The sequence below is a fragment of the Haliotis rubra genome, unplaced genomic scaffold (genome assembly GCF_003918875.1).
Source record: "Haliotis rubra isolate DU_JTF1 unplaced genomic scaffold, ASM391887v1 Scf661, whole genome shotgun sequence".
Taxonomy (NCBI): domain Eukaryota; kingdom Metazoa; phylum Mollusca; class Gastropoda; order Lepetellida; family Haliotidae; genus Haliotis; species Haliotis rubra.
Window position 1 is genome coordinate 432,902 of NW_025767370.1, and position 72,089 is coordinate 504,990.

The 72,089-nt window shown below is 38.8% G+C and overlaps 3 protein-coding genes and 1 long non-coding RNA gene across 4 annotated transcripts; 2 read left to right on the top strand and 2 right to left on the bottom strand.

Moving 5' to 3' along the window:
• Window positions 1–10,140: 10,140 nt before the first annotated feature.
• On the bottom strand, window positions 10,141–13,986 carry LOC124257474. Its single transcript, XM_046691542.1, has 2 exons — window positions 13,692–13,986; window positions 10,141–13,661 (listed from the first exon to the last, which is right to left on the bottom strand). Exons 1-2 carry the CDS (start codon window positions 13,854–13,856, stop codon window positions 10,197–10,199), a joined length of 3,630 nt encoding a protein of 1,209 aa, XP_046547498.1. The 5' UTR covers window positions 13,857–13,986; the 3' UTR covers window positions 10,141–10,196.
• Window positions 13,987–17,411: 3,425 nt separating this feature from the next.
• Window positions 17,412–18,589, bottom strand: LOC124257476. The gene is made up of 2 exons (XM_046691544.1): window positions 18,222–18,589; window positions 17,412–17,517 (listed from the first exon to the last, which is right to left on the bottom strand). Exons 1-2 carry the CDS (start codon window positions 18,587–18,589, stop codon window positions 17,412–17,414), a joined length of 474 nt encoding a protein of 157 aa, XP_046547500.1.
• Window positions 18,590–21,335: 2,746 nt separating this feature from the next.
• On the top strand, window positions 21,336–23,339 carry LOC124257475 (cholecystokinin receptor type A-like). The gene has a single exon (XM_046691543.1). It carries the CDS (start codon window positions 21,392–21,394, stop codon window positions 22,613–22,615), a length of 1,224 nt encoding a protein of 407 aa, XP_046547499.1. The 5' UTR covers window positions 21,336–21,391; the 3' UTR covers window positions 22,616–23,339.
• A 7,757-nt stretch (window positions 23,340–31,096) lies between these two features.
• LOC124257482 lies at window positions 31,097–52,832 on the top strand. The gene is made up of 4 exons (XR_006893287.1): window positions 31,097–31,107; window positions 36,207–36,215; window positions 51,231–51,235; window positions 52,617–52,832. It is a non-coding gene; the product is annotated as an uncharacterized LOC124257482 (long non-coding RNA).
• The last annotated feature ends 19,257 nt before the right edge of the window (window positions 52,833–72,089 follow it).

The following is a 72,089-nucleotide window of genomic DNA, read 5'->3' on the forward strand; positions in this document are numbered from 1 at the left end:
ATGCGACGCTTAACCGTATGGAATTGGGGCGTACTAGCTCATCCAATGGATAATGGTGAAGAGAGACCAATCGGATATGCTTCCAGAACTTTGAATGCAGCAGAGAAGAATTATTCTCAGCTTGAGAAGGAAAGATTAGCCATAGTGTTTGCAGCAAAGAAATTTCATCAATGCTTGTTTCGTGATTGTTTTACCATAGTTACTGATCATAAACCATTGTTAGGACTATTTGGAGAGACCAAGGCAGCTCCAACACCAGCACCATCACGCATACAGAGGTATGCGTTGACGCTATCAGCGTATGGATATACACTGGTATTCAAGGCTGGAATCAACAACAATAATGCTGATTGTCTCAGTAGACTTCCATTGAGTGAGTGCCCAGTGATTGCGAAAACACCTATACCCTCGGATACCTTCATGCTCATGGATTTAGTGAATTCGACTGTCGTTACAGTTAAACATATCAGAGCGTGGACCCGTACTGACATGTGTTGTCAAAAGTGCTTGGATATATTAATGTGGATGGACAAATCACAACGCAGAAGAACACCTGAAGCCGTTCTTCATCAGGAAAAAGGAACTTACTTCGCACGATGGATGTATACTATGGGGAAATAGAGTTGTGATACCACGTTAAGGAAGAACAATTATGATCAATGAGTTGCATCACATCCATCTTGGTATTGTGCTACTGATTCTCTTGGGGTAATTAAAGATGTGTGAAGCAAGAAGATGTTGTGTGGTGATATGGTCAGCCAAATTACCATCTCTCGGAGACTTCGCCTTTTGAGATTCACGTGTTATGTTCCGAGTCAAAAATCGCTACTGAATAAGATTCAGAGAAGGAAGACATTATTGTGGGCTCGAAGACACCGAATTTTGAAGAGCCAGATTGGAAAAAAGTTCTTTTCTCGGATTAATAAATCTTTCGATGCTTCTCAAATCGTCGACGAATGAAAGTGAGGTGTTTAACTCATGAAAGGTACCGGCATTATTGTCTGCAAACAACTGTACAACACCCATCCAATGTTCATGTTTGGGGAATGATGTCTCCAAATGGCCCAGGAATTCTAAAACGTGTGACCGTTACACTAAACAGTCAGAACTAATAGCAAAATTTCATCAATGACATCATAGAACATGGTTCCTGCCTTGTATTTCCTGGACGAGAATTCACATTTCAACAAGACAATGCCCCTGCGCGTAATTCAAGATCAACTCCTGCATTTCTTGCTGCCAAGAGAGTTAATCTGCTTGACTGACCCGGAAACATGAATCAAATAAAGACCCTCTGGGATATCATTGGCAAGAAAAAGGCTCAGGACATGCCAACAACTACGGCAATCAGTGGAGAAACACTGGTATGGACTCAAAAAAAGCATGCTTCAACCCTTGTACGACAGTATATATGCTGAAACGAATCCGAGCTGTGATACGCAATAAGGGCAGAGCTACCCCTTACTAATATCTCAACATTTACCTCAACGTATTTTCATCATGTCCATCATTTTATATATCTTCCTAAGAAGACCCTATTCAAACTGTTCAGAACTCATATCTACGATTATATGACGGAGCCTGTAAAAGCAAACTTAAACAACTTGATTCTATTAACTGCAAAGGTCTAATACTTTGTGTTGGACCTTTCCTAACTTATCCTGTTACCAGCGAAGAACAACACCGTATTGAACTCTCTTATTTTGCAGTATGTTACTAAACGTTATTCCAGTGAATCCAACCCTGCGTACAACTATGTCTTCAATCCCCTTTATGAGGATCTCCACGCATCAGTATTTATTGAACTGCGAGGATCATCTCTTTTGTATCCTTTGTGATGAAGGAATCCCGGTCAATCATGTCCTGCTTGATTGTATTGAATTTTCCATCGGGATAAACATTTCAACGCTTCTCCCATGTAGGATCTTTTTGATAATGTTAAGTTCCATTTGACGATTTTTTGAAAGAAATAGAATTTACTGTAACAAAATTATATGTTTTGTACATAGATGAATGGCATTATACACATTGCTAGATTAAATTAGCATTTGAGATTGTTAGTGGCAGTGTCCTCAAAAGGGGGTCAAAGCAATAGGAAATTATTGAGTGAGTGAGTGAGTTCAGGTTTACGCCGTACTCAGCAATATTCCAGCAGTCTGTTAAAAATCGAGTCTGGACCAGACAATCCAGTGATCAACAGCATGGGCTTTGATCTACGCAACTGGGAACCGATGACATGTGTCAATCAAGTCAGCGAGCCTGACCACCCGATCCCGTTAGTTGCCTCTTACGACAGGCATGGGTTGCTGAAGATCAAATCTAACCCGGATCTCCATGGGTCAGAATATTATTTCCTAAGGGTACCGTAAGTCATAAGAAATTCAAATTTACTTCCAACCATGTTCTTTAATCGAAGAAAGCATATTATTTTCATCTGCGTTACAGGGATGTTTCTGTTTTAGAATTCCGTGTTTGGTTTAAATTTAACCATATACAATTCTAGTTACTAAACTGTATTATACAGTATTTTATCGTTTAAAATTATTTTACTGATATTTAGTCAAGTGACTATATGTCTGAAACACTGCCAATGTGACTTTACATTTTACTCACCCACCTTTTCGAAATGTTTGTTAAAAGTCTTATCAGTACCTATTTGAGTGCCAATTATTGACTGTACCGAGAACTTCCATGATATCTAATTTACGCAGTGTTACCAATATGTCTATAAATTATGAGTTACTATTACATGGCAATACAGATCTGACTTTCAGCATACACCAAAACATATTTGCAATTGTTCAAACATAAATCTGTCAATCAAACAGATTCTTTTAATTGTTGCAATTGTTCCACGTGTTTCCATTCTTTCTGGTCTTTTCTGTTTATCTTGTATATAAAAGGTAAATAATATTTATGTAAATACTGTTACGTGGTATGCAGCCAAGAAAGGTTATGCAAGTTATGCCCCTTTTGACTGATGTGAACTACGTCACAATATAGGTCGTCCGCCATGTTTGCCAGAGTAAAGAAGCTCAAACGATAGAAAATGTTTTGTTCTATTTTACTGAGGTAAGCAGGTTGTGTCAAGTACCATACATGTACAAACGCGTAACACGTACTACGGAGAGGGTGTTCTAAGATGTATAACTTGTACCCAATCCTTTCCTCATGAATGAATAATTATGTTTAAAAGAAAAACCGTGTTAGAAATAAATACCAAACAAATGTGAAATGTACAGTGATGAAGTAGCGATATAATGCCAGGGGAGAGATGTCCTAGAGGAAATATGTGTTAATGTTTCATGAGAAAGATATACTGGAGGAAATATATGTTAAAGTTTCAAAACCCAAGACAAATCCACGAAGTGTTCCGTGACATGTCTGTCATGTTTTGAGGAAGCGTAGAGCAAGGTAGATAACTCTGGGGTATCGTGGCACGCATTTCAATTACTTTCAACTGTCTCCCTGTTTCATCACTGTCTGGTTAAGGGGCTGAAGCTAGAGCGCCGTGTTGCGTCAGGTAAAGTTAACAAACTTCTATAGGCAAACCAATCATTGGTATCCATGAGTCGTTAGCTTATGTTTACAGAAGTTGGATATTTTTTACGGCGGTTTTCCTCGACTGACAGTAGTGCCGTAGCACCACATGCGAGAATGGTAACCCTCTTTGGGCAGGCGGGAAGGAAATTGTGAATCATTAGGGTGTTACGCTGGATGCCAAAAATCGGACTGGTGCGAAGATGCAACATTCTAAAAACAATGGTGTACGTGTCACCTCCCCATATATTCTGTACTTTTCCAAAGATAGCTAAGCCTCCAATCGCACTCTTGTATAAATTCAACGCGTCCCATATGTTTTCCTTTTTCAAGCATACAGAGGACGTGCCTCTCTCGAAGGTTTCCATATTGACATATGAACTGGAAATTACTTCATACAAGTACACTTGCATCAACACTGTGTCAGACACTTGACCCGTCAAATTATGTTCACCCCAAACATACAACCCCATAAAACATTCATCACTACGGGCACGTTTTGGCAAAATATGAGCAATATTGGTTTCAGTTCATTTCCTGATGCACATATGTTTTTGATTGCTATGTTATTGCCTCCCTTACACACTGAATGTAATCAACAATGTCTTTCAACAGTTAAAGAAACCTCACGCACTAACATACTGTACACTAAAGGACGTTGTATACATATTGACATTAAATATTTACAGAACGTGTTGAGTGAGTGGGGGAGTTTAGTTTTACGCCGCTTTTAGCAATATTCCAGCAATATCTCGGCGAGGGACACCAGAAATGGGTTTGACACATTGTACATATGTGGGGAATCGAACCAGGGTTTTCGGCTACCCCATCGCCCCCAGAACGTGTTGATGGAGAATGAACTTGACCACCGATCACTCAACGACATTTTTTAGGTCGGCATCACTAACACTAATGTTGTAGAAAAGTAGATTATGACAATAAACTAGAGGGATAAGTTGCGGCCAATTCCAAACGCAATCTCCAAGTAGTTTTCCACAGAACGTTATTCAGGTTTTCGATTTGCCAAAACTCGCATAATTTACTCGTAACAAAGAAACAGTCTGCTCAGTTAATTCCAGTTTTATGGCCGTGACATTATTCACTTTCCACGCATCTCACTGATTCGCAATTCCGTATACAGAACAAAACAGAACAGTACGAGTTTATTATGTATGTTTTGGCCATGAGACCAATAGTACAGTGGTCATAAAATTTAATTCCGTACACATGACACATGGAATTTCTCTATCAACCAATGATTGATTTCATGTTCACCTGCAGTTTAACGGCTTGCAATGATCGGTTCCTTGTTTTGTTTTTAGGCTGCCAAGTAAATAACCTCCTCTCCAGTCTCAAGAAGAACTTGCTTGACCAGTTTTGGTATTCTGCCTTTGTAGAATGAATTCTGATATGTGTTATTTGAGATTTGTGTTTAGTGGTCCAGGTAGTCTGATGAAAGTCACCCCTCACCCCCTCAACAAATCAGCAGTTATTTGTCGAAACACGAGAGCATGCACGGCGACTGGAAGATAAGAAATCGTAGCACAGTTATAATTCGAACCTACTCTATCGATAATTTCTGGCTTGGCCGTTCAGTGTTCATGTGTTTGTCCTGAAGCGTCTGCATCTTAACGTTACCAGTAGCACATCAATATTATTTGTTCAAACTGCCTTTCCATATACAAGACTTGAATATTTTCTGTCCCATCCCCTTCAGAACCACAATCTGCCCTGACATTTTGCCACTGGCACCGTGCTAAGTCGACACAACACACTGCATTAATTATGAGTGACCCTGTGTTAAAGTGGAGATGATGGGTGATGATTGCTGTCGTATTAATACTGACATATTCGCAGTTGAAAGGGTTCATTTTCCTGGGACAATATGCGATACCGTGGCACCAAGAGGGTTAAAATGGACTCAATCAATTTCCATATCATTTTCTGCCCAAAACCCCTTTCCTTATTATCTGATGCAGTCACATCGAAGTGGTTATGATGATCAGAATCGTGTTAATATAATACGTTCGTACACATTGTAGATTTCACTCAGAGTGTGGTTCTAACCCTGTTTGATTCTCATTTGGCTGCGCCCTTTTAACTGGACAATGAATATACGCTGGATAGTTTCATGCCCCTAACTTCACTAATCATTGTAGTGCACCTGCATATTCCGTTTAGCTGGTTGTACCACACACTAGTCGCTACGCAAAATGAACTATAATAACAAAGGGTATTTCTATTATATAAACGGCGTACTATGTTAAAGGTACAGACAAATATATCTTCATCAGCATGACTGTGGTGACGTTACATTTGCAAGAATTACAGTAGGATCTGAAACATTTCACGACAGTATAACATAAAACTAATTGCAAAAACAAGCTTAATTCAAAATAACCATAAATGAATTGTTTTCACATTCATATTATGCAATGTCTATCATGTTGGAATGAAGATGCTTGCTGTATGACTGTATGATGATAGTAAGATGAGGGTTCTGCCCCACATGAACGATGGAGCCGAGCTAATTATAGAAACACATCATGACAAGGTGTGGTGCAATACACGCGGCTATTTTTAGAAATGAAATTCCCCCAGTCTAAAGATAGCGAGAGCTGGCTTGTGACTAGGATTAGGGAGCCGACTTGTAATCCAGCATTCATCCATAATTTATTGTTTAATGACCATATTCAAGCACGGAGACAGGGCTTGTTTGTAAATTAGAATAACGATACAGTCTGGGTGGTAGTGAGATTGTCATAGACCGAATGTGATTGTATGTATCTAAACAGGAAAACTGACTCGCAAGTTGTTGGAGGCAGTACTTAACATCTTAAAAGAGATATCAACGTATGGACTGTTATATTCCAGTGTACAATTAATGGGAAAGTCTATACATTGAACAACTTCATACATCTTTTCATACCAAGTATGTATTAAGTGGAATGCAACGGTGAGAAGAACTAGCTCACACATACAGCGAGACGAGGTAGAGTCACCTGTGTAAACAAACCGTTACAGACCTTACACAACAGTACTGCTCGCGGCGTACGGTGAGATCGAAACAAGGTCACACAGTCGGCCAGTCATAGCCTGTGTAAACCGATCGCTTCTGAATGAAACATGGTTTCTTATTAAAACATATGCAATTTATTTTTATATCATTTCTCCTACAACCATGCCCGTGGAAGGATGGAAAGAGTATTTGTCCAGCATTTACTTTAATCCCAAACACCCAGCCTCCTTCTCGGGTTCAACTAAGTTATATCACGTGGTGAAAAAGGAAGGGAAATTTGACATCAGCTTACATCACATCAAGAAGTGGCTCGCTTCTATAGATGTTTATTCACTTCAGCGACCTCTTAGATACAAGTTCAAGCGGAACAGAGTGATCTCAACTGGTTTGAACGATCGGTGGGATATTGATTTGGCCGATGTTTCAAATATAGCTTCAGATAATGACGGTGTGAAATACTTATTGATAGCTATCAATGTATTTACACGATTTCTATGGGCGGAACCCCTTAAAAATAAAACACCAGATGCAGTCCTTAAGGCCATGAAGAAGATATTTGCTCGTGCTACTCTTCCACACATTATCAGATCCGACAAAGGTCGGGAATTTGATAACAAGAAAGTGAGATCATATTTAGCAAACAAGGGTATTACCTACTATGTCACTCAGAATGAAACCAAAGCATCTTATGCCGAGAGAGTCATACGAACCCTTAAGGCGACTATGTACAGATACTTTACTTACAAACAATTATACCATTATATTGATGTTTTGCAAGACTTGGTGAATGATTATAACCAGAGACCTCATAGGTCGCTGAATCAACGTTCACCCATTGATATCAACGCAAACAATGAATCTGTTGTTTGGAATGAACAGTACATTAACCCACTGATCAAACAAGGCAAACCCAAAGCAGAGAAGATGAATGAAACCACAAGAAAAGCCTTTAAATTCAAAGTAGGGGATCAGGTGCGACTGTCACATTTGAGACATGTCTTTCAACGTGACTATCAGGAGAAATGGACGGAGGAAATCTTTCTTGTTAGCAGACGATACTACAGGGATGGGATACCAGTCTATAAAGTCAAGGACATGGCTGAGGATCCAATCACAGGTACATTTTATGCGAGTGAACTTCAGAAAGTCTATAAGTCTGCAGACACCATATGGCGTGTAGAGAAAGTCTTGAAGAAGAGAAAGAGAGCTGGTAGAAAAGAGGTGTATGTTAAATGGATGGGTTATCCTAAGAAATTCAACAGTTGGATCCCAGAGCAGGACCTCCAGGGTATATAAATAACGATAGATCTGATGCACTTCTCACTTGGATACAGAACCACCATGGAAGCAACATGTCCAGATTGTCAGACACGGTTTTCAAGGAAGGATGTTATGCTGAGACACAGGAGACATAAGCACATTAATGATAATGAAAATCCGCTGCCGCGGACGCAATTACCCCCGCCGCCGCAGACACAATTACCGCCGCCGCCGCTGCCACAGACACAGACGCAATTACCACCGCCGCCGCCGCAGACACAATTACCATCGCCGCCGCAATTACCACCCCTGCCGCATAACTCAATGTATAAGCAACAGCGAAACCACAATCAATTCAATGATAAAGAACATTTCAAGTTTACAATCCCCTCTAATGCAGTTGTTGTGGGCCCTACTGGCAGTGGCAAATCGATGTTTGTCTACAACCTTCTCACGCATGGAAGTATACAGCCAGCACCTAATCACATTGTCTGGTGCTACACCCAATGGCAGCCCCTGTACCAGGTGATCAGTGAACAGTTGCCCCATGTGAAGTTTGTGAAAGGAATTCCCTACGATGTACTCGATGATACCTACTTGGATGCCAGAAATAACAACATGATGGTGTTGGATGACATGATGTCTGAAGCTAAGGATGACAAACGCATTTCTCAGCTATTTACTCGAACCTCTCATCATAAGAATGTCATTATCTTCCTACTAGTACAAAATCTGTTTCCACGAGGGAAACAGTCACGTGACATAGCTCTGAATTCTCACTATGTGACTCTATTCAACTCACCTGTAGATAGATTACAAGTTCAATTGTTTGCCAGACGTATCTACCCCAACAATGTAGATAGGTTTATGTCAGTCTATGAGACAGCTGTGCAAAAACTCTATGGCAGTCTGACTGTTGATCTACGACCTACCACTCTTGAATTAGAGAGATTACAACCTAATATACTAACTAATGCTGACGTACCCTCGGCCTCAAGGATAGTAAAAGACCTACCAAGTCCCCCACCAGAATCAAGACACATGGAGGCAGGGAGCACATCTATTAAAGAGGAGCAACCTGAACCACCTAATCATTTGACTCCAGACACTCAGATAGATAACATCTCCAAGCTGGTTGAGAACACTGTGGCCTCAGAAGACGAAAACATGCCCTCCTGTGACGAGTGTGGTATTGTATTTGAAAACAACCATGACCTTCAACGTCATGTGAGGACCTGGTGCCCGGAAAATGGTGGGGAGCCTCTTCAGAAGCGAGCTAAGGTGGATGCAGCTGATGATACAGTAAGAATGATAGTAGAGACAGGTACTGAAGTTGATCAAGAGAGAGAAGTGAAAGGCATTGAATACATGTTGGAACAAACTTTGAAAGCTTGTAAGGAGGACATCTGGAAGAAAAGGAGGACTTTCAGGATAAAAGAAAGAGTGAACGATGGGTTGAGAAGAAACTGCGGAAATGCTGGCAAACTACCTTTCTTGATAGACTTGCGATAGCCGTTAGTTAAGCCAGCTATTTTGGATATGGACCCCTCTTCAAGCCTATATTGGAGAAAATCACAGCCATGGACCCTGACATGGACCCCAAAGAAATGGATGCTAAAATCACTCAGTGGATGAAACCTATCGTAAAAGATATTCTCTCTCATGTGGACTTGAGCCAGGCTGAAGATTTAGAACTTGTTGACATGTCTGAGCATGATGATACAGATGATGATGAACTGTGAACTCTTTACACAAATTTGCATCTATGTATTATAGAAATATATGATGTCTCTGTTGTATTACTTGTATGCACACTGTAGTTATGTGTATGTATAACCTTATACCATGTATAGTCATGAACATATATAATAAAGGATGTAAATAACAGTATATGGTTGATTTATATGTTCCGTCACCAATGAGCTTCACTTGATACTAAGAAAATTTGTTCCTCAAAGATAAAACACAACTCGCAGAGTTAAGTCAACACATTTTATTTCATGAATAACACAACATGATAATCATGAGATGTTCAAAGCCAACCTTCTTATGCAAGCTATTTACATCATAAATCAAAATGGTCAATGGACATGGATTCATACAAGTATTTATTCACATGAAGATGGTTATAACATGAAAACAGATACAAATGCTTGTTTGCCTTTACACGGTCATTATGCCAATATTTTAAAACACAAAATATATTCTATATAATCAAACTGTACATGAGCAAATATGACAATCTTACACTTGTTGTTCAAACTTGCATCCCATATTTACATTCTCCAGTTAAAGTTAGCTTTGTTGACAAATCTATGTTCTGCTTGTAACACATAGACACAGACATTCCCATCTGAGAAAAAGGGTATGAAATGGTTTACTGAGATTTGATTCTACAGTGACCATGGGCAAGAGTGGAAATACCATCTGTTAGAACATATCGTTTGTCATCAAACGGTGAGAGGCTAATTTTGTTGATGGAGGCAGTGTACAGCTGATGGTTCTTACTCTGAATCTGACCCACCTCATGTCTGAATTGTTTCTGGTCAAACAGACACTGTTTGTACAGGGCATGACGAAGATGTTTGTCTCTCACAGTTTCAGTAATGCCTTTGGCTGTCTTTTTCTCAATATCATGCACTATTATAACTTTCTCCACTTTAACTGTTTTTGTTTCCGTTTCTTTATAAAACATGGAATACATTTTGGGCCTAAGACCAAGAAACTCAAGTAAATTCTTCCCTTGTAATTCATCTTTGAATTTTCCTAACACGTTTTCGTTCTTTTGTGAGAAGAGAGGGTGATCCTTTGCATAATTACTGGTGTCAAACAGATCTGAATGTCTTCCCATGTCAGCATACAAATCAGGGGTTTCAATTTCATAGCATGGCGAGTCTGTGTCTGTGAAGCACAGCTGAGCTTTTTGACCATAGTTTGGTTTAATGAAATTGTAGTGAAAATTGTACATGTGTACTTTGGATAAATCTAATATGGAAAACCCAGCGTAAACTGGTTGATTTAGAAACAAAGTGTCTTTCTTCAAGTGAACTGCAGCCAAATCAGGGTTGAAAATTTTGAATGCTTCAAAAGTGGGCTTGGCACAGAGCTTTCTCAGACGTTTGGCAGTATTGACAAGTTCTACACTCACATGCTTTCGAACATTCATCATGCTGCGGCCAAAACAGGAATTATTCATCAGTTTGAAAAAGGCTTTGTCAGTTTTATTTGTAGACTCTCTTCGTTTCTCAGTATTAAAAGTAATGAATGGTTCGAGCCATGATGTCTGCTTGAACTGAATAGCTCTATGAATTTTACTGAGCACCATACCGTGACTTAGATAAAACTGTAGATTTCTATAATGTAAGACATACTTCTGCTTGTTGAACAAATTGGGGACCAGCTTTCTGCTTGGTTTCCCCTTGATCTTTAAGTTCTTTTTCAATTCCCGAGAATGTTCAGAGAGCATGTCCTCAGTTACTATCATAGATTCAGGGGCTAGCGGATAGTCACTGTGTGCATCATGCAAATGGGAGGGATATTCTAAATCCACCTCCAAGATATACCCTATGTCAGCATTGGGCGCCACACCCATGATGTCTAAATCATCAACATCCTCTACCCACTCAAAATCTCGCTCAGGTAGCGCCTGAGACATTGCCCACCCATAGAGATTGTTAGCATCCCAGTATATCAAATGTTTGTTTGCTTCATCTGGTTTGTAATCCTCTTGTCCTGGTAGGTTTGAAAGGCTGTGTTTCTTAGATATCATGCTAATACCACCCCTCATTCCAGATTCCAGCATGAGAATTTGATCAATATCAGTCAAACGTTCAAGCTCTACCTTCCCCATTTTTAGCATGGCATCCCAACCCATGCCAGGGAGAGTGTAGTAATGAGCTGGATCTAAATGATAGTACTCAAGTGCCATAGTTCTAAAACTTTCAAAGACATCTGCTAAAAGTAACACATCTGTTTTCACATAGAGGTCGTGATATTCCCCCATGTTTTGTAATTCAAATGCGGACCATACATTTTTTGCGTGTGTATAATCCTCGTCAGAGAGAGAATTCCCAGTTAACCTACTAAAAAAGTCTGTTTGTTTGGGAAGTCGGGTCAGTTCAAATTTGGACTCATCATCCATATGGCCATAAGGATACACCCCTTTTTTCAGTAACAGGTCCACCTGAGAAGAGTTTGGAAATTCCTGTCTTAAATGAATGAACTGGGATGGGTCTTTCTTCACCAAATTTTTAACCAAAGTATCCAATGAATTCGAAAGAAACTGGAGAGAATCAATGAATCGCAACTTTCCAATGGAGAAGGAAATGTATTTCTCAATGTTGTTGGCTAAGCAGCAGAGTTTTTGTTTCACAGTGTTGTCCAGTTGCCTCATCAATAAATGAGAATCATAACCTCGGAGGTTGTGGAATATAATGGGTATGAAGCAATCCTTTCCCTCAGTCATTTTACCCTGGTCCATTTTCTTTCCCTTGCTCTTACTTTTTTTCAACTTCAGTTGAAGATTACAATTCTGATGTGCAGCACCACGATAGTTATTTCTTTCTACCAAATGATCATGGTCGCGCACTTTGATAGATGATGAATGAAAAGGTTCCTCACATATATGACAGATGTTCGCCATTTGAAATTTCAGTTCTGTTTCTTTTGTCATATCGATAGGAAAGGACTTTTGTAATTTTTCATTGATGGCTTTCTCTTCTTGTAATAAAGCCTCAATGAAATGGGAAATGACATCAGGGCCCCGGTAGACGACTGAGGGTTTGGTAAGTTCAGGATTTGAACTGATGACTTTATAACAATACCCGGAAGGCTCATGCTTTTGATGAAGGCTTGTATTTCTTGATTTGTCATTTACCTTTCTAGTCAAAGCTTCAAAATCAGCATATATGACAAACGGTACCTTCAACTGGTTTTGAATAGATTCAAATCGAATCCATTTGTTATATTCATTTGGCAATTTGACCTTCTGAGGGTTATGTTCAGAGCAGTAGAGGGAATGATCTTTTAACAAATCCTGTCTGCTAAACCCATGGAGACATCTTCTGCAATAAAATGCTGCTGCCTTATGTTTTGTTCTATCTCCCATGAGACGACTAAAGTTTCTGATTAGACAAAAATGTCTTTTCTCTCCCTCAGAAAGCAGCAGTAAATCCACTGTTTTGTCAAACTTTTGTTTGCTGATATGGAGAGGAAAGACTTGCTCTTCATACCCATAGACATTTACCGAGATCTGGTTTTGATTCTCAAATTTTGGGATATGTGACAGTGGTATGGGAAAATCAATGCCTTGAAGATTCAACTCTGATAGAAATGAAAGGTATTTACCAACTCTCTCAGGATGTTGCTTTCTATCTAAAGGGTGCAAGGCAGCCAATACCGACCACATGAAACATTTTTGGTCATTGTTATGGATATTCATTAAAGCTTTCTTATCTGCCAAATACTTGGAGAGAGGAATGTATGAACTTGCTGACAGAGGAACATACTCAGCTGTATTCACCTCAAGTTGTATGATGCCCTCTAATATCCACCCACTCCCCTCAGCCTGAAACTCTTGAGATGAAGCATACAAATGCTGAAAAGCCTCAGCTAACTGCTCATTGATTTCTGCAAGGTTAGTCATCCAAAAATGTTTGCTTCTCAAAACAGGTTCAGCCAAATGACTTTCATTGTTTTCATCATATTTGATAAACTTTAATTTTAGTGTTAAAAACCATTTCATACCTTTTTTCTCGTGAAGGAAATCATGCAAAATTGTTTCAACATTAAACTGTTCATCGGCAAGAAACTGCAGAATGTCAACATTATTTGACTCGTTGGGGAGTATTGTTGTTGTCCTCAGCGATCCTTCCAGTGCTGAGCTCTGACCTCCTCCAGTCTGGTTTACCTGCCTTGCTTCATAACGTTGGCGTCTCCTCACACAGCTGTCGCACTGGTCCACACGCTCACTGTAGAAGCGCTCAGGGAGTGGCCGGTGACAACTCATGCACTCACGAGCTGAACGCGAACAACTCATGCAGAATAGCTTATTTGGCAATAAACACTTATGATGGCCACACCAATTACAAATGGCATATCTGGCTGGAATGTTGCTGTCACTCTTCGGCTGCAGACAAGGGCGTTTTGCCGAGGTTTCTGTAGCTGTTTCACTTCCCTTCCTCTTCAGAGCACTTTCACATTTGTGACTTTGAAGTGCATCCAGGCGGGAATAACATTTTCCACATTGCTCACAGTTATATCTCTCATTGTTGTGAACATGGCGAAGATTTCTCTTTTGTGTGAATGTCTTCGCGCATGTATGACAAGTGTGCTGTGCTTGAGAGGGTGTTACATTTTCACCGTGCGTTATGTTATTTGCAAGCAGTTCAAAACGTTTTAAAATCACATCAGCATCATGTATCAATCCATTCTCTGCAGCCCATTTCTCTAAATCAGACAAAGAATCCACTCTGTCCAGAAACCTTTGTTTTTCTGACATTCTGTAATACAAGAGGTAGTGTGTTAAATACTGTTTACTATATACAACGGCGTGACTTATAGTTTAACTTTTACAATAACGTATTTTAGCCTACAATAGCGCAATCCTTACCCCGTGCTGACAGCAGTTTGAATAACCCGCCAACGCTATCGACCGGTTTATATTGAAACCATGCAACCAGCATAAGTGAACATTAGTTATCGCATAGAAAGTAAACAGGGAAGGGAGATAACTGCTTAGGTGAAAACATCACTCTTCACATAGTCTACTCATGTTTCAACCTGCACACCCAGTCTGCTAAAGATAGAATCCCATACAAACAGAACTGGATCACGCACACCGTTACAGAATGGTATATATATAGTTGCTTTGATTTAAATATTCTTATCCAGTATACACGATCTGTCATCAAGAAAGGTAGCGAGTGTTTGAAACAGCGACCCCATTTTACTTACAGTAGTTGAGAGTTAACGATCACCTGTATAACCCTTGGAGAAAGCTATTGAGAAAATCCGTATTATTCCCTTCCTACCCATGATCTCAATGTATAACCTTTCTTACAATCTTTAGACTAGGTTTTACATTTCTAACAATAACCACCTGGCTTTACAAGCATCTGTGTAAGGCTATGACTGATCCATTAGGGTTTGTTTACAATAGGCGTCTGAAGCGAGTCAGCGTCTCGCTATGTTTGACCCATTTTCTCTCTCAGTGGAGTTTACAATAACATTCATTTTCTTATAGTCGTGCGTGTCTTGTAAGAACATCAAATCAGTACCTATGAAGATTTATAAAGAGCTATCGCATTCATAGCTTGTCATTATATTTAGCCTAAGCTTTCTCACTTCCAACGTCAGACAAGATGAAACAATCACGGTCAAATTTCGGAGCTAGCGCCTCTCTCGCTATATTTAGCGTAGGGATTCCCTGTACTATACATAGCCCGTGTATTGCACCACACCTTGTCATGATGTGTTTCTATAATTAGCTCGGCTCCATCGTTCATGTGGGGCAGAACCCCCATCTTACTATCATCAACTGTATATGTAATTATTTACTGTTGAACAGGACAAGTTTTTCGATGTGTGAACAATGTGTGTGTGGTAACGGGAGAGACAGATGCAAGTAGCACCAGGGCTTGCTATCGATATATATCATAGAGATCGATCGATTATTGATAAATATCGTAGAAGTAACTTTGAGCAAATATGCCAAAAACGTCTATTGACAAAAATCAACGTATTTCACATCGCTGGTGAGTGGTGAATTATTTATGCAAGGATTACTAACATAACACATGTCCTGAACATAATGTGGAATAGAGACCTGTGTTTGCATATTGAGTGAGATAATTAAAACTTTATGATCGGGATTATCGATAACGCAATGTTCATATTGATAATCATTCATAATTTACCCCTTCAACAATAGTCGCACTACGTCTAAAGTCATGCCGATGCGATGTTAAATTTGACACTTTGACAATATGTCCGATTATCGATCTTTTAGCCAGTCCTAGTTGCAATTGCTGACTATTTGTACACATGTTCTCCGAAGTGTGATTACAAAGCTCCCAACATGGACAGTCTGTTCGCACAACACAGACAGACAGACAGATTGTTTATTAAAATCCCACCTCAATATAAAATAGATACAGTACAAAAAAGTAATAAACGTTGAGCCACTCCATAAGAAGTTATCAGGGACTAAGTTCAGTAAAATGTACACAAAGATAAAATAGTATCGTGTAAAACGATAAACGTTATAATAAATAAATATATGCAAGTACAGGCACAATTTCTCACATTTTCGACAATATTTTTGCGTATACTATAGGCATATGCACTCTCTTTAGTTTCCTATTGATGCAATAAAAGACTTATTATCCTTACGACCTGCCTAAAAACCGATTATTCAAACTTCGAGGTGAACAGCTTCCAAACAGAACACACTTGCCATATATAATCTTTTATTCCTCCACACTGAAGAGTACAGAAACAGAAGACAACACTTATGCACTTATTTCAGGATTTTGACTTTTATGCATATTAGAGCCGATATCACGTTTTCTTGATCAGCCAAACGATTAAGTCACAATGGGTCACTGGAACACGGATTTGTACATCATGGTGATGTATTTTATGCACAGAGTGGAAAAGCAATCATGCCCCCTTTGATCAGGGGAAAGTCAGTTGTACACCACAACAAGCACTCAATAAGTTCAGCTGGGTTCATGTTGTGACGTTTCACACTGAATTCAATTGGCCCAACATTGATGAGGCTTATCTACAGTTCGTCCCGAGCTGCATCTGTGTCCCACACACAACTACGGCGTGAGTCAGGGGGTCATTATACATCAACCCACACCGATGATACAGTCCTGCTTCACATAGGTCTCCCACTGTAGCGCAGTCTTTGATGATAAAGTTGCCGTCTGAGTGATGCGTCAAGCAATGACACGGTACCGTCCATGCAGGATGGACTTCAAGCTGGCGATGTATCCGCTGGAACTTGTGAAAACCATGGTCATCTGCCAACCGACTGCTCCATTGTGCCACATGATACTCTCTGACTGACGTCTTCACTATTCTCCTCCATTTCGAACGCCCTAAGAAGGACCCTGATTGTTGACATTTTTTTCAAGTGACAATAGATTAGGTACTTCTTGAGCACCCTGACTACATCAGACACATATACACATGATGATGTTGAGACGTCGTGTAAGTAGCACATCCGCCGGCATATGAACAGTTTGTGAGTCAGATACCTGTGATCCATATGCAAGAAACCACCAGGAGACACAACTTCCGCTGACCTGTAACTGCCTCTAGAGGCAACACTCCATGGAGACCAAGACAACTATCAGTGCGACTGGTACGAGGCAGGTCTTGCATTGATTTGTCAGGCTGATGATTGGGTTTGTAAACCGTGGGTGGAACCCACGAGCTGTCAGTGATCTCACACCGGACTCCAAGGAAATGACAGCTTGCGTCACATGCTCTTTGCTTAGCATGTTGCTTGACAAGACTATTCAAGGGTTAATTCCTTCCTCCCACGAGAGAGGTTGGTTATACAACCTGACTTCAACCTGCTTCAGGGGTTGAGATCTCGACCGGTACGGAAAATCACAATTTCACTCTTGGAGGACAAGAGCACGTAGTCGTTGCTGTATTCCTCGGAAATCCGGAAATCCGGCTCTCTAAGGGCAGAGAGCATCGTTGAAACGAGTGCTACATCATCTGTTTGAGTGGGAGAACACACACTTAAGTCCATCACGACAGCACCAACATTCACCTCAGAGAGTTTCTGAAGCAGGGAGTCTATCATTCTCTTCCCACAGAGGTTACTCCTGTCATATCTTCCTACGTAACCTTTGTTCTAATACGGCCCTTTCATGGTGTGAGCGTTCAAGACTCGTGACTGGAGGCAATCAGATTTAGTTGTGCAATCAGCGACGTTGTTTCAAAAGTGATCATTCGCAAGGCCTCGGTAATTTCCGTATACTTCGAGAAAACTAAACCTCTTCCCCTGCGCGATGCGCAAACGTTTCTTCTAGACAGAACTCAGTCATGTTATGGCGGATCAGTGGCGTCTCCATCGCCCTCGTTGACAACGGACAAGCTAGCCATTAAACGTCTTGTGTGTAACATCAACACAAGTCCCCGGCAGATGGGGGATATTTGTTGCCTCACATTTGCTTGTGTTAGTCAAGTTGAATCTAAGTCGATGTAACACGTGTTCTGATTGGATAGAAAGAAGGGAGATAATTCGTGTTGCGATCTTTTGCCGCTAGGGGATTTTACGAGAACCGGGAAATATGGCCGTATTAGAACAGAGGTTCGTAGGAAGATATGACAAGTAACCACCGTGGGAAGAGAATGGGAGTCTATGTGCAGCAGTTACAACTTCCCTGACAGCACACCACCTTGCCTGATGGCCTGCATCGTGGGGATAGGCCTAGAACACATTGAGTCAAGGAAAACTCGACACATCTGTCCCGTGTACATGTCGTCAAGAACAGTCCACAAAGAGCATTTGATTCCAACCTCGAAAAAGTTGTACTCCAGACCACTGTGCCATACAATGTCGAAGGCCTTTGATGTATCCAGGAACACCACATGGGTATCCTCCCGCTCGTGGTAATGGCGTATCGTCTCATGAAAGTTGAAGTATGTGTGAAGGGCAGATAACTGAGATTGACATGCCATTTGTTGTGGGTCAGGAAAGGTATCAGTTTGATTTCGTCCGTCCAGTCGAGACAGGAGCACCATCTCAAACAGTTTGGACAATACAGGGGAGAGTGATATGCCAGGGTAAAAGCCCGGCTCTTTCTTTGATTTATTACCACCTTTGTACAGAGGCACAGCATGTTCGATTATCGTTCTTTTTAGCGAGTCCTAGTTGCAGTTGTTGACTATATGTACACATGTTCTCCGAAGTATGATTACAAAGCTTTCAACATGTACAGTCCGATGGCACAACACAAGACAGACAGATAGGCATAAATCTCACCTCAATATAAAATAGATAAAGTACAAAAAAGCAATAAATATTGAACCACTCCCATTAGGAGTTATGAGATGCTAAGGGCCTATTCGATTATGCTAAACTGGTTTTAGTTTCTGGAAAACCTTGCACTCGATTATATCGAAACCAAAAACTGGGTTCTGAAACTTCGAAACCATCTCCGAGGCAGGTTTCGCAGTTTCGGTTTCGCGTTCTCTCATAACAAACATGACAGAAACCACCACGTTGAGCTGCATTTACATGCGCCAAGGTCAGCTGACCTTGGTGGCAAAATAGAGCAGCAGTTTCTGTAACCAAAATAATGATAAAAATCAACTGAGAACTGGGAAAATATTATTCAAAACCCCAGTCTACTGAACTTGATTATTTTATGTAAATTGTATACATATAATTACTTGTAACAGTATAATTACATATACGAAAATACCAAACGCCTCCAAAAGCATCTTATCTCTTTATTATTTGTGAATTCACTGATAAAATAACAAAAAAATATATGCTGCAATCCAATTCGTTCGACATATATAGTAGCTGGGACATTGTTTGGGTATCCATTTTGAAACCGATGGTGAAAACCATCCACTCGTTTATAAAAAAAAAGAATTTAGTACACAAAGATATTTTTGCCTATATGTTATATATTTGGGCATACACACTCACTTTAACTTCCCATTGATGCAATAAAAGACTTATTTTCCGTTACGACTTGCCTGAAATCGATAATTGAAACTTCGAACAGCTTCCAAACAGAGAACACTTGCCATATATGGAATGTAAACAATTGTTCCGTGCATCGTAAACTGTCGCACGCGGTGTTGTCGGTGTTTGCCGAACTGGTTGCAAATTGCGCGTATGTTCTTGCGCCATAAATAGCGTCTTTTTTTTTTCTAGGACTGATTTCTGTTTTCAAAGGAGTTATAGGATATTCCAAGGGACGTAACTATATGGGGTTCGGCTGAAATAATGTTCGATGGGTTATTTTGTTTGGGAATGGATTATATGGTAGCTTCCCCGAGCACTGATAGTTATTATTGTTGAGAAAAATGCATTATATGTTTTTACAGAAGTGTGGTGTGAAATAGTGCCTTTGAAATATACAGCTGATTTAGGTATTATATACATGTCTGACTACTGCACCTGTCTGACTACTTTGAAATACTTAATGTTGATAGTGAATGAAAATAAATTGATTCTCAATGCTTAACTTTGGAATATTTTGTTTCATATTTCTAGAAATAGATGATTTTCAATAGACTGTCGTGGAATCATTATCTGGTAAGAGTGTTGTGCCGTTTCACACGGGTAGGAAAATGACAAAAGACGTGTTCGCTTCTCACATAAAGTGTAACAATGAAAAAGTTTGTTTAGCTTATTTTGTTTCAACACGAGGGTGGGTAATAAAACAACTCATCGGGACGATGATGGACGGATTATCTGTCCCTCATGAATTCCATTTTGTAAGTCACGAGCCTTGACGACTGGTGGTAATCGGTCCTTTTTCGTAAATCATTGACTGTCACCAGCCCGGAGTCTTCTGTGGTACTACACCTCTTGAGAATGTATTTGCAAGCAACGAAGCACAAAATAAGCACTGTAAAATTATTGTCCTCCACCACGAGAGTATCTCACCACCATGTTTTTCAAGGTATGTTATTCCAACCTCAGTTTTAATTACATTATATGTTTTATCTTAATTGAAAGCTGCAACTGCGTACAATCACGCGGGAACCATGCAGACAGCAGAAGTCCTCAGTGGTTCCTGGTGTGGTGGCCCAACTGGTGATCTATAAACCGTTGTCATATTGTGTTGTTGAATGATAGTTATTCATTCACATACTCTCAACCTAGTTCTAAGTATAATCTCTGACATTGTAGTTGTTGTACTGCCCTTTATAGAGTATGCATACCTTTTTGGTCAACGTTGAACCTTATGTCGTCACAATATGCTCGAAATATTGCCGGTGTGACGTCGAATTTCAACGTATTCTCTCACTCACTCACTCACTCCTATTTGACCACAGGGTAGTAAACAGCTGAGACCTGTCCTCCCTCCTCTAGCTGACACACCATGATATACCTGAAAAACTCCATTCAACTCAATTCATTCACAATTAAATATGCCATATTTTCTGGGTATAGCTTCCTAATTTGTCACACTTATTGTAGATCTTATCTGTTACTATATGTGGGTTTGCTTACACGTTTCAGGTTGAATATATCTAGCAGTTAGACGAATTATCTTCTTAAATCTAAGTTGACAGATGAGATTCCTTTGTCCCAAATCTGATTGAGAAGGTTCATTAACAGTTTTTGTAGTAGTTCAGCCTGTACAAGGAAGTTACCCAAACTCTACATGGAACAAACGCACATGAAGTAGTAGACTGTAGTAAGCATACATCATCTTGTCCTATTTGGATAACAGTTCTGCTGTGGCGTGTTAAGTTTACATTTAAAAAAGATGCTACTAACTGTCGCGTCTCCCTTTCAGAGGCTGATCCCGTGGTGAGATAATCTCAGAAGGAGGATCACGAAGAGTGGAGTCTAAAATGGAAGCTATAGCATGCAACGAAACATTATCTCCTGTGATGACCGGGTATCCAGTGAGGCCAGTAGAGACGATAATGGGACTGCTCGCCTTCTTCAGTCTGCTCGGCACGACTGGCAACGCAGTGGTTCTGTATGTGTACACAAGGAAGAGGAACAAGCTGCCCTCAACAATCTTTATCATTTCTTTGGCAGGAACCGATTTGAGTGTTTGCATTATTGTTATGCCATATACCATGACTGTTGAATATCTGGACTACGAAATCAAGTACGATCTGCTGTGCAAATTGTATCTCTTTTTGATAACGTCCAATGTGCCATTTTCGGCTTTCATCATGGTCGCGATTGCAGTGGACAGGTATATATGCATTTGCCATCCCCACTGGCATGTGTTGGATACAAGAAGGGCAAAACTCATACTTTTTTCGTTGATTGTTTTTTCAATGATTCTTGGAATTATCACCGCATTAGCTTATGGCGTGTACCAATACAAATCTAAGATTGATGATGCACAAATTATCGATCGCAATTTTACATCCGTGACAAGTATAAATTGGACCATAGCAGAAGACGCAGATGTATGTCTTAACAAAACACAACACGCCAACTGTACCGACAAATTCGAATACATGGTTAATTGCACCACTGATGTTCTCTTATATCGATTCGTTGACTATTCCGGTGTTTGCAAACCAAACCAACTGATATTTACCACAAAGTTTCGAAAAACGTACCAGAAGGTCTATGCTGGGATGTTTCTTGTTGCGTTTATTGTGGTGTTTGTACTATACATTCTTATCTACAAATCGGTTCTTGAGAGGAGGTCTAAAAAGATGAGACAAAGACGTAAAACACAACTGTCTCTTTATAGAGAAACGTCCATGACCGACACTCACTTAACAATGGCAAACGGAAGTTCACGCAGTTCTGTCAAGAGAAGTGAGAGTAGAAGGACAATGCTGGACAAGGATGGGTGCATTAAGGAAAAGTACTGGCTAGCTAATATTAGAACGGCGTTGATGTTGTTTGTGGTAACACTCGCCTTCATTATGGCATTCCTCCCATCTTGGCTAATGGCGCACAGAGTGGTTACTTTCAATCCCATTGTATTTTACCTTTATTTTGCATATAATGTTTCAAATCCTATCATTTACGCTTTTATGAATCCTGCGTTCAGACGTGAACTCAAGGATTTGATCAGCTGCATGAGATGTACGGACATATAACGCCAACGTGTGTCAACAGATTCACAAACCTTTGCACCTTTGAACAGTGTGTTGTAAATATTTTGTTATTGATTAACTCTGCATATTTCTTTCAGTCACACCTTTTTCTGCCTTATGTGGGTTATAATTTGGTAACAAGTGTAAACGTACACGTTTTATGAGACTTTGTAATAACAATGAATCACTATTCTGCCTTTGAATTTATGGATCAGTGAAGGAACATTGGATCAGTGAAGGAACATAGGAGGACTATCAGCATCAGTGGCAATATCACATAATGACAGAAGTCAGTTTTTGTCCTAGAACAGACACTTTTCGACATCGTTAACATATTATAATCACATATTTTATTTATTTCATTTAAATAAGCTCAGTGTTCAGCAGTGGATATCTTGTGTTTATTATATAAACTAATACAAAATGTTTGGATCATTCGTAACTTACGCGTGTCAGTTCTGGGACAGGACAAGGGCACCTCTACAAGGAGTTCGTGTTGGTCTTTGAACATCAGAATAGCTTCAGATGGTAAATATTCTACCCATCAAAAGTTTAGACTCAGTAGTGTAAATGTAGCCACTTACTTCAGTCAACTGTTGTAAACAACACTTTGCAAAATATTCCATACTGTTTAAATGTACTGTTTACTCATGAACTGCTGTATTGCAAAACAGATTCGTAACACTGAAAAGATCATTGTCATGAGTTCAATAAATGATGAAACTCAGTGAAACTTGGCTAACTCTTAACAACACTTTACACCAAAACGCAGCTGTTCACATACACGATATCTGCACATGCTTTTCGGCAATTTGATGCATGATCCTCGTGCAATTCATCTGCATAAGGTTTGCAGTTGGTTCCCCCAAGTTAGTGAAGAAATTCATCTTCGATTTAACCATACATATATTCATATTAACATACAGTGAGTGTTTTAAGTGAGTCTAAACTATTGATGAGCAGTATAGTGAAAGTTTTGAATGTTCTCGAAGCAGCCGCACATTGCTGTTTTTCGAAACATATAATCTATTTGTTGGAAAACTAATATAACGTAATTATTCTCTGTCGTTCGTCTATTATGTCCAATGTATGTTACTAAATACTATTCAAAAGAATTGTTTTTTTGTGAAAAAAAATATAACTCATTGACTTCTAAGATTCGCAACTATGAATTTGCATGAATCAGTCATATATGCTCCTGCTTTTACATACATGCAAGACACGTTCACATTTGTCAATACATGATCAAATATAATCATGCATTATATGTATTTAAAGCGGGTCAAATTATTGCATCTGCTCTCCAGAAAACTGAGATCTATCTATCTATCTATCTGGGACCCGTGAAGATCCGGGGTAGAATAGGTCTTCAGCAACCCATGTGCTTGCCATAAAAAGGCGACTATCTTGTCGTAAGAGGCGACTAACGGGATCGGGTGGTCAGTTTCGCTGACTTGGTTGACACATGTCATCGGTTCCCAATTGCGCAGATCGATGCTCATGCTGTTGATCACTGGATTGTCTGGTCCAGACTCGATTATTTACAGACCGCCGCCATATAGCTGGAATATTGCTGAGTGCGGCGTAAAACTAAACTCACTCTATCTATCTGACAAACATTATTATAAAACGCCACACTGATTGGTTACCCGTCTTTCCTGATTCGGGTAAATGATAAACATTTTTACGAGTATGGTCTGGAGGCGGTCAGTACCCTCCGGTGGACACACACAATTTGTGCCTGAAAGCGAGTGATTGAATTTGGTTCTCCGCCGTTTTTATCAATATTCCAGCAATATCACCGTGGGCGACACCGGAAAATGGGCTTCGCACATTGCACCCAAGTTGGGAATCGAACCCGAATGCTTTAACCACAAGGATACCCCGCCTTCCTTTGTGGCTGATATGTCCTGATATTTCACGCAATGTATATTTGTGAACTGCTATTAATATTAATAATATTTAACTATTGTTGTTTTTGTTCCGTTACATATAATCTGGTGTAGCGTTATGCCTTTCGCCTATGCTATGAGGGGAGGTGGGGTAGCCTAATGGTTAAAGCGTTTGCTCGTCACGCTGAAGATCCGGGTTCGATTCCCCACATGGGTACTACGTGTGAAGATCATTTCTGGTATCTCACTCCGTGATATCGCTGGAATGTTACTAAAAGCGGCGAAAACCAAAGTCACTCACTCACCCATGTCACGCAGAAGCCCGCTGTGGTCTATTCAACCTTCGTCCGGTGTATTTGTCATGCATTAACTTTCCTAACCTCAATTACAAATTGGGCATCGCATCTTCATCACATATAGTTGTGGACTTTGACGCTCTTCATCAATGTTTTCATTCTATGGATAACGACCACAGTTCTATATATCGACTTTTCATGCCCTCTGCTGAGATCAAGTACCTACCCACCCACTTCTATGACGTGTTTGAATCGCGTTTAGTTCAATATAATTACGATTCAAGTCACGATATTCAGTGGAAACTACATGATTTTCATCTTCAGTGGTACAGGCTTGCCACTCACATAGTCCAGTGTGAACTAAGCGTACAAACTATATTTAATGTTATTTGAAATGATAATAGAAAAATCCTTCTTATCATCGAGAATTCGAGACGTACACAATATCAAGCTGTTTGATGTTGTGACCATTATTAAACGGATGTTTGGAGGGGAACTTAGAATATCGTGTCAGGACTTTCTTTCATATACCACTTATTATAACAAGGTATAGGAAATAACTATAGACTGGCAAGTTGTTTGACTGTAAGTGATGGCTTGAAAAGTCTACTGATGTGATATGTAAGTCTGATTTGTATTCTTGTCCACTGACCATACACATTACCACAGGTAACAGTGTATTCATTAACATAGGCAGTGAACACCCTCTACAGAGGATCACTTTAGGAAGGCGTTCACTCGTCTTGTGTATATATTTTATGTCAAAGAGAACAAGGCGCTAATAGCATCCGTGTTTATATATCCATGGCCATTTGCTGGTGACATTTGCGCCACCTTGACAAGTGATATGACATTTTAACATTCAAAGTATTATACTTTGTAAACTTGTAAAAATTTAATATTTCATTATTCAATTTCGGGACATGTTTTATAAAGAATGTATTATGTTTTTACGTCAACAGATGGTGGTTCAGACCTTAATAAAAACGTTATTAAAAGAGTTTGTCCTCAAGTACTAGATAATGAATTTGTTGATCATGTCATAATCAATTTTCATTTTCATTTCGTGATGAGAGATGCTTGCAAACTGCAAATGATGTTATGCCATTTGGATACAGAGAGATGGACAAACTCCGTTCCTACATCCCCAATCCATATGTTGGCTGAATGTCATGCTGAAAGTGCATTTTGACCTGTCTGTGGATCAGTGTGGTGTCGTTTCCAATCCTCAGCCGAGGGAGCATACAACCCAAGTTACAAGTGAGGCGTCATAAAAGTCTTAAGCATCCCATCTTACAGGGTACACATTCACTGCTGTTGGCCCAAGGAGCCAATACGTGTGTTCCGTGTGCTTCAGTGTTGGACAGGATCGAAAAAACAGGGAACGCTTATGAGTAACACTGGTGAACACAGGCCTACCAGCGAGCAAAGTTACTTTTCTGCACCTGGCTTCTAGGGCTGCCCCTCTTGTACCAGTATTAGCACTCCCCAACCCCCCACATTCTTTTGGCATTAGTTGAGCGACAATATCATCAAAGCATTTGGTAAACCATCAAGCGGTAAATTTACATCATACAGACAACCATATATACCTCACTTTGGGACCTCCACTTCGTAATAATACCCAACAAATATTTATGGTGCGCATGCGAGTAAAGAAGTTGTGGTATTGAAGAGCCCTCATTAAAATTAACGTTTATAACCGTTTCAAAGTTATTGAACCTTCTTGAACACTGCTCAAACCTGTCTGATAATACCTTGAACACGGATAATACTCTTGGCAGATAGATAGATAGATATATGTTTTTGTGAACAACACAAAATACAAATTTATCAGTGAGTCATAAGACTGGGATGTACAAGGATGTTGCAGACATACGTGTTCAGTATGTTCTTGATACTGCTATGATCTGTTGGGGTCTGGACATATAATATGCCCTACATCTGTGAACGAGTTCAGATACTTTTGGGTTTACTTCTTTGTCACAGGGCACCCATGAAAGGCCACCTCCTCGTGGTGGGTGCTGGGTCACGCTAAGCGCCTTTCAACCCCCCGTTGTGGACCCGGGGGGCATATTTTGGTCCACCAACCCGTTTGCCGTGGGTTGCGCCCCTGTGTCGGTGGAGGACGGTAGCCTGGTGGTTGAGGGCAGTAGGGGCCTGGAACCGTGTTCCTATTGCCCAACACACCACTTCGGCCCTTACTTCACCTAGACGGGTGGTTGAATGGGCCCGGTTCAACCAATCGGCTGGTCATGCCAAGCCCTGTGCATGATTTATGTGCATATACATTTTTTGAATATATACTATGTTTTGATTGGTCTTGGCTAACGTTTTACGTTATCAAAATTAAATCTGCCTAGAGTCTCATGCCAGAAGGCGGTGGCTCATGGGCCAATTCGGTGATGTTGACCTCCGAAATCTGTATGTTTCCTGTTTCTTGTTATGGGCGAACCAGCCAGACATTTAATTTGGTAAACTTACGCAGCTTTTCGCGTCATATTTGCTGAAGTATACCATCCCTGTATCCCTGGTGTTTGCATGATGGAGATCCGATGCAATTAAACACCGCCCTTTTTGCACTCCATGGTGGGTGGGGAGCAGGGATGCTGAATCCCATTATTTCCACTATGGCTCAGAAAAACCCTGGTTCAAACAGATCTAAACGCCGTCATGTTGATTCAGATGAATCTGATCACAATGTATCTTCTGTACTTGATTCATGGCCTCGATTTATTATCATTGAAGCAGCAGACAAGCAGCCACTTAAGCTCAACCCGTTTGCAATTTCGAAAGCAATTTCAGGAATTTGCGGAGAAGTAAAGAACGTGACACGTCTTCGTAGTGGATCGCTGCTTATTGAGTGTTTGCGGGAGCAACAATCTCTAAACCTGTTATCATTGAAAACATTTGTAAACACTGAGGTTGTTGCGTTTGCACACAAAACGTTAAATACTTGTCGCGGCATTGTTCGTGACAGAGCACGTTGCCTGTCCGACATGTCTGAAGAAGATATTTCAAACGAATTACAAAATCAAGGAGTGACAACAGTCAAACGTTTTACAGTGAAGACCCGGGACGGTGATATCATTCCCTCAAATACATATCTGTTTACCTTTTCATTGTCTGCCTTACCCAAATCAATAAAAGCTGGTTATGTCAACATCGGAGTGGAGGTGTATGTCCCAAATCCACTCCGATGTTTCAAGTGCCAAAAATTTGGACATGGCTCCAAATCATGCAATCGATCTGCTGTTTGTCAACGCTGTGGAGACGGACATGAGATCGCAGATTGCTCAGCAGACACCAAATGTGCAAATTGCAAAGGACAACATCCACAAGAAAAAAAATGGTGATTTCCAAAAATTTCCAATTTGGAAAGATGATATTTCCAAAAATTTCCAAAATTGGAAAGATGATATTTCCAAGGCTTGGAAATCTTTGGAAAATTTAGGAAGGATTTTACCACTACTTCTTTCAGTTTCTCCTTTTCCCAAGGATCCCCGTGAGTGTATAGACTGTGTATTCGTCCTCCTAGGAGTGTATTCGTCCTCCTATGCGATCAACTATAACCAGGGAGACTATAAGATGTTGTAGATTATTCCTGGTATAACTTCTCTCGTCTGCATCCTTGTTGTTCTAGGTGTCAAAATTGGCATTAACTGTCATATTTGCCCTGATATGGCTAGCATTTTCCAAAATACAGTTTTAAGTGTATGGTTTACTTATTATCCACAAAAGCGCAAATAGTTTTTGACCTGTCACGGTTTGCATAAACACAAATTACATAGACCTACGTTACATCATTGATTAAATAACAGTTTACCGGACCCACTGACTGACTGGCCATGGTTTATTACATGTCATAAAAGTGAACCCTTGCCAGGGAATAATAGGCTTATTGTAGTAGAATACATTCTTTAATGGTACCCTCTAATTAACATCTGACACAAGGGACGGACCGTTTAGGTGGTTTATCATTGCGAAATCAACAGTCAACAGACCATGAAATGTTGTTTTAAGACTGTGAGCGAATAGAGAGCAACCCGTTTGGGTTTGTGGTTAGAGACGGTGTTATGCAGTTGGTGTATTCACGAAATATCATGAACTTAATAATAGATAATTGGTTATATTGTCCACACACAGGCGGACTGGGGCAAAAAGAACCCAAATGAATCCCCTTCTTAAAAACTTCATAGTGTAACTAATTAATTTGGTCATATACAATAAAAGGTGACTAAATGTTTAATTTTAGATAAGTTAAATAATTTCTAGAGAAACCACTACACAAGTTCATATCACAGATGATTCCAGAGACAAATAGTTTATGAGATTCTAGTTTATGAAAAGCATTACACAGCAAAAATAACTTAGTTTCCGTTTTTGCGGAAACCTAACGGATACTGGGTAATGTAGGTTTCCGCTAGGTTTCAGTATCCGGAAACAGACAATGCGAGTTTCCGCATAGTTTACAAAACTGAAACTAACAAATCTAGGTTTCCGTCAAGTTTCTACAACTGAAACTATCATTATGCGTTTCCATTTAGTTTCAGTTCGCTGAAACATTCAAAGAGAGAAATGACTTTGTTTCCGCTATTGCGGAAACCTATTGGATACTGGGTAATGTAGGTTTCCGCTAGGTTTCTGTTGGTTTCAGCTTAGATGAAATGGCAAACTTATAATTAGCTTTGTGCTGTTCCATTGGGGAACTATATTTACTTATTGTTACATTTGCAAGATAATTTCTGTTTACAGAATCCAGTTAGGGTCAATGCAGGAAGCAAAAGTACTGTTCGTGCCGTAGCCCCTAGTATGTTGATCAACCTTCAGGTGTTGGCAATCTATAGCTCATTTTTATACTGTACCGGTAAAGTGTTTATGGTTACATGCCAGTTTTTAGTGTACATTTGTGATAGATTAGTTATTTTACTGTCCTTCGAAGACAGGTAAGTATATAAGTTTGTTTTTATTTCATGTACACATTTACAAATTTAGAGTTACGACTTTCATAGTCACGATATGGCTACCGATGTGACTATGCAACTCACTCACTACCATTCTGCATAACTTGTGAATGTACAATTTATTACATTGTACCCGAAAAACAACAAACACAGTGACACATGCACTGTTATGATTCATCTGTTTCATTATTGTGAATAGCTCACATTTCAACAGTACTCAACAATGTGTGTGTGTGTGTCTGTGTGTCTGTCTGTCTGTCTGTCTGTCTGTCTGTATGTATGTATGTATGTATGTATGTATGTATGTATGTATGTATGTATGTATGTATGTATGTATGTATGTATGTATGTATGTATGTATGTATGTATGTATGTATGTATGTATGTATGTATGCATGCATGCCCATATCAAAAGGGAATTTTCAGCATTGGAGAAAACAAATTCTGTATGAATATGCAAATACAAATATGTCAAAACCCTACAACATTTTATGCATATGATGAAATGAGGTCTACTAGTGCAGGCATAACATATTTGCTGTGGTATTTATAAAACAGATTTCAAATTCAAATTCAAATGTTTATTGTATGAAGGTCATGGGCCCATATACATATACATGAAGTGTACATTTGAAGCTGTCTCAATGTATCTTAACATATACACACTAACAATCTCACATAGTAAAGACTTGGCAACTTGCTTACAACCATGAAGCTTCTGTTGCACTCACACTGAGCAGCCAACAATCCTCTGATGTGGTACATATGACGCAGAGCCTTGAGTTGAGCCTGAGTTTTGCCACACAGAAAGGGGAAATATAACCAAGTTGATTACAACAAGGCTTGAACCAGTCCACAACCGCAAACAGATGGTGTATGCTCTACTTAAGATTTGTGGGTGAATATGAAGAGTCCTGGTTGATGTCTGGCACAACATCGTTGCCATCCTTATCATCCCACACAGACTCTTCATCATCCTGCAAATACAATACATACAATGCTTAGTAAAACTGCAAAAACAGCCAAAGTAACACATTTATACATATTCATAAACATGCACAGTGGTACATCTGATCACAATGAAATTATATAATTAGAACGACTAATTTGTATATGTAACCAAAATATTTTTTTCACAATCACAAAGGAAAGATATGTAGTATACATGTATATTGTATCTTCCATTTGACATGTCACTTATTTTATTGATTGGTACCAGAAAATAGTAGCCAACCCAGTATTCTGAAGCAAATTGTTGTAATATTTATTACTGTTACTGTACTCATATTCAAGGTAACATCTACTACCAAATCGCCAATTGAAATCGAAGCATATGTAAAACGGTACATACATATTTTAAATAGATACGAATTATGTTTAAACACTGAATGTAACACATAATTATATATGTGATCTTATTCAAATTGAAATGACCAACTCAACTGAGAAAAGCATACAAAACCTAACATTTCCCATGAATGAAAAATCGTGGGTATTTCTTAGTTTTATCAACTCTCTAAGGAAACATTCCCAGCAATATAGTAACATAAAATATTATTTTTTTATGTGACCTTTAATTTAATTTAAAAACTGTAAAATGTGTAGCACAACTTATTCACTTTCAGTTACAGTTACATATCTGGTATACAATAATTACACTCTTGCTCGACAACGGTATAAGTCACCAACTTCTAAATGCCAATCAAACAAATTACAATAATTAAATATATTCATTATTGATATATGATGGATAGCAATGGGATAGATCAAACTGAAGTCGTTAAATGAAACCTATGAAGTGAAGTATTTTGGACTAACCTGATGAGAAACTGCCGTCCATTCCAGAGGATTCCTTGTTTCCTTGAAACAAACGACTGGCAGTGCGGACAGAAAACTGGGTCTTTTTCTTGGAACTGAAAAACATATCAACATATCTTAACTTATGAAAGTGTAATCCCATATATAACATATGTTAAACTTATGGTTACACTGGAATCCACGCACTGTTACATTTTGAGTGATTATATTTTTCACAAAGATAAAGAATTTTATTCTATGTATCTATTTAGTGTTTACTTGTTTTTGACTAAATGCTGATGAATAAAAAATATTGTTTTAAGATTTCCTTTAATGAAATTAGGAGCATGGTATGGTGTAACTATAAATGATTACCAAGCCAAGCCTCTTGTCAATCTCCAACAAGTCAGTGGATCCACAATACGTATCTGTAAATCAAATAATTGAAACAATGATTCTTTTAGAAATGTTATACGTGACTTGTGTCAATGCATTGTAAGGCTAAGAGGTTCAATAATTGATTACCTAAATTATTACACAAAGCTATGAGTGTAAAGTATATGTTATAATTGTTTTAATGGTAATAAAATGATAAAAGATGTACTGGTATAATTGGATAAATACCGCCATATAGCTGGAATATTGCCGAGTGCGGCGTAATACTAAACTCGCTCACGTAGATATATTGAGCTGACATCACATATAATTAGATAAGTAAAGTTATAATACAGGGAATGTACGTAGATCTACGTGTAGAACTGAAAAGAATGAACATGATATAAGCATGTCTAATACATGTGCATGTTTTGAGCTCAATAGGTAAATTACTTACCTGGTGAAGTTTTACGTCCAGCAGAACGTATATTGCCTACTCCTGACAGGGTTTTGAAAAATCACCTATTTGCCACTAACACAATCTCTTATGAGTAGGACTCATGGAGCTCGATGAGGACTTTTAAAGTAACGTGAATATGTTTTCAGATTTATTCACTTCTCTAGGCCTACATGTTGATGCTTGACACTGAGGAGGAGCAATTAGTGCCCATAATGCGATGAGAAGACCCTTAAGCCCATACAAGCCCACTGTTGGGTACTCACATTCAATCTGCTCATTTCCACCTTTCACGGTCCCCTTTGATGTCGGCAATGTAAACAAATAAAACAATGGCGACCGGATCACGTCCACGCGAGACTACCTAAATCATTATAAAAACACACAGCTGACATTTTATGTGTATAGTGTATGTTTATTTTGTTGTATAACGCGGAAAGATATTGTCAAACTGTAATGTTAGATTTAGATTGAAAACAACAACAAAGTGTTTTCCCGTGAGCCTTGCGAGTCGCGATTTTCAAAGCCGCCTCAGTTTTCCTCAAAGCACTGAAAGAGAGAATTCGCTACCTGGAAAGAAAGATGGAAATGGCTGCGAAAAACTCGCAGTACCACGACCCTGTCAGGTAAGACCAATTTGTTTTGTTGTCAAATAACGTTTTATGAATTATTTACTTTACGTACAGATAATCCGGATTGGTAATCAAGCTAATCTATCGAATTACAGCCAGTGGCCATAGGTATTCGCCACTATGCATTATTCGACTTACATGTTAATTTGGTGCAGCTAGAAATATGTCTTGAATTTATTTGATATCCGTTTGATATTGTTCATATTTTGCACATGGGTTCTGAATCATCTCAGCTTCAAAGACATAATTTCCGTTTTATTTTCAATTCAATGCGTGTCATGGTTAACATGGCGGTCTATGGGGAAAGAATACGCAATGTTGTATATATGTTGCTCATGTAACTACAATGCGGAAAATTATGTATCTGTGACCAAGATTATTTCCTAACAGCCTGCATAATTTGACAACCAAATATGGAAAACTGAATTAATGAAAATTACATAGCTACACTAAAATAGCATGCAAGTCTATGAGAATTTTGCCGACTGACGTATATTTAAGTCCCCTGACTGTATAAACAGTTTTGCACGAACTATTTTCAAAGGTTGGTGAAGTAAAATAAGTGTCTATCGAAAATATACTACAATTTTGAAAAATATAGCAAAAAGATTGTATATTAATTGATTTGTTTTATCCATTTAGGCTGTTGAGAGGAAACGTGTCACGACCACTCCTGGAAGAAAAGATCACCCTCTCTAACTGAAGGTATGTGTTTATGGTACTATGAAACATAGACGTAATTTCACTTTGAATATTTTATTATTATGCTTCCCTAGATACATTTTCACAAAATGAACCATACTCAAGTTACATTTGCAAATGGATTTGAATAACCGGTAACTTAATCATGATTTCAAATTGGACCAAATAAACTTCACACCTGTGTGAAATGGCAGTAAAACTGACCCCTTGATTTTACAATACCGTAATTACTCCAAGGTTATGTCACATGAGATAACTGAACTTCATTCATCAGGATGTTTATGTCAGGCCGTTCACTTACTCATTGCATAACCTTAAAGTGATAAATCTGTAGTTTGCTTGTTGGTATAAATGTCGCTGCAATTGTTTGGGGTTTGTTAAACCTCAAATGAATGAATGGAGAAATGCAAAGAAAAGTAACGTGTTATTGTTTATTTTTCAGCTGATGATGAGTCTGCAGACTGTATAACGAATGACCAAGGATGGTCAGCTGAAACATGTGTGAAGGTAATTTTGACCTATCTGTAGTGACTTTCATTATAAGTAGTAAATTATTTCCAATTCATAGAGTAGAGACAAGGTTTATGGATGTCAACTCCTTTATTATGTGAAAACATGTTTCAGAAGGAATGCTTACCCCTTCGTCAGGTGTAAGCATTCACTCCGAAACATTGTGTTTTCACATAATAAAGACCTTGACATCCGGAAACATTCGCGTCTTGTATTATTCACTTCTAAATACACCTCAAAGACGTAATGGTGTAAACATACAGTCACTACTGGGTGAATATACTTGTGCCTTCAACAATACAACTGCCTGACAGAGTTTGGTTTTACGCCGCTTTTAGCAATATTCCAGCAACATCACGGAGGTGGACACCACAACGTTGATGAAAATCTATTACTAGTACCATTATTACTACATAGAAAATGCAATAAATGTTCAGATATTATATATAACATATTACTACCTCTGGTCTGGGAAGCATGTAACTCCAGAGCAAAGTTTGTATGGATTCTGTGTCCTCTTTAGAAAATAAGATATTACATTCGGTCAATGAAGTGTGATGAATTGCATAATTTGAGTTTTGAGAAAACTAGTGCAAAGTGTGATTGTTCAATTTAGTTCTCTTTTATTCAAACTTACTTGTGGATTACTCATTTTAAATCATCCTTGGCATTGTCAGTTTCTTGTTGATTGATGTTTGTGTAATTCATCAAAATAACCTAGTAATTCGTTATAACCTGCCATTTTCAGAAACTTGCACAACGCCCAAACAGACTTGCATCTATTGATTGGCCAGATAGACGATAGAAAAAGGTAGCGACAACACTCACCATAGACATGACATCACCAGTCGTGAGTGACGAAGATGACGTCAATTAGTTGCATTCCGTCCCCTTTGTCTGTGAGTCCAGCAAGCTTATGGCATACACGACGACACTGGACTTGGAAAGAATCTACACCTCCACTGCTCTCGTCAAGGCCAACAGGAGGACGAGGATGAGGCATCCAACCAAAGTAACAGAGGGATCTCCGCCCAGGGATGCCCCTTACAGGGCCCACTGACCAGCTCTTGCAATTTAATTGAATTTATTTTCAATTTCATAATGTAATTTTTATTTTATTTTTGTATTGTAAGCTGTATGTTGTTATTGTATATCATAGTGGATGTTTGGCGATAGTTGTGACATAGAGTGTGTGGCTGAATGCCAAGGCGTGCAAATAAATGTCCTATGCAACTATGTTTTATCACTGTGTTAAGTTGTATGTTATTGTTATTTTTCATCATTAGCCTGATTTTAGAAATAAATTTCGTATCTAACATGCTATTTCAAGATAATAAGTGAATGAAAGTTTAACTGATGAAAAATTACAACTTTGTTATAAATGATATATGATTTCTAAAACTGGATTGAGTTATGCCAACATGTTTTGCCCTGTTCTTTAGTGCTATATTACTAGTTATATGTATGATCTTTATTTGCCTTAAATGCTAATCCATACAATGTTGAGAAAATAAAACAATGAATCTTATTATATATTCTGTTTTTCTTTTAGTAAATGTCATGATAATAACAAATTGCTTATATTGTTTTGAACAAGAGTTTATGATATAAATAAAGAAGAATGTTTACATTTAGCTCTTTGAAACGCATATGAAAACCCGTGAACCTGAAATTGAAACCGGTAACTGAAACTATGCGGAAACCTTGTCGGATTGTTGGTAACTGAAACTATGCGGAAACTATGTCGGATTGCTGGGAACTGAAACTATGCGGAAACTATGTCGGATTGTTGGTAACTGAAACTATGCGGAAACCTGTTGGAGTCTTAATAACTGAAACCTTGCGGAAACCTGATGGATTCAAAGTTAACTGAAACTCAACGGAAACTTCTTGGAGTGTGGGTAACGGATACCTTGCGGAAACCTGTTGGAGTGTGGGTAACGGAAACCTTGCGGAAACCCTTGGAAAGTGGGTAATTGTAAGTTTCCGTTATTGCGGAAACTCAATGTAAAAGAACGGAAACTCACTGGATTCTAGGTGGAAACTTAAGTTTCAGTCCACTTTCTACCAGGTTTCCGCATTGCGGAAACCGAGTTATTTTTGCTGTGTTAAATTCCAAACAAGTCAATCTGTTCTCTAATGCTCGGGAATTATTACCACTTACATACCATAGTTTGAGATGTCGACTCAGGAAGCCGACCTTTCGATTCTTATAAGGCTCACGACATTGACAAGGGGTACGCTTTAAAGTTTGGGTGTTATTTTAGCACATGGCTAATCTCATGTGACGTATTATTACAAGCTGGTGGTTGATGGAAGTGAACACATCGCACACTGAAGCCGACCGTGTAAAAACATGATCAAAACAATCATATGGTAAACACATTTAACAAGGCACTGATCCAGAGCAATTTCCGCGCACTGGTTGTTGCTTTTGTTATTGCTTTTCTCCCCTGAGTACCCGGATGATATCCCAGTACTTTCGATTGGTTCGTGACCTTTGCTGCGCAACCCGCATGTGCAATTGATCGTATAGGTGTAGAATGATCAACAAAAATAAAATCTTTTTTTACTCGATAATATTTCCATCATTTGGAAAATGAAATGAAAACACTTTGAAGTTTAATCATCTGCCAGTGGTAAAAAATGTCAGGACTGAAAAAAAACGAAGTCAATGTATGTCTATATATTTTGTCTTATAATCCTAATTATTATATTGCCATATTTGGCATGCATTTTGAAACTTAATAAAAAAGCATACGATTATACTTATAGCGTATTTATAACATGACTGTAATATCTAGACATTTTATAGAATGCCAACAAGAATCATATTTCACACACACCCTAGGTATGACCTAGTATATGTTGTCTGTCTCATTACGGCGAAAACAAATGATTCTGTTGAATGCTACCACAAATGAATAAAAACAAAATGCAAATATTAGAAATAAAACCAACTTAAGTCTGCAACAATGTCAGGTTATTACCTTGTTCGAGGAATGTATCCATCAATATCCACATGGGTTAAGTCCCGATTTTGACAGCCTCAAATTTGGATATAGGAGCCAATAGAGCTTTGGTCTGGATGTGTATGCTGTTTGTCCCCTCTTCTGACAACAGTCCCATCTGCTATTGTAGTGACTGAGGCTGTTTTCAGGCACTGATATCTCCATATAATGGTACCATTCCTGCTGGCAGTTCGTCTCGTATTAGTTTGTATTAGTGTTGAAGAATTTTACTTGTTCTGTACTTCTCTCAGGTGATTGCATTAACATAACTACCCTTAATTGGTGCAGCTAGTTATCCCAGGTTTGAGAGCGAAACCTCGCGAATTAGTGACCAAGACGCTGTCAAAAATGGGACACTACCTCCACATAAAGGAACAATATGCCATTGATCTGCAGCTGACAAAGAATCCCGTTCCATGCCAAGTGTCTTTTAACAGTCTAATACCCGAAAAAGAGATACATCGATTCAGTTTTCACATTGGTGTATAATCTCATTGGTCAACTACTTGCATGATGTCCGCCATTCTTTAAAAAGGTAATCTAATTAGCCAATAATCAGTATTAAATCCACTTGTGTTTTTCTTGGCTTGGTCATGTCCTCCCCAACACTCCCCACCCACCCGTACCATTGTCTTGCTAATTAACATGGTCTGGTGATCCTCTTACGCCTTAAATAAACAACTTGCCCGACTGGCAAAAGAGGAACACCCCCATCAACTTACTGGCGGTTAATACATTGAAGGAAAGATGTTGTTTTTACACAGGTACAGGGTACAGGACAGGGTGTAATCAGTATAGATTAGTAAATCTACATACATAAACATTACCTTTTGACAAATCCACTGTGCAAGAAAAAAGTAATTAATCAATCAGCGTGTTATCGGTTAATCCTTTGATCAATGTTTGTTTTGTATCTCAGCTGATAATTCGTCTTGCTGCAGTTCCATGAGCATATTACATAACATGTAATACATTTGTCACATCAGACCATCAATTCATAATGCTGAGTACATGTATTTACTCCAGACACAAGAAATGCGAAATGGGAACCTCTGGCGGGTAACCTGAGTGGTATTACCATCATACCTGTTATAAATGCAATAATTGACCATCAAGTGAATGATGACAAATAACATGTGTAGGTTTATACCACCAAACACTCAGCTGGTTACAGCAAAGGGGATAGTAATCGCTGAATTGCATGCAATGTTAATTGCCCGAAAAAAGTTATGGGCCGACACTGTTTGGAGGATACGAACGGAATTTCATTGTTGCATAAGAAATACATATAAGCATTGGATGTGTACTGAAGTTAAAATTGTATATACCTAAGTACATTTTCATTTGTCATAAATAGAATATGTAATAGACATCATATGTTTACATGGCATGATTAAATATCGAGGTAAAAAAAACGCAGAAATAAAATCAAATTGAAAAATTGAATCAGTCACTATGCCATCTATGCATTAAAAAATCCGAAAAGCACATACACTGCTGGTATACTTTATTGCAATCAGACAGGAACTACTGGGGGTATTCTCAAATACATGTAACAGCATCTGATGAGCATCCACCCTTCCTAATGTCCCGCTGTTTGGGTTGAAGAAATTTTGTCAAGGTGGCCAGAAGCCCAGTCCCTGTGTCCGTCACGGTCGAAGGAGCAGATAACGACAAGCTTGCAGTTTGGTTTGGTAATTAGACTGTTGGCGAGAAACATTAATCGCTCTGGATCAGTTCCCCTCTAATTACATTGGGATGTATAATGAGAAGAAGCATGAAAGTGTACATTCGATTTCGAAATGGCTAATGCTCAACTTGAACATAAGTTTATTCCTACACCTCGTTGGTGCAATATGCCGAAGGCCAAAGACAACCCACGACGAAGAAATACCGATACCTTGAACGACATCTTCAAGAACTGAGACACCAGTTTCAAAATAAAATGGAATGTTAACTGTTAGACAGTTTGCTGATTCAGCGTCTCTTCTTTCACATCTTTAATATATTTATAATGTACTTATAAATGTGTATGTATATTTATAATTATGTAATATTTTGAAACATTTCATAATATGATGTAATATAACTATTTATTAAAAATTCCTGTAATATGTAGCATGTTGTAACATGATTAAATAAAATCTGTCCATATAGTCTCCCGTTACCACTCGTGGCTTACGCCTTCTATGTTTTTTATGTGTTTTATATTTCAATGTTTATATGCTGAGACTGAAATGAAACACTATCTTTATACATATATTTGGCTCGTTTTCTCATTAGGTGTGCTCTCATTCGCATAATCCGGAATATCCTCTTCTATCAACACGTAGGCCTATCATTGTCTCTATAATCCAATGTTAATTTGCTAGCGGACGGGACATCAACATTTCTCTTAGCTCATCTGTTTGGACCAAAGGTCGATAGAGGGGGAGTTTCCATGTATATTCTCACACCGTTATCAAGATAACAGTTACCAGGTGAACAGAAGTATATATGCATAGTGACTAGCAGCAAATTAACACCAGGTGATTCAGCAAGTAGCACATAGTTGGGGGCATGAGGAGAGTAAGATCAACAAGTCTAAATCCACTCCTTTTTCCAAGTGATGGAATCAATCAACATTCAATCAGCTTGTCTATCCTGAACGTTGTACATCGACATGCCGCTCTATGCAATAAACAGGGAGTTGTTATCACATAAGTGGTATGTTTCGTTGTGTATCCCCATACTGTTTACTGCAGTATAAGTGAAATCTGCTTCACTTTGCGAATGACCAATCTTTTGAAGTTGATTTAAGTTCTACTTAAGTAAACTGCTACCTAACAGATTAATCTCAGATTAAGACATCTCATTCCAAAGTCGTGTTTTCTATTTCAGGTACTAAGAAATACTGAATTTTTACATATTAGATATAAATCTATCAGTACCAGTTTGACGTGTCTGGACATGAGTCAACTAACATAGTGATTATATATTTTTGACCATTACACGTGTCATTCACACGTCACGTATGCCATTCTAATGATCTCTGATCCATTTCATCATACAGCATTTATGTCATTCAATGTTTTGAAGCTCATATGAAAACATGAAAAATGTTACTGTTCCAGTTCCTTTTGAAGAGTGAAATTATTTTTGTTCTTGGAGTGTTCCATCCAATATAGTCATTATGGTTACAATCGGCCTGATTTTAATTAATACCTATCAAGTTATAGATGTTATACACGCGTGCATGCACACACACACACACAAAACATCCAAAACAATTCTGTTCGGACGATAAAGAAATATCTAATTTGATAAGAATCACTCTATAAACAAACTTCCGTATACTACCATTTCAGAAACATTGCGATATTGACCATGGAATAATGTTAACAATATGCAACCAACCCAATGTAATACAATACAATTTTCACCGCCTGTGCATACCACACTGTTGACGAATCTCTCAGGTGTGTTAGAGCGATAATCACATCGCGACATGATTAACAAACCTACAGCTCAGCAGATTTTAATAACTTACCTTTTTAATAAGAAAAACAAGATTTATGGATTCTACTTCTTTATTGTGAATAACACGAAGTTTCGGAGCATATGCTTGCTCCTTCATCAGGTGAAAATCAGGTCACAGTAATGCATTCCACTTCTTAATGCCCATCAAAGATTTAACTTACTTCCAGAGACTTCTTTAAGAGGCATAAGGCCAAGGCAGTAGGCCTTGTTAATTGGTGACTCTTAACTGCATTGACTCACTCATCAATCAACAAGGGATTAGGTCCTGGGGCGTGCAAAGAACAATAATTTACCATCACCCACCAGTTATCTCCCTTTGTGGACATTTCCAAAATTGTACATTTTTGGAAATCTCATATTTCCAAAATTGGAAACATTGTTCTTGAATATGTCATGCTTTTTGCATATTTCATGCAATTCGAACAGCAACTGTTTGACTGCGTTATTCCTTTTTAACACATCCTTGCACTTTGCTATTGCTAGAAGACTCTGGAAATTTACTTAGGTAAATACAGTTTTAGCACACAGCAAATGCTTATATGTATTTCTTTTGCAACAATGAAGTTCTGTCCGTATTCTCAAAATAGTGTCGGCCCATAGGTTTTCACATGCAATTAAAATTGCATGCAGTACAGCAATTAATACTCCTTTGTTGTAACCCGTGTTAGGTGGTATAAACCTACACATGTCATTTGTCATCATTCACTTGATGGTCAGTTATTGAATTTATAACAGGTATAATTAGTGGTAACACCACTTAGATAACACGACAAAGGTTCCCATTTGGCATTTCTTGTGTCTGGAGTAAATACTCAACAGTATAAACATCGATCAAAGGATTAACCCATACTTTTATCTTACACAGCGGAATTGTCAAAAGGTAGTGTTTATGTATGTACATTTACTAATCAATACTAAATACACTCTGTCGTGTCTGTGTCTGCGTAAAACAACTTCTTTCTTTCAAAGGATTAACCGCCAAGACATTGATTCTCATTATTGGCTAACTAAATTACTTTTTTGTAAAGAATGGCGGAGGTTATGCAATTAGTTCCCAGGTATGCTATCTTGGGTGACCAATGCGACTATACACCAATGTGAAATACCTGAAACGATATATCACTTTTCGTGAACATGTATTAGACTGTTAAAAGACACATCATTTGGAACAGCTGCAGGTGAATGGCATACGGCTCGTTTTTGTGGACATTGATGGATACATTCTTCGAACAAAGTAATAGCCTGACATCATTATAACTACCTGTTTTAGTTTTAATAATTGCATTTTGTTTTTATTCATTTGTCGCAGCATTCCACAGAATCCATGATTTCGTCGTGAAGTAATGAGACAGACAACATACACTAGGGCTTGTGTGCGAATTATGATTTACAATGTCTAGATATTCAAGTTATAAGTAAAGGCAGATCGCCTGATAATAAACTAATTAGGATTATAAGACCAAATAAAAAAGACGCACGTTGACTAGTATCTACATACTGGTGAGTGGACATTAACCATGGGAATGTAGCAAGATATTTATTGCGCAGTATGTCACTTCGACCCCCACCTCGCTTCCGAGGAAGAAATCGTTATGTTATAAGTTGTGTCATGCCAAATCCTGTTGGCCATGATTCAAATACATATTTAACTACGAGTAGAAAGTAGTTTTGCTTTTCTAACTTGATGAAAACAAACCATAATCTCATTAATTCTTTAACAGACTTTAGCCCGTCATGTTACGATTATTAAAAATGGCAGCGCACTGTCGCGAACATCCGCGAGTCTGAGAATAAATGCTATTTAGGTTTGTTTTCACCGAGTTACTAAAATCAAAACTACTTTCTACTGGTAGTACAATATGTATTTGATTGATGTCCAATAGGATTTGCGTGACATATCTTATATCATAACAATTTCTCTCGAGGAAGCGAGGTGGGTGTCAATATAAACTACTACTTACAATATTATTGTCACTTCCACCACGACCTCGCTTCCGAGAAAGAAATCTTTATGCTTCAAGTTGTGTCATGGAAAATATGTTTGGTCATCAATCATATATATATTGTACTACAAGTAGTAAGTAGTTTGATTCTTTAACTTCCGCGAAGCGATCTGGACAAATTTAAGATATCGTTCCAAGCTTCCACAACGCTTGTTTCGCACTCACAAACATAACTCATTTACTAAATGATTTAGCACGAACTGCGGGGTCCGGTGGAAATTAGTGCATGGTGACACCATCACTCGACCCCCCAGGACGGCAACGCAACGATTGACAGCAACGCAACGATTCGTTTTGCTTTGAGTAAGTTTCGTTGTTCAGACCATCCTTTAATGTTGGAATAAGGGCGAAAAGTAAATATAAAACAACATGAGTGATTCTACCCTCTGTGTATTGTACTTACCATTGAATCAGAGTACCAATTCGTTATTGAATGTTCATTTTACTGTGATCTGAGAAACAGTCTTCTCCCACAATACTACATAAATAATCCATGTGAAACATTGACAAAAGAGCGAAGTTTTTGAATATAGAGTATAAGATTAAATTAGACATTGTACACGTTAGCATACAGCTTAATATTATATATGGCGCTGGATTGTATTTTCATCTTTATAATTGTAAAACGGGTCGGTGGCCCTTGTACGAAATTAACTCTCACTGACTAGATATAAGCTTATGATGATACATATTTAAACTGAACGTGACAAATTCACTTTTCACCCACAACATTGAACACTTAAAGAACCACTAAACTTTGTTTTTTGTTACTCTTTTAACCATTACATATGAAAGATTTGTGGTTAGTCTTATGCGGAACACCAAATTTATTCTTTAAAAACTTGTGGTTAATTAATACCGAGCGATTAAAAGTGGCCAAAAAGTCGCCTGCTTCCCTCTCGCCCGCCAACGAAACCACAGACAGGTTACGTAACTCTGTCGCCAGAGCACTGCAGTGACGTCATATGAGGAACGATTTTCAGTTAGTTGTATAGAAAATGTGTAGCACGCTCATCATTTTGATGATTTCTCGACATCAACGACGACATGCCGAATCGTTGCTTTGTCGTCAATTGCTCCTAGGGTCGGGCGATGGTGTCCCCATGCACAGATTTCCACAGGACCCCGCAGTTCGTGCTAAATGGGTTATGTTTGTGAGTGCGAAGCGAGCGTTGTGGAAGCCTGAAACGATATCTTACTTGTGTTCAGATCGTTTCACGGAAGTTAAAGAATCAAAACTACTTACTAGTTGTAGTAAAATATGCATATGATTGATGACCATAAAGATTTTCTATGACACAACTTGTAACATAACGATTTCTTCCTCGGAAGTGAGGTTGTGGTCGAAGTAACAATAATATTGTAAGTAGTATTATATTGACACCCACCTCGCTGCCACGAGAGAAATTGTTATGATATACGCTATGTCATGCAAAATGCTATTGGCCATCAATAAAATACATATTTTACTACCAGTAGAAAGTAGTTTTGATTTTGTAACTCGGTGAAAACAAACCTAAATACCATTTATCCTCAGACTGGCGGATGTTCCCGACAGGGCGCCGCCATTTTTAAAAGTAAAAAAATCTTAATCATAACCAAACGGATTTTGCATGACACAACTTATAACATAACGATTTCTTCCACGGAAGCGAGGTGGGGGTCGAAGTCACAATACTGCGCGATAAATTTCTTGCTACATTCCCATGGTTAATGTCCACTCACCAGTATGTAGATACAAGTCAATGTGCGTCTTTATATTTGGTCTTATAATCCTAATTAGTTTATTATCACACTTGTATGCATTTTGAAACTAAATAAAAAGCAGATGATCTGCTGATACTTATAGTGAATTTATAACAGAACTGTAATATCTAGACATTTTATAGTTTGCCAATGTGAATCATAATTCGCACACACACCCTAGTGCATGTTGTCTGTCTCATTACACTTCACGGCGAAAACAATGATTCTGTTGAATGCTACGACAAATGAATAAAAACAAAATGCAAATATCAAAATTAAAACAGATTAAAGTTATAGGAACAATATCAGGCCATTACCTTGTTCGAGGAATGTATCCATCAATATCCACAAAACTGTTCCAAATGATGTGTCTTTTAACAGTTTAATATACGAAAAAGTGATAAATCTTTTCAGGTATTGGTGTATTGTCTCATTGGTCACCCAAGATAGCACACCTGGCAACTAATTGCATAATGTCCGCCTTTCTTTAAAAACAGTAATTTAGTTAGCCAATAATGGGCAATCAATCAATGTAGTGCCGGTTAATCCTTTGAAAGAAGGACGTTGTTTTTACGCAGACACTGACACGACAGAGTGTATTCAGTATAGATTAGTAAATCTACATACATAAACACTACCTTTTGACAATTCCGCTGTGTAAGATAAAAGTAATTAATCAATCAGCGTGTTATCGGTTAATCCTTTGATCGATGTTTATAATGTTGAATATTTACTCCAGACACAAGAAATGCCAAATGGGAACCTTTGTCGGGTAATCTAAGTGTGTTACCACTAATTATACCTGTTATAAATTCATTAACTGACCATCAAGTGAATGATGACAAATAACATGTGTAGGTTTATACCACCTAACACGGGTTACAACGAGGGAGTATTAATTGCTGTATTGCATGTGAAAACTTATGGGCCGACACTGTTTTGAGAATACAAACAGATTTTTACATGACATGATTAAATAACACAGAAATGGGATCAATTTGGATCAGTCATTATACAAATAGGGCCTAACGACACCAATCGATTTTGACAGAATCGTCTATGAAAACAAGTTGTAACTCGGAAACTAGGCAAAGCAGGAGACAAAATTAAATGACAGTAGATTGTGAGAACATATAGCTTTCATTTTCCACAACAATTGTCACGATTTCAGGTTTATACAAGCCTGTAAACACGATAATTTACCCCCTAAAATGTAGATGAATTCTGCATCGGCTCTCAAAGCTATTCCTCATATGACGTCACAGAGGCGCGCCGCTCTGATTGGTTGAAATTTCGTTCGCGGGTGAGAATTGTGCACTGTTGTCAAAAAGGTCGATTTAAGTCAATTAAAGGTTGAAATGAGTAGTTTTAATGACGGGGTTTCATTTATAACGATGCCAGTTAGTGATTTATGCATTTGTACCCTCTAGGGTTTATGTGACCTTTAAAATGTGTTCACTGCAATTTCGACTAGTCAAGTCGATAATCCTTTCGTTAACCCCTTAAACAATCATTACTAAAACAACACCAAACATCAAAGACTACCGCCAGTCGCCTTAACGACCCCATGAAACACTCATGCCGCCCCATGCCACTATTGCAATTAGCCCATGCAGAACAGTAATTTACCATCACCCACCAGTTATCTCCCCTTGCGGATATTTCCAAGATTGGAAATTTTTGGAAACATCATCTTTCCAAAATTGGAAAGTCTTGGAAACATCATCTTTCCAAAATTGGAAATGTCTTGGAAACATCATCTTTCCAAGACATTTCCAAGCTTGGAAAGATGGATTTTTTTTCCAGTGATCTTGCTTCATCACGGTTATGTCCTGTGTGGCAAAACCAGTCTAAAATACTTAAGGTCAAACATGAAAAAAACATCTCGTTTTATGAAGCAAAAACATTTGTTGAAAACCAGTCACCAATTCCACTCAATAGAACTTTTTCTGCAGTTGCTGCTACTTCTACTACTAAATGCACTTCAGTTTCTGTTCAGACTGATTTGACATGGCTCAAATCAGATCAACCCTCTAACATAACTTCAGTCAGTGAGTCTCACACATCTTCAACCCAAACTGTAAATCAAGCTCAGATTGATGTCAATGTACTTGATGTTCCCAATGTACCAGTCACAGCACCACCAGCTTCTCAACCTTTGACCAAAATGAAAGAAAGAAATTCAATAGAAAACAGACAAACAGGAAAACTTCATCTTCAGATATAGTTGTCCATAACTCTTTGAAGCTCTTGATATGGACACAACCCCTTTGTCTCAGAGCGGTAAACATCCGCCCCCTCACACCGTGAACGATCGCCAATAGAGCCACCATGACGCAGTCATCCAGCATAATCCAATGGAATTGTAGAGGACTTAGGAATAACTTTAATGATTTACAGATTTTAATACAGGATTTTACACCATCAGTAATGTGTCTACAAGAAACGTATCTTCGAGACACAGATAAATGTGATATCAGAAAATATAATTTGTATAATCACTTTTCACCTCCAGGTGCAAAAGCCACTGGAGGTTCTTCTATCTTGGTAAGACAGGATGTTATTCATAGTGTTGTTCCATTAACTACTAATCTTCAAGCTGTTGCAGTTCGACTTACATTTCACATTGCCTTAACACTTTGTTCTTTGTACATTCCACCTTCTTCGGCGTTACAGCAGGCTGATCTACAAGCTTTATATGCTCAGCTTCCCAAACCCTGTGTTATCATGGGTGATTTAAACGGACATAACCCTCTATGGGGAAGCGTTAGTACTAATGCTAAAGGCAAAGTAATTGAAGATTTTATTTCTGACAATAACATATGTATCTTAAATGATTGCTCCAACACGTACTTACATCCTGCCACGGGAACTTATTCAGCATTGGATTTGACTCTGACAGATGCCAGTTTACTAAATGAATTTGACTGGTCTGTCCATGATGACCGATGTGGAAGTGATCATTTCCCTACACTACTTAAAGCTATAAACCCTACTGATGAACCACCTGTGACCAGATGGAATTTTGCCAAAGCAAACTGGCCTTTATTTCAAACTCTTTGTTCCAGAACACTGCAGCCTGAAACTTTCAGAAATATTTCAGACCCAATTCAGTTATTCTCAGAGAAATTGAAAAGTATAGCTGATGACACTATTCCTAAGTCCTCTATGAACCCACACATACGTAAACCATGGTTTACAGATGATTGCAAACGAGCTAGAAAATGTAGGAAAAAGGCTGAAAAGTATTTCCGGCGACACCCTACAGTTCATAATTTTAATACTGTAAAATAAACAACGCAAAGGCAAGACGTACATTTAAACAGAGTAAACGTCAGTCCTGGAGACATTATGTATCTAAAATTAATTCACGCACACCAATATCAAAGGTGTGGAACATGATCCAAAGAATTAAGGGTAAAGGTTCCAAATCTACTGTTCATCATCTCAAGGATGGTGACAATATATTAACTGGTAAGTCTGACATTGCCAATAAGCTTGGTGACACTCTCGCCAAACACTCTTCTTCGTCGAATTACGTCCCTGAATTTCAACACTATCAGAAACAACAGGAGAAGAAAAGAATAAATTTTAACTCAGACAATGGCGAAGACTATAATGAATTATTTTCATTACATGAGCTACACACTGCCCTTGCGCAAGCTCATGATACATAGCAACAGGAGCTGATAATATACACTATCAGCTCTTGAAGCATTTACCGAAATCATGTTTGGAAACACTTTTAAATATTTTTGACACAATATGGACTTCAGGGAATTTCCCAACTTCCTGGCGTGATGCCATTGTAGTCCCTATTCCAAAGCCAGGCAAGGATCATACTGATCCGTCTAATTATAGACCAATCTCTTTAACGAGTTGTGTCTGTAAAACCATGGAAAGAATGGTGAATAATAGATTAACTTGGTATCTTGAAACCAATAACCTGATATCAAATATCCAATGTGGTTTCAGGAAAAATCGTAGTACCATTGATCATTTGGTACGTTTAGAATCCTTTGTCAAAAATGCTATAGTAAATAAACAACATGCTGTATCAATTTTCTTTGATCTTGAGAAAGCTTATGATACAACCTGGAAGCATGGCATTTTGAGGGATTTACATGATTTTGGTTTAAGAGGCCGTTTGCCTCTTTTTATATCACAGTTTTTAAAAGACAGGCAATTTCAAGTCCGAGTGGGTTCAACCCTGTCTGACCATTACAATCAGGATCAGGGTGTCCCGCAAGGCAGTATTTTGTCTGTCACATTGTTTAGTATCAAGATCAACAGTTTATCCAAGGTTTTAAACGATTCAATTGATGGATCACTTTTTGTGGATGATTTTAATATTTCTTGTCGTGGTAAAAATATGCATACTATTGAACGGCAATTGCAGTTGTGTTTAAATAAAATAAATAAATGGTGTCTTGAAAACGGGTTTAAATTTTCCAAGTCCAAAACTAATTGTCTACACTTTTGTAGAAAATATAAGCCTCATAAGGACCCAGAACTATCTTTAAATGGCACTCCTATCAAAGTTGTGAAGGAGGCCAAGTTCTTGGGTCTAATTTTCGACTCTCATTTAACCTTTTTGCCGCATATTAAATCACTTAAAGCTAAATGCCTGAAGGCCCTTGATTTGTTGAAAGTTGTTTCCAACTCAAAGTGGGGGAGGGGATCAAACTACCCTCCTCCACCTATATCGTTCATTGGTCCGCTCGAAACTTGATTATGGTTCCATCGTATATGGTGGAGCCTGCAACAGCAACCTAAAACTACTTGATTCTGTCCACCACCAAGGCCTAAGACTTTGTCTTGGGTCTTTTAGAACCTCTCCAATTGACAGTCTCTATGTTGAGGCTGATGAGCCATCACTTACCCAACGTCGTATCAAACTATCTTTGCAGTATATAACAAAACTCTATTCTAACGAGTCTAATCCTGCATTTAACTGTGTTTTCAATCCTTCTTATGAGCAGTTGTACAACAAAAAGCCTTCTCTTGTTCCGCCTCTTGGGCACAGAATTAAACCATTCCTTACTGCTGCTGGCATTGAGCTGGATAATATATCTCCTTCTCGTCTTCTTTCTTCTCCTCCTTGGCAATTGGTGAGGCCAGAAGTTGACTTAACATTAACCACATTTAAAAAGTCCGAAACTAATGATTTACAGTATAAACAAGAATTTAGTCAATTAAGAAATAAATATAATACCTATAAATCCTTATATACAGATGGATCCAAGGATGGTGGCGCGGTTGCTTGTGCCACTGTCATTGGGTCCAAAACAATATCTTCCAGACTACCTAATGACAGTTCAATTTTCACAGCAGAAGCAAACGCAATACTAACAGCTCTTAAATATATTAATAAACACCGTAAATATAAACAATATATCATTTTTTCAGATTCTCTTTCGTGTCTTCAGGCTATTAAAAATCTTTCTTGTAAACATCCACTTTTATTAGAAATTATTGAATTGTATAATGAGCTTGCTACTGGCCAATGCGACATCGTCTTTTGTTGGTTACCCAGCCACGTTGGTATTTCTGGAAACACGATGGCTGATATTGCTGCTAAGGCAGCACTCAACAAATCTGTGACACCACTTCTGATCCCATACTCTGATTACAAAGCTTGCATTAGATCTTACATCCGTGATCTGATGCAAAGAAGGGACACCCAAGTAGGTATCAATAAATTACATGCAATAAAACCCTATATTGGTTACACTTACTTGGTTTGTCAGTCCAGATTTGAAGAGGTCATTATGCGGCGATGTCGCATTGGCCATACAAGGTATACCCATGAATATTTGCTTAAAGGCGAAGATCCTCCGTTTTGCATCCCTTGTGATGAAAGAATCACAGTCAAGCATGTCCTGCTTGACTGTGTTGAATATTCCATCACAAGGGATAAGTATTTTAATGTCAAAACATTGAAGGATCTTTTACTACTGTTCGTTCTGATTTAGTTATTGCCTTTTAAAAGAATTAGATTTGTTAAGTGATTTGTAAATAGTTATATATTTTATTATTGGTAGTTTGAATTAGTAACTGAGATTGTTAGTGGCTGTATCCTCAAAGGGGGTTGAAGTAGTGTAAAATTATTGTCCTCCTGAGAGGGTACGTAAGTCCCAAAACTTTCAAAGTTAACTTTTTGCTTACCCGATTTTTAATCGTAGTATATTTGTTCATTTAAATTTTGGCTAAACTTGTCCTACAATCGCCAACTGCTGAGGGGATGGTGTAAATCCAACTAGGATCCATGCAGGTAGCGAAAGTAATGTAAGTCCCCATGGTTTCTAGTATGGTGATCTACCTTCAGTTGTTGGCGATCTATAGCCCAATTTTATATTGTGTTGTCTAAAATGTTTTAGACTCTATTACTAGTTTTATCTGTATATGTGATACTCTAGTTGTTTTACTGTCCTTCGTCGGCAGGTTTTGTAATATACATATATTTCATTTCAATATCAAATTTTCTCGTCACGATATGGCTGAAATATTGCCGATGTGACGTTAAATATTAACTCACTCACTCACTCTTTGTCACAGAATGTAACAAAATTATGCACTAACAGAATTGATGCCTCAAAGAAGCTATTTCTGTCTTAATTGAGTGTTGTACAGCGTGGGAGTACATGTGTTGCACGGTTTTGTACATATTTGTTACATTGGGCTCAATGTCTCGCAAAGCAGGTGCGAAAGCAGAATAAGTGAAGAAGCACAAATGAGAAGGGCTGACACCCAAACACCCTTTCCAGATCCCGGACGAGATAGCGAACTGCACTGGGCACTTATTGCAATGCAGTCTGACCTTACTACGGTGGCAGAAGCGTTCCTCAATGTGAATGACACATTGTCGCAGTTAAATATTACAGCTAATGAAACACATTATATTGTCAGGTCAGTTGTGAGAAGACTGAGTAAAGGTGACGAATGTATGAATAAATCCAAGCTGAGCTGAACAACAAGAAAATTTCACAATATTGAAGTTAAGGTGCATCAATGCAACATTGCAACACTAAAGATGGCAAATAAGTCAACACACAAGACAGGCCGACAGTGCGGAACAAATACAAGAACGGGAAAATATAGGTCTTAGGTCACCTCAAATAGAAGAAAACACTTATTTTCCATGGCACGGAAGCCAAAGGAAGGGGGCGTAAATAAAGATGGTGTCAACCTCGTGGAAGACTTAACATCTTGTGACATGTCCATCGCTGCAGATGCTGTGAAAAGTATGAGGTGCACACATGCTGGGGAAACCTACGATTATAATATGTTTTTAATGGTTACTAGGACAAGAGAATTTAAGTCGCTGGTCGAGCAAAGAAGTGTGAAATAAGTGATTATTTCTCTCATGAAATCAGCCTGGCGAGAGAGAAGCTGCCAGGAGCCATAAAGGTAAGGCCAAAGAAAAACACAATTGCTTACCCCGTCTTATCACAGAGGAGTTGGTTGGTTTTCTAACTCCCAGCTCAGCAATATTCCAGTTATATGGCGGCAGTATGTACATAATCGAGTCTGGTCCACACAATTCAAATGATCATCAGCATGAGCATCGATCTACGCAATTGGGATACGATGACAGTGAAGCAAGTCAGCGAGTCTGACCAACCGATCCCGTTAGTCGCCCCTTACGACAAGCATGGGTTACTGAAGACCAAATCTAACCTGGATCGTCACGGGTCTGTTCTATTTTGAACTATACCATTCAGCAATGTGTTCATACAAATGGGTCATAATATTAAATGGCCTGGTAAGCTGATCAGTTACATTCTGGAATGTCACAAAGTGTGAGGAGAGGAAGGTCGTTAATGTAAATCTACTTGCACGGCAACAGACTGAAGGAGACGCGTTATGAGTGACACAGTAGTATGACGTATAACTGCACCCCTGTGACCTCAGCCAATATCTTGTGTGGCCTCTATCAGCACTGACAGAAGCATGACATGTGATACACGTCCTATAAATGTTCTTCCGCTCTTGTCGCAAGGCCAAGGTCAATTTTTCGACGTTGGCCGATATCTGTATACCCTTCTTCCCCAATTCATGTCACAAATGATAGTAAGGTCAATAAATATATATAGAGAGACTACTACACTCGGTCTCATTACATACGAATTATACGAAACTCGTGATCTTTGTATGGTTTCTGACCTCACTTTCGCTCGGTCATTTATTTATTACCCACGTATTCCCCTGCATAAAATTGACAAAATAGCGTATTTATGTTAATTATATGATTTCAAACCGACACCGGTTTCATAATGAGGCTGCGGAAGAATTTGGTTCTGTAGGACATTTTTGTGCATGACGTCACACTGTTTTGACGTCACTAAGCCATTCTCGTCTGCCAGATCGTTATCGAAGGTAACCGACGTCACGATGCATGCCAGTTGTCATCGCCTCGTTTAGTAAACTACTCCGTACCACCCTGTTTCGTGGTTTGCAGTTGCTTCGCTTAGCTAACGTCACTGGTGGAAACATTACGTTCATGTTTTTTCACAGGGGCGAATCTACCATTGTAAAAAAAGGACGGACTTACACATGATTGTTGCTAAAAAGGTTGGGCAAGCCCTCAATACTATCTAATATAAAGCTTTGCGACCTATCGGGCTCACACGAATAAAAAAATGGCTTGCTACGCCTGTTTTCGACGGATGTATTGTCTCAATTCGACTAACAATTAAACATCGACAGCAACGTTCGCAATGTTTACATTCCCACAATGCAACCGTGGAATGTCGACTGACTTGTCAGCTTCATCTGGATGTACTGATCTGAACTTACGTTGGTGGTAGAAATGCGACGTTCATATTTCCCATATGGTGTACGTTAATAACAGATATAATTGAAGTAATATATAGTCATCAAACTGTTTATCTTATCTTTTTTTTCTGGAAACGTGCGTCTTAACGTAGGGGAACAGGTACGTCATTAGAACAGCGCGTCAGTTAGCCTTGAGCATCGTCGCTTTTCTGCTTGTTTTCTACCTTAAATTTATCGTCGTTAAGTATTAAATTTGGTTTCTTAGAAAAGAAATACAGTTTGCTCTACTCCCATGTATAGTGTAATAAAGTACACTTTTGCGCTGAACTATTATAACGTGTATTATATGTTATAGAATGAATGAACGTGTTTGTTATGAATGAGAAAGTAGTTCCGCCACAACGTGACCTAATTGAGAGGTCATCGGTTATCCAATCACACCGTTAGAATGTCAGGTCGAGTCGTTACGGGACAGGGCCTCCTTTCACAAAGCACTAGGGTTATCGTAAGTCACTAAGGTAACCTTAGAGCAATGTTAAAGAATGGGAGTTAAGGATCACCTTAGTAAAGGTTGCTTCGTGAAAAGAGCCCCAGGTCAACGCGATACGACACTCGTGTGACGTACGAGATTAATATGTAACTACCCATACGTTGACCACGTGGGTAATAACCAGCCCAATTCAACACACCGATCCCAGCTTGTTGTACTGTTGCTGCTTTACTCCAAACTCATGACACTGTCAGAACCAAATCGATCTCACTGTATGCACTGACGTAACGTTCAGGGGGACGACGGTACACAAGTTCTTTTCCATCCACAAATGATCTGCTGTAAAAACATGACTCGTTGGAAAACACTATTCTGCTGACGGAAAGCTGTGGTTGTCGTGACTTTTGAGCAAATTGACGTCCTGTCTGACGCCGTCCGGGGTGCAACAACGGTCAACGCTGAGCAGCCAATTGCAGCTTGTCTCGAACGACTACTGCAGAGGGATTGTGTTTCTCATGGCTACAAGACGGTGTATGCTGCTGCTATTGCGTTCTGAACTGGTCTCAAAGGTGAGTCAGTGAAGCATGTCAGTCTTGAAGTTGTCCAGGTCGAGGGGGACGCGCATTACTTCCTGTTTGCTGATCACGACTGACGGGCCTGTGTATGGTTGATTGTTTGACATGGTACCAAAGTTACTGCCTCGACCAGAACACTTGTAATGAGGGAGGACGTGTTGTCATGATCGTGTCCCTTTCCAGAAACGTCAAGCGGGATTGAACTCACACAATGGACCCCACATTGTTGCATTTTTAACGTGTACAAGTTCATTAATATTTGTTACATGTCTAAACATATTACAAAAAAGACACAATTTGTTTTCAAAGTGTAATTATATGCTGTGTATAACGTATAGTAATAAAAGTGTTAATGATTTGTGATTTGGGTTAGCTCGTTTATTCGTGGCCATGAGTTGCGATAAACTTCCTGTCCGATGGTAGATGTGCTCAGATATATCCATATCCTCGAGGGATCCAGACAAATAATAGAACCGGTAGCGGTTCCACATTCAAAAATGGATTCGCTCCGTACAAACAAATTCCCCGGTACTAGCCACAGTGTCGACAATCGAAGCTGCAGAAGATATTCCTCATTGTAAATGAGTTAAGGACGTTTATTGCACTCTTTTGACGAGAATGTGTCAACCGTTAATATCAAGTCTTTCGTTGCTCATGAGGTTCAAAATCACGAAAATGTTGCCATCAGATCATTTTTCAGAATGGCTGCAACTAAATATACGATCAAAAAAACATGCATAACTCGTCCACTTTAGTGCATGAAGTTTTAAATCAGTTTAGAAAAAGGAAATTTCTATACAACCAAGTGGATAATTTTAGATAACGGAGACGCTGAGCGCGATGGTGACAACGTTGCACCACGGTCCCGACGTCGGATCTCCTGGCTCTCAGTCCAATCTCTCTCAGCCTGTTCCGTACAGTTTGGCAGGATATCCTCCTCAAGGCACCCTGGCTGCTATGCTCTCTCCCGTGGCAGTATCATCACGCAAATGTTGTACCCGGGTGTACCGATCTTGGGCAGCAGTGGTTACACGAGGTCTGCCTGTACAGGGGACGGTAATTTGTTAAACCTGTTTGATTGTAACGAGCTGCAAGCAGTGATATCGTGCTGAGACTAACATCCAGACGCCTGACAACAGAAGATTGGTAATGTCCAGCGTGCATTCTTTCAATGCCGATGTTCCGTGTCGCAGCGTCAAGACGTGGTGTAGTGATTTGACCTTGAAACTCCTTCAAAGCGAATGCCGATTTCCGTAAGTAATCTGGATATTTATAGCCAGACAGTGCATGCTCGTTGCTGCACAATTTCAACTGGAAGGTGATGTCTGTTGCGTTGTGGCGATGCGTTTTTAATCCTTGTAAGAAATCTCATCAAAATCAAAATGTTCAGGTAAAGTCGATGTTTATTTGTACAATTGGGTAAACTGTTATTAACACTTCCGTTACATATTGTGACACTTGTTTGAACACAATAGGTAGTTAATAGATTTTTAAAAATACAAAATGCTTATGGGTTTCTTTTTTGGATAATATAATTCATATGAGGTATTCCAAGACCTCAAGCTATTTACGTAGTAGTATCATTTTTTTGGACCCAGTGACTAGCGCTGTAACGATGTGCGTTGCGTCACACAGACGGTGCTTCAGTAACAAGTCTATCAACACATAGTTTTCGGTGTATTATCACTCCAATGAAAACCTACTTCTCATAAAGACGTGAGTTGGCGTCTCATATGCAAGGTTTGCTCATAATGAGTGAAATGAATTGTTTCATATAATTTTATGCAACCTGATCAGAATGTCATATTCCATTAATATTGTTTCAGATGTCAGTGGGGCATATTGTTGACTTGCAGACTGTAACACTACCAAAGAAAACGTTAGCGTCTTTGTGGTTCATGGCAATCCAGGAGTGTGTTCGAGGTGTTGGGCTGTTTAGCCTACAGAGAAGACAGAAATAATATTTATAAGCTTCTGTGAGGCAGTCAAGGAGATAAGAGGTGAACATATGAAAATGGCCTTGAAAGGACGAAGCGATTTTGAAGTTTTCCTAATACTGTTGGTACTTTTGACAACACAGAGATACCCATCAAAACACCTATTCTGAACAGAGATAGCTGCATAAGCATTTTAGAGATAGTTACATAAGAATAACTGAGATAATTGCATAATATAACAGAGAGAGATACATAAACATAACAGAGAAAGTTGCATAAATATAACACAGGTGAGGTGAGGTGAAATTGGGTTTTACGTCGTGCTTCAGAAATATAACACAGGTAGTTACATAAACATAACACAAACCGTTACGTTTACATAACAGGGCACAGCGGTGGCCGGTTCTTTTCATGTCACCATGTTCCGAAACAGCCCACTGCAGATCAGTCAGATCACCCCACATCGGGATAATGGTCCTTTAAACGACTCCCAATAAAGTACAATAGAACTCGCAGTTCAGCTCGAACAGTGAGTGAAAGTTTTACCGAAGAGTAAATGGACGAGACTCTTTGGTCACCTTTGGACATGGACCTGATGTGTGATTGAAACAGGGCATGCTCCTCACGACTTGGTAGTCGTCCTTGAACACCTGGACGAGAATAGTATATGCAGTTGCTGGTAACATGACAAGTGAGGCTGCTGCTGTGAAATGGAAGAAGATTGGTGACATTTTGTGATGGACATGAAAACAATTGTCAAAACTAGTTTTGATCCATATTAATTATGATAAAAGCACAAAACTACGAGATTATTAGTCGTTATTACGAGATTTATTCTTTTGTTAACTTTGGATACGCAAATGTTCCTTCGGGAGCTTCGAACAAAACAGATTCGTATGATATTATTCGTTGTTTGTCAAGATCTATTCTGTTGTGCGTTTTCGTCGTGAGTACGGGTCGCTTAAACGCACCCGGTTGTGTGAAGGAGCGCGATGTCTGCGTGCGCGAGTTACTAAAGCGTGACTGTGGGTGAAAGGCAGATTCCGAGAGACTGTCCTGTCGTGAGCTTCGGACGGGTATTTCAGTGGTGTTTGTGGCAGAAATGCGTGAGTATATTTTGTATTGCATTTGGAATGTTATTCCATTGGAAATGTGTGGGCTTACTCACTCTTTTGAATAAGCAATGTATCATTTTTTTGACGGTATTGTTGTGTAATAGGCGTGGTTCTCAGTAGACTACCATCGCCCAGTGACAGCTGAGTTAAGTTAAGTAGTATGTAGGAACATGATGTAGGATCAACCTTGTTTGGACTTTGCGCTGTGTACTTTTATTTTATAGGTGTGCGTTCGGGTTGATCTGTTCTCTACTCAAAACTCAGTGACCAGTTCGTGAATCGGGCATAAAGCCTATTGGGAAATTACAGACAAGATAAACATTGATAATAATTTATTACAAAAGACAAACAAAAATTTAAAGGTCACATGCAACCAAAAAATCAAACATAATTAAAACACAATTATCACTTATTCATGACATATAATATACATTGCTGGTTATGAAAAAACATATAAACAAAATTATAAGCGTACAATCGCAAATCAAAAGTGCAATATTGTGTACTTGGGTTTACTTCACAAGAAACGAAGCAGCCGGGATACCGAACCCAGTCAGAGCGGGTGGGTGTGCACTCAAGTGTAACGGCTGGTTCATTTGCAGATGCCCTCACGGCTCATTGTGTGTGTATATATAGAGATGTTTGGTTTTGTAAATACATGCTCATTTTTTGTGTATCACATTTTACAATCAACAGACATCATAACATGTCATGTGTTCAAGTATCACACCTGCCTGTCTGTGTAATTACATAATGTGACAGAGACCGAACTCGGGCCATAAATCAATGCATTTTGTTTATGGGGTATGGCCTGATTGGTGTTAAGTTCAAATTGCATGTGGTCAGTGATAGCAGCTGTGTATTGAATATTGTCATTAGCAGACAGGCAGGCAGGCAGACACACAGGTGTAAATAAAACAAGACATTGAGTTTTGTCCGTGACAACGACATATCTATATCACAGTTAGAAATTCTGTACAACGCTAAATAATGACATTGCTTTTAAGTATCGAACTGAGAAAGTGACTCGGTAAGAAGAACGTGTGGTGAAATAGACAAATGAAATTATATAAACAGTTAATTTACTGTCATAACATATAAAAAGCTCGCGTCTGTGAGATATCAACAAAACATTAGAAAAATAGCTCAAACCAAAGCCTTCACCGAGTATTCACCGGACAACCCGCTTCCAAGTTGCGCGAACCTATTTCACTGCGCACGTGCTATGAGCGCAGCCCAGCTGTTGAAACCAGTTTTCCCCCGAAAAGTCTGGGGAAAATTAATGAATCGTTTGAACTCCGATTGCGCGCGGGTTTTTTTCATCGCGTTATTTTTTAACTTTTTAAGTTGAATTTGCATTTTTGACGATTTGTTTTGGTAAGTCCATACCGAAAGGTATCAGAATCTGCAAAGTTGTGTTTTACGTTGCATGTGACCTTTAACAGTTTGTAAACTACACTTCTCTCTCACTCACATAATAAAGTTTAAGCAACCAGCTTCGTGAGGGAAAAAAACGCCCTACAAACATCTTAAAAAACCCTCCCTAACTAACCCCGTCCAACTGGACATTACCCAAGGTCTAAAGCCTAATACCTATTCCGTTTCCTACTTCTACTTTTCCCCCAACCGGCCTAACACTAATATCAGGATCCTAGCATTCCCCTACATAAATTGTACCCTGGCTTTGCGGCGGTCTCTTTGATGGCGGCCTATGTTGTAACCTGCTAGTTACTACATGGTTTCGCCCTACTGATTCTCACTGGATAATGCTTGCTCCGCCCCCTTTCGTGTGCCGAAACTATGACGTCATCGTCAACAGGTTTCGCCAGAATGAAGTTGAGATACATTGTAGAACATAAAGACAAATACAATGTTGACAAATTTATTTAGGAAAATATGAACATCATCCTCAAACTTTAAATTCAACTCCATAGCCTCACCAACTTCGGAAAGTGTAATACCATCAATTTCATCATTCCACTCATTCACGCTATCACTGCTGGGTATGAAAGTTGTTTCCACGTCCTCCATGGTTGAGAATTAATTTTTGAAAACTTGAACGACCTAAGATGGCGCGTATGACGTGATATTCATGACGTCATATGGTGCACTCATTTTCCCGCCACTTTGTTTTAAACACACCGCCGAAATCTCATGGTACAAGTCTGTTACCCCTCCCACGACTCTAGTTACACCTCTGGCATGGGTCAAAGTTCATCTATTGATGACGGATCAGAGCCTACTCAACATATTTAGCGCCAACCACGTGGCCTACCCAATGTAACGGTAACCCCGGTCAAGAAGTTGTCCCGTAGAAGAGCAAGTGAAACAATGTGCTACAAGACTATCTGGTAGACAGTTATTCTATATGTGGTACGTATTGTTTGAATATCCCGTTATGAAGCCCCTGACCCCCTGCTTACACTAAAGTTTAACCCAGTTTTCCTACAGTTGTATTGTACATTTGTTAATTAATAGGGATAATTGTACTATTATTAAAGTGTATGTTGAGGTGAAATATTATTATTGATGTTATAACGGACAACTGAACAAATCGTTTTTGAAATGGCATTAATGCATAAAAGGATTGTAGTACATACTAGTAAATACAAGTGGCTTGTATTTAGCATCCATGAGATGGTGTGACCTGCGACTTGTCAACGACGGACTGTTGAACTTTTCTTTTCCTGGCTGTCATTGGCCCTATTGGTTCTCCATAGTTTTCCTGTTGTCCACCTGTACATTGTCTCTCAGTGTGTACCTTGTCCTCATTGAGATTTAATTTAACATTTATGTATATCCTAATTGATAGTTAATAAATTTAATAAATGTTTAAAATGTATTGATATTTAATAAATTTAACAAACTTAAGCCTAACTTATCTTTTTAATAAAAGAGTGAAAGGGTTGACTCACCTGCACAAAAAAGAGAATGTCTCTCAATGAGGACAAGGTACACACTGAGAGACAATGTACAGGTGGGCAGCAAGAAAACCATGGAGGACCAATAGGGCCAATCAAAGCCAGGAAAAGACTTGTTGGGCATAAGAAGCCAATCAGTGGTAGGTAAGTGGCAAAGGAAGTGAGTCTATTGATTGAAAAGAAGAATTGAAGTGAATTGGGATAAAAAGAAGGTGAAAATTAGAAGAACCATTATGGTGACCAGTGTTAGTAAACATAAACAAGGCCAGACAAATGAAATGACATGGGTGCTATTACAGCACCCAAATGGCACTGAAGGTAATTTTAATATTTTATTGAAAAGTTATATTGTTTTTGTTTTTAGTGTTTTTTTCTATATAATAGAATATGCATGAACTGAAATATGCCAAAACTATGCACAAAAATACCACACTTTCTTTTTCAGCAGAATGAAAAATACCACACGGCTACACTAAGGTTGGAGTAGTGGCCATTGTAGGCTGACGAGTCGGACAGTGGAACTACGGAGGACTGCTAACGCCAGTGGCCTGGGATGGTGTACATGAACTGTGGGTTCGTAGTAACAGGTCAAGGATTGATGCCAAACAAGGACACTATTACATTGTTGCAATAGTAACCATCATTCACTTGTATCACTATAAGCATATACCTTATATCAATACTGATTGTACAACTGTGCCCATGAGTAGGTAATTTTAGGTCAGTAGTCGAGGGATTGTGCAGGTGAATAGGTCTTTATCATGGTTTGGATATATCTGGGGGATGATTGAAAAGCCAGGGTATATGCGTGTGAGTTACATGAGATCTGATATCACTGTTTTGTATAGAATGAATGTGTGTATGATAGCGTGTTGTGTATTGCACATTTCGATGTTGGTTCAACAAACGTTTGGAACTTAATTTGTTTGTTCTGATTTGTGACAACTTGGTAAATTACAGTTTTGAAAATGTGATACTTTTGGAAGTGCATCAGAACTGACTATCGAAATAAGTAGTTGTGATACTTATGTGGATAGGCAAGTAATGTGTGCATCAAAAGTAATGTGTTCCTAAAAGGTTGAATTGTACCAGTATTCAACTAGGAGCACCATAACTGTCCGTAAATCCATTCAATGTCAGTTGCTGTTGCTTATATACTATGAAACCACTCTTGTTGCAAATCAGTGTGAGATATAAATGCTATTGTAAATGCAGTATATTTCTTTGGTGGAAAATATGAATGAACATAACAATTGATTCTTCAATAGACATGTTGATGCAATGAAATCATATTATGAAACTTGTGATGTACGTTTCATTCGTCCCAAAACTGTCAATGACGGTCTTTTTCATTGGTCCAATTGGAGAAAAAGTAAAACTTTACTAAATCTGATGTACATTCATATTCGTTATATGCAATTAATAATCTGAAAAACTACTTGCTTGAACTATGTTAAATGTAATTTTTGCTGGTCACATGAATGAAGTAACAAAACGAATGATTTCATAACAAATTGAAAAGAAAACTGTTTAGCAATGTGACCACGGTTATACCGAAATAACAGCAGTGGTCCCGCTAAGTGTGTTATCACCGTAGTATACCATGAATAATTCAATGCAAATTAAATGTCAGTCATGTTGATATGTTATTCCTACCAGGTTCCTTTTAGGCTAATCACATGTACTAACATACGATATGTAAGATTATACATAGATTTCTATGGAAAGACAAAGGGGTCATGATTTGACATAAACCAGATTGGTTTGTTGAAAACATAACAGAGCCTAAGTTCTTTCGGTGTTCCTTATTTGAAATATTTCACCGATTGGTAATTAACAATTGCAACTGATAACATAGCCATCAGCTTAGACATGTTTAAACACATTTATTTGTATTACATCGAGGAAAACGAGTGGTCAGTGGTCAAGTCCACACTGTTTTGTAACATATTTTCTTAAATGTCCGTTTAAGGTTGTTACGGAGTTATCTCTATCACAAAATACTACCAATTTGACATATGTTATATTTGGGATTACACTTTCTTAGTAAAGTACGTTTCTAGTACTTTTATTGCGTTAAGTCCCATCCGGGATTCGAACCCACACCCTCAGTCAGGCACCTAATCGATAGCACACAAAGTCAGTCGCCTAACCCGCTCAGCCACCGCGACTTCCACCGCGGGTTAGGAGGATGACCTTGTGTGCTGGCGATTAGTTGCCTGATTCTGACAAATGAGAGATAAAAGAACTACCCAAATAGTTAGCCAGTGCCACCTTCAGATATTAGTTATCACGCCTAATGCTGTCACGGTACATCTACTACGGACATATCATGCAAATTCGTTAATCTGTCACATCATAGTTGCTAAAGTAAGCAGTTAAATGGTATCACACATGTATATCGTAGGCACTTTGGTGGGATAAAGGTTTTATCAGGAAAATATATAGACATGTTTGTATATTCTGAGTTAAGTTAAATGTGTGTTGTCTAAATCTAAATCACAGTGCTGTGAATATAAATGAAATATCAGCAGCTTATCATGACCATCAGCACAGCCATGTACAGGTCAGCTGCCTGCGTGTAATTAACCCTAATTAACCTTAGAGTATGGCTGGTTGGCCACTAAAGTTTATAGAACGAAACAACTTTTGTTTTTTGTACTCTTATAACATTATATATGAATGACGTGTGGATAGTCTTAAGCGGAACACCGTTGAAATTCATTCTTAAAAAACTTTTGGTTAATTGATACCGAGCGATTAAAAGTTGCCAAAAAGTCGTATGCTTCACTCTCGCCATACAACGAAGCCACAGAGAGGTTAGGTAACTCTGTCGCCAGAGCACTGCAGCGAACCGGAAGTGACGTTATGTGACGAAGGATTTTCAGTTTGTTGTATATAAAATGTGTAACAAGCTCGTCATTTTGCTGATTTGTCGACGTCAACGAAGACATTCCGAATCGTTGCGTTGCCGTCAATTGCTCACAGGGGTCGGGCGATGGTGTCACCATGCACAGATTTCCAATGGTTCGTGCTAAATGGTTTATGTTTGTGAGTGCGAAGCGAGCGTTGTGGAAGCCTGGAACGATATCTTACTTATGCTCAGATCACTTCACGGAAGTTATAAAATCAAAACTACTTACTAGTTGTAGTAAAATATATGATTGATGACAAAAGGAATTTGCATGACACAAATTGTAACATAACGATTTCTTCCTCGGAAGCGAGGTTGTGGTCGAAGTGACAATAATCTTGTAAGTAGTATTATATTGACACCCACCTCGCTTCCAAGAGTGAGTGAATGAGTGAGTTAATATTTAGCGTCACATCGGCAATATTTCAGCCATTTCGTGACGAGAACAATTTCATTTATATCAATTTCGCTTCCAAGGGATAAATTGTTATGTTATAAGCTATGTCAGGCAAAATCCCATTGCTCATCAATCAAATACATATTTTACTACCAGTAGAAGAAGTTTGGATTTTGTAACTCGGTGAAAACAAACCTAAATAACATTTATTCTGAGACTAGCGGATCTTGGCGACAGGCCGCCGCCATTTTTAAAAATCGTGACGTCACGGGCTAAAGTCTGTTCGAGAATCAATGAGATTATGGTTTGTTTTCATGAAGTTAGAAAATCAAAACTACTTCCTACTCGTAGTTAAATATGCATTTTGAATCATGACAAAAAGGATTTTGCATGACACAAATTTCTTCAACGGAAGCAAGGTGGGGGTCGAAGTGACAATATGGTGCGATAATTTCTTGCTACATTGACGTGGTTAACGTTCACTCACCAGTATGTAGATACTAGTCGATCTTCTTCCTGTAACCGTGATGGGCGAGGCTGATCATCGTTTCAATATCACTAGCGGCTGGCTCGAACAAATAAGGCCTAGCGACAACTAGCGATTTTGACAGAATCGTCTATGAAAACAAGTCACTCGGAAGCTAGGCAAAGCAGGTGACAACATTAAATCACAGTAGATTGTGAAAACATAAAGCTTTTACTTTTCACAATAACTGTCACGATTTCAGGTGTAAACAAGATAACTTACCCCCGGAAATGTACATGAATTTTAAAGCGCCCCTCGTAAGTATACCTCACATTACGCCACGGAGATTGGTTGAAAAAGGTCGATTTAAGGGGTTTAACTAAAGGTCGAAATGAATAGTTTTAATGACGGGGTTTCATTTATAACGATGCCAGTAAATGATTGATTTGATTTAAACATATTTTATTCATTGAAGAAAAGGATTCGGCACAAGTTATTCAACATAATGATGCCCTCTCCCACTATTTACAACAAGTATATTTTACATGTGAAACAGAAAAGATATACATGAGAGATCTTGAGTTTGAGAATGTACCAGATTAGGATGAACAGAGGAATCATTTAGTTTGATTGATGTAATGATGGACATGTTTGAAGATATTCAGATTTTCTTCAGTTGAGAGGTACCATATAAAATAAAACATATCTAGTAAATACCTATTTTGTAAAATATCACTTATGTTAGCTAACAAGGTTTCTCTATGTAATTTATAACGGGGACAGTCTAGGAAATAATTATACACATTTTCACAAAGACATCCACAAGAACATGATGGATCGGTTATATTGTTGATTCTATACAAATCATAGTTGCGCATACATACATTGTATGTTAACCTTGTGTGTAAAATATTTAGCTTACGTATACCAGATGAATGTATGATGGGGCACTATTACGCATTGTTGTAATATTTCTTTTAAATGATGAAATGGAGTCAGTTTCTTACAGTTAATGGGAGATTGTTCCAGGCTTTTATAGTTGACGGAATTAATGAAGATAAATATTTTAGTGCTGTATTCGGCACAGTATAATTTTCAGCATTACGTAAGTTATAATGAGTTCTTTCTCCTACAATAGGACAGCAGTTCATTTACAAAGACGGGGCGATATCATGTTTAATCTTATAAAACAAGCTTAATTTACGCTTCTTTCTTATCTCTGATAACAATTCCCACCCAGTTTCGTAATAAAGAAGAGTTCTGTATTTGGGGGCACCCATGAAAGGCCACCTCCTCGTGGTGGGTGCTGGGTCACGCTAAGCGCCTTTCAACCCCCCGTTGTGGACCCGGGGGGGATATTTTGGTCCACCAACCTGTTTGCCGTGGGTTGCGCCCCTGTGTCGGTGGAGGACGGGATTCTGGTGGTTGAGGGCAGTAGGGGCCTGGAACCGTGTTCCTGTTGCCCGACACACCACTTCGACCCTTACTTCACCTAGACGGGTGGTAGAATCGGCCCTATTCTATCAATCGGCTGGTCACGCCATGCCCTGTGCATGGACAACATTCTTATGCAATCATTGTACATTTTTTGTACGTTTTTGACAACGAATGTTAGTATTTCAAATTATATTATATATACTTTTGCCTAGAGTCCTATGCCAGAAGGCGGTGGCTCATGGGCCAATCTGGTGCTGTCGACCTCTAAATTCTATATGTCTCCAAGTTCTTGTTAAGAGCCGAACCAGCCTTACATTATATTTGGTAGACAAATATAGCTATTTATGTCGTATTTACTGGAGTATATCACCCCTGTATCCCTGGTGTTTGCATGCTGGATATCCGATGCAACTAAACACTGTACTTGTTGACACTCGGTGGCGGGTGGGGAGCAGGGGTGACGAACCTTTTACTTCCATCATGAATCCTACACATTCTGGTTCCGCTAGGAATGATAAAAAAAGGCGTCTGGAGACTGAAGATATTTCAGCTCCAAATCAGCAAGACAATTGGGCACGTTTTGTAGTCATCGAGGCTACAAATGGTGAACCCCTCAAACTTAATCCATTTTTGATTTCAAAGACCATCCAATCGATTTGTGGAGAGGTCAAGAACGTTTCATGTCTTCGGGGTGGTCAACTCCTTGTAGAGTGCTCAAGAAAACAACAGTCCATTAACCTTTTAAAACAACATCACTTTGCAAATGTCAGTGTTGCTGTTACAGCACATAAAACGCTCAACTCTAGTAGAGGAATCGTGCGAGACAGAGCCCGTTGCTTGGCGGACATGTCAGTTGACGAAATAGTGGAAGAACTTCAAGATCAAAATGTCACTTCTGTAAAGCGCTTCACAGTCAAGAAGCATGATGGCAGTACTGTTCCAAGCAACACCTACCTGTTTACTTTTTCGATGAGTACCGTGCCCAAAACAATCAAAGCCGGCTATTTCAATATCGGAGTGGAGGTGTACATCCCCTCTCCACTCAGGTGTTACTCATGTCAGAAGTTTGGACATGGTTCCAAATCATGCCGTAATGCTCATCGTTGTCATCGATGCAGCGAAGATCATCTGGATTCTGGTTGCTCTAAAGATCCCAAATGTGTAAACTGTGGTGGCGACCATGTTTCCTCTTCAAAATCGTGTCCTGAGTGGCAAATTCAATCAAAAATACTGAAGTTCAAATATGAAAATAATGTCTCTTTCCTTGAGGCCAAGAAACAAGTTTCCCATCAGTTGACTTCTAAACCTCCTCCGACTGTTAGCTATTCAGCTGCTGTATCGAGAAAACCTCAGTCAGTGTCAGTTTCCTGCCAAACTGATTTGACTTGGATGGAATCTAAAAAACCACGTTCTGTGCAAACTGCTTCTGTCAGCCAGTCCACTATGACATCTGTTTCTCAGACTATAAGTCAATCGCAGGATTCAACTGTAGATGTTGACCAAAATGCTGATAAGTCTAAAAATAACCGACAACGCCTTAACCGGAAACAATCATCTAAACCCCCCTCTCATGTTGAGAGGCATGCAACTGTAGAGGTTCATAACTCCTTTGAACCCCTGGAGATGGAAGTGACCCAGTCTTCAGAAAACAAACCAAGGAGTCCTTCATCACGTTCGCGTGAAAGATCACCCATAGAGCCTCCATGAGCCGATATCCGAATCTAATACAGTGGAATTGCAGAGGACTTAGGACCAATTTTAATGAATTACAATTACTAACACAAGATTTTAAACCATCAGCCTTCAGTTTACAAGAAACACATTTGAAACACAATGATCAGTTCGAATTACGTCAATATCATTCTTATCATTCTTTTTCACAGCCAGGCAACAGAGCCACTGGTGGTTCTTCCATTTTGGTGAGACAGGGCATTATCCATAGGCCTGTTCCTCTTAAAACCAATTTCCAGGCCGTTGCTGTTCGTCTTACTTTACATATAACTATTACTCTATGTTCCTTGTATATCTCTCCATCTTCCACTCTTCAACAGTCCGAGCTTCAAGATTTATTTGACCAACTACCCAAACCCTGTATCATAATGGGTGATCTCAATGGGCACAACCCACTGTGGGGAAGTACTGCTACCAACAATAAGGGGAAAATTCTTGAGGATTTTCTCTCTGATAATAATTTATGCATATTCAACGACGGCTCTAACACATATTTACATCCTGCAACGGGAACATATTCTTCTTTAGACTTGTCAATCACTGATTCAAACCTTTATAACGAATTTGAATGGTCAGTTCATAATGATCTTTGTGGGAGTGACCATTTTCCCACAGTACTTACAGCAATTAACCCTACTGATGATCCGCCTTTAACGAGATGGAATTTTTCAAAGGCCAATTGGCCCTTATTTCAGACCACCTGCCTCGAAAGGCTGAAATCAGACCTTTTCATGGATGTTACTGATCCCATTCAAATGTTCTCGGATAAACTCAAACATATCGCTGATGAAACTATTCCTAAGTCCTCTGTAAACCCACACATACGTAAACCATGGTTTAATGACGAATGCAAACAGGCTAGGAAATGTAGGAAGAAGGCAGAGAAATATTTCCGCCATCATCCTACTGTACATAACTTAAATAATGTAAAAATCAGTTATGCTAAGGCACGACGAACGTTTAAGCACATTAAGCGTCATACTTGGAAAAAATACGTTTCCAAATTAAATTCCCGTACTCCTATGTCAAGGGTATGGAATATGATCCAAAAAATCAAAGGCAAGGGTTCCAAATCGAGTAGTATTCAGCATCTCAAAGATGATAATGACATACTAACTGAAAAATCTGACATTGCGAACAAGTTGGGCGAAACGTTGGCTAAACATTCGTCCTCCTCAAATTATCATCCAAAATTTCAGACTTATCAAACACATCAAGAAAAGAAAAAAGTGAATTTTAAATCTGATAATGGTGAAGATTATAATGAGGTATTTTCATTACATGAACTTCACACTGCTTTATCTCAAGCTCATGATACTGCAACAGGACCTGATGATATCCATTATCAGCTCTTAAAACACTTGCCTGAATCTTGTCTCGAAACTTTACTTACCATTTTTGACCATATTTGGATAACGGGACATTTTCCTACTTCATGGCGAAACGCCATAGTTGTTCCTATCCCAAAGCCTGGCAGGGATCATACAGATCCGTCTAATTATCGACCTATTTCCTTAACTAGCTGTGTTTGTAAAACCATGGAGCGAATGGTCAATAACCGCTTAGTTTGGTTTTTAGAAACCAACAATCTAATTAGTGATATACAATGTGGTTTCCGTAGAAACCGTAGTACGATTGACCACTTGGTTCGTTTGGAATCATTTGTTAAAAATTCTTTTATCAAAAAACAACATGCTGTATCCATCTTTTTTGACCTTGAAAAAGCTTATGATACCACTTGGAAGCATGGTATTTTAAAAGACTTACATGTTTTTGGATTGCGAGGTCGTTTGCCTCAATTTATAACTAATTTTTTAACCGACAGACAGTTTCAAGTCCGTGTGGGATCAACCTTGTCAGACTACTTTAATCAAGACCAGGGTGTTCCACAGGGCAGTATTTTGTCTGTGACTTTATTTAGCATAAAAATCAATAGCCTTTCAAAAGTATTAAGTGATTCAGTTGATGGATCACTATTTGTGGATGATTTTAATGTTTCTTGTAGAGGTAGAAATATGCATACAATAGAGAGGCAATTACAAATTTGTCTCAATAAAATTGAAAAATGGTCACTTGAAAACGGGTTTAAATTTTCTATAACAAAAACAAATTGTATGCATTTCTGCAGAAAGTATAAACCGCATAAAGATCCAGAATTATTTTTAAACGGCACCCCCATCAAAGTAGTAAAGGAGGCCAAGTTCTTGGGTCTTATTTTTGACTCGCATTTGACTTTTCTGCCTCACATTAAATCACTTAAAACTAAATGCCTGAAGGCACTTGATCTGTTGAAAGTCGTTTCAAATTCTAAGTGGGGAGGGGACCAAACTACCCTACTACATCTCTATAGATCACTCATCCGTTCGAAACTTGATTACGGCTCCATCGTATATGGTGGAGCCTGTAAAAGCAACCTCAAAATCCTTGATTCTATTCATCACCAAGGTCTACGACTTTGTCTTGGGTCTTTTAGAACTTCTCCTATTGATAGTCTCTACGTTGAGGCTGATGAGCCATCGCTTAGCCAACGACGTATAAAACTCTCCTTACAGTATATAACAAAACTTTATTCTAACGAGTCTAACCCTGCTTTCAGCTGTGTCTTTAATCCTCTATATGAGGATTTGTACAACAAGAAATCTTCTCTTGTTCCGCCTCTTGGGCTCAGGATTAAGCCATTCATTACTACTGCCGGCATTGAGCTGGAAAATATAGCTCCTTCCCGTCTTCTTTCTTCTCCTCCTTGGCAATTGGTAAGACCACAAGTCGACCTAACATTAACATCGTTTAAAAAGTCAGAAACAAATGACTTACAATATAAACAAGAATATCATCAATTAAAAAGTAAATATAATACCTACAAAACCTTATTTACAGATGGGTCCAAGGATGGTGGCGCGGTTGCTTGTGCCACTGTCATTGGGTCCAAAACAATATCTTCCAGATTACCCAATGACAGTTCAATTTTCACAGCAGAAGCAAATGCAATACTAACAGCTCTTAAATATATAAATAGACACCCTAAATATAAACAATATATCATATTTTCTGACTCTCTTTCTTGCCTTCAGGCGATTAAAAATATTTCTTGTAAACATCCACTTTTAATAGAAATTATTGAATTATATAATGATCTTGCAACTGGTCAATACGACATCGTCCTCTGTTGGTTACCCAGCCACGTTGGCATTTCTGGGAATACAATGGCCGATTTTGCTGCCAAGGCAGCACTCAACAAATCTGTGACACCACTTCTTATCCCATACTCTGATTACAAAGCCAGCATTAGAACCTACATCAGCGATGTAATGCAAAAGAAGTGGGACACCCAAGTAGGTATCAATAAATTACATGCAATAAAACCCTATATCGGTTACACTTACTTGGGTTGTCAGTCCAGATTTGAAGAGGTCATCATACGACGATGTCGTATTGGCCACACAAGATATACGCATGAGTACCTATTGAAAGGTGAGGATCCTCCGTTTTGTATCCCTTGTGATGAACGAATCACGGTCAAGCATGTCTTGCTTGACTGTGTTGAGTACTCCATCACAAGGGATATCTATTTCAAATCCCGAACTATGAAGGATCTTTTTACTAATATAAGTCATCATTTAATTATTGCTTTTTTAAAAGAATTAAATTTGTTAACAGATTTGTAAATAGCTAAATATTTTATGATTGGAAGTCTGAATTAGTAACATAGATTGTTAGTGGCTGTATCCTCGAGGGGGGTTAAAGTACTGTAAAATTATTGTCCTCCTGAGAGGGTACGTAAGTCCCAAAACATTCAAAGTAAATTTCAACTTTCCGTTTTTAATCGTAGAATATTTGTAATTTTAATGTATGGCTAGATATGTCTTAATTGCTAACGGCTGAGGGATGATATAAATCCAGCTAGGGCCCATGCAGGAAGCAAATGTACTGTAAGTCCCCATGGTCCCTAGTATGGTGATCTACCTTCAGTTGTTAGCGATCTATAGCCCATTTTTAGATTGTGTTGTCCCCTATGGTTAAAATGTTTTAGATTCAATTACTAGTTTTACATATCTATATCTGTGATACTCTAGTTGCTTTTACTGTCCTTCGATGACAGGTTTTATAATATATACATATTCCATTACAATGTAAAATGTTCTCGTCACGATATGGCTGAAATATTGCCGATGTGACGTTAAATATTAACTCACTCACTCACTGACTTCTTAATGTAACGGGACTGGACCCTCAGACAGCGGCTAGGCAGGTGGGCTGACGATCGCCTCTGTGATGCTGCCTGGCCGTTGCTGCGCTATGTAATTGCATATTTAGACGTCGAATAAAGTGTTGTGGACCCACAGATGTACTTTGGTGTTTGAAGAGACAATATTCCAAACTGAAACACCCCGGAATATCTATCTATATATATCTGGGGGTGTTTCGGTTTTGGGAGGGTCCAGTCCCACGAATAAAGTGGTGTGGACCGACTGATCTCATATCTGGATCGGGTGGTCAGACTCGATGACTTGGTCGACATGTCATCGTATCCTAATTGCGTAGACTGATGCCCATGCTGTTGATCACTGGATTGTTTGGTCCAGACTCGATTATTAACTTTACAGACCACCCCATATAAATGGAATACTGCTGAGTTAAACAACAAAATCAATTGCACTGAATCTTGCAAGGGTTGCACATACCAAGCAGTATATCTGAAAGATCTGACGTTTTCTTGCGAGCGTGCTTCTCATCTTAACCAGTTGAGTGAGTGAGTTAAAATTTATCGTCACATCAGCAATATGTCAGCTATATTGTGACGAGAACAATTAA

Bases quoted from the DNA above. Each gene is read 5' to 3' on its own strand.
- LOC124257474 (XM_046691542.1), bottom strand. From the start codon at position 13,856: ATGAGTTGTTCGCGTTCAGCTCGTGAGTGCATGAGTTGTCACCGGCCA. The intron at 13,662-13,691 runs GAAGGATCGCTG...ACAACAATACTC, and splicing joins GAGGTCAGAGCTCAGCACTG to CCCAACGAGTCAAATAATGT.
- LOC124257476 (XM_046691544.1), bottom strand. From the start codon at position 18,589: ATGGTGCTCCTGTCTCGACTGGACGGACGAAATCAAACTGATACCTTT. The intron at 17,518-18,221 runs GTAACTGCTGCA...CTCTGCCCTTAG, and splicing joins GGTGTGCTGTCAGGGAAGTT to AGAGCCGGATTTCCGGATTT.
- LOC124257475 (XM_046691543.1), top strand. From the start codon at position 21,392: ATGGAAGCTATAGCATGCAACGAAACATTATCTCCTGTGATGACCGGG.